General features: G+C 43.0%; 2 protein-coding genes across 2 annotated transcripts; one reads left to right on the top strand and one right to left on the bottom strand.

Annotated features, from left to right (window-relative positions):
- The first annotated feature begins 23811 nt into the window (after positions 1–23811).
- tomm7 (translocase of outer mitochondrial membrane 7 homolog (yeast)) lies at positions 23812–41710 on the top strand. The gene is made up of 3 exons (XM_062529960.1): positions 23812–23997; positions 33806–33854; positions 41280–41710. Exons 1-3 carry the CDS (start codon positions 23895–23897, stop codon positions 41293–41295), a joined length of 168 nt encoding a protein of 55 aa, XP_062385944.1. The 5' UTR covers positions 23812–23894; the 3' UTR covers positions 41296–41710.
- A 106-nt stretch (positions 41711–41816) lies between these two features.
- Positions 41817–43088, bottom strand: LOC134073020 (interleukin-6-like). The gene is made up of 4 exons (XM_062529951.1): positions 42944–43088; positions 42730–42825; positions 42480–42620; positions 41817–42190 (listed from the first exon to the last, which is right to left on the bottom strand). Exons 3-4 carry the CDS (start codon positions 42567–42569, stop codon positions 41978–41980), a joined length of 303 nt encoding a protein of 100 aa, XP_062385935.1. The 5' UTR covers positions 42570–42620; positions 42730–42825; positions 42944–43088; the 3' UTR covers positions 41817–41977.
- Positions 43089–72089: the final 29001 nt, after the last annotated feature.

The raw sequence follows: 72089 nt of genomic DNA, 5'->3' as shown, positions 1-72089 counted from the left end.
GATTACAGAAACAATGCATGGAGGAACAACAAATAAGATAATAATAAGAAAATATACATTGCATTATAGAGGAGGAAGGGGAAAATAAAATAATACAAAAAAAAAAAAAAAAAAAAAAATACATGAAATAATAATAATAAAATAATAACAACAAAAATAATAAAAATAAAAATAACAATAATAATAAAGACATTTACTTAAAGCAGGTACAAATTGGTATAGGAAGGTTTGTGACCACAGACTTGAATTGACTATATGGAATTATAGAGTTCATTTTTAAGTTGCACTGAAGATTATTCCAGGAAGTAGGGGCACCATAACAAAAGGCTGACTTGCCCAACTCAGAATGGACACGAGGAACTTTAAGCATCAAAGAGTCATTTGATCTAGTCTGATAGGCACCAGAATTCCACATAAACATTTCTGAAATATAACCTGGTAATTTTTCAACAATACCCTTGTAAATAAACAGATACCAATGACGTTGTCTCCTCTCTGTCAGAGATGACCACCCGACCCTATCATATAGAACACAATGATGAGTGCTATAGCCATCACCAGTAATGAATCTCAGGGCAGAATGGTAGACTGAGTCCAGGGCTTTAAGTGAAGAAGCAGTGGCATTTTTATATATCACATCACCATAGTCTAGAACTGACATGAAAACTGCTTCAACAACTTTTTTCCTACTTTCCATAGGGAGGCTGGCCTTGTTTCTGTAGAAGAAACCAATTTTTTTTCTCAGTGTTTTTACTAGGATGGCTACGTGGTAATTGAATGTGAGTTTGTCATCCAGCCAGATACCAAGATACTTGTATTCAGAGACTCTATCAATGCTTGAACCAGTTACAGTTGTTATTTGCATGCCATTAACCTCAGTGTTCCTTGCTCTAGTAAATAACATAAATTTAGTTTTCTTCTCATTTAGTACTAATTTAAGATTAATGAGAGCTTCTTGGAGAACATTAAATGAAAGCTGGAGATTGTCAATTGCATGTTGAACAGAGTCAGCTATGCAATACAAAATAGTGTCATCAGCATAAAGGTGGACTTGACAACCATTTAGTGAAGATACAATGTCATTTATGTAAATGGTGAAGAGAACTGGGCCCAAAATAGACCCTTGTGGAACACCCTTTGTGATTGGCAAAAACTCTGACTTAATATTTCCTGATTTAACACATTGAAACCTCTGGGACAAATAATTCCAAAACCATTTACATGCCTTATCATCTAGACCAATATCATGTAATCTTTGTAACAGTAAGGGATGATCAACTGTATCAAATGCTTTTGACAAATCAACAAAAAGGGCAGCACAGTGCTTTTTAATGTCTAAAGCAGATATTATATTATTTGTCACTAATGTGGTAGCTGAGACAGTGCTGTGATTTGTTCTAAACCCAGATTGTTGTGGATTTAATATATCATGGCATGAAAGAAATGACTTGAGTTGGTTATTAACCAATGATTCAAAAATCTTTGACAAACAGGGTAGTTTGGAGATTGGACGGTAGTTATTTAAATCCTCTCGATCACCCCCTTTGTGCAAAGGTGTCACATGGGCTAGTTTCCATGCGCTGGGAAATATGCTCATCACAATGGAAATATTAAATATATGCGTTATATGCTTTGTGATGATAGGAGCAGACAATTTAAGGAAAAAAGGATCTAAATTATCTTCTCCAGTAGCACTCTTAGTGTCAATAGTGTGTAATGCCTTAAACACTTCATTTTCAGAGAAAGGTTTAAAAGTAAACTTAGAAACAGGGTTTATGTGCTGCACACAATTGTCAACTATCTGAGGAGACCCTTTGAACTGTTTATCAAATAAATGCCCAGCTTCAACAAAATGTTTATTGAAAGCCAGGGTCATTTCATTTTGTTCAGATATGAGATAGTCATCATATTTGATATGGGTGGGCAAAGAATTAGTCGTTGTGTTTTTGTGTGAGTTTACTGCTTTCCAAAATTGTGCAGGGTTTGAGCTGGAGTTTGCAATCAAGTCTAAGTAATAGTTAGATTTAGCTTTCCGCACAGATGATGTGCATTTATTTCTAAGTTGTTTAAAAACTAGCCAGTGTGATGGGTTTCCAGTCTTTCTAGCTAGTGACCAAGCTCTGTTTCTTTCTTTAAATAAAGCTGATAATTCAGGTGAAAACCAGGGAGTTACTCTATCTTTTACTCTGAATTTTTTGAAAGGAGCATGCTTATCAGTTACTGAAAGGAAGGTTTTTGTGAAGAAATCCAGTGCCAATTCGACATCTGTGATTTCAGAGGTATAGTGTAAGTTGCTATGAAAAAGATCAGATAAAAAGTCTTGTTCACTAAAATGTTTTAGGTTTCTCTTTGTAACTGTGTGAGATTTGCTCTTGATTATCTTTGTATTTCTTATGCATGCAACCGGGCAATGATCACTAATACCTAGCTCAAAAACACCACATGCTACAATTTTGTCAGTCCTATTAGAAAAGATTAGATCAATTAGGGTAGACCGGGAATGATCTTTCAAATTTGGCCTTGTGGGTTCTGTTATTAGCTGAGATAAATTTAAACCACTACTAACTTCCTTGAGATAACAGGATGAATTATTTAGCCAGTTTACATTCAAATCACCCAAAACAATCAACTCAGAATTGGAATACTGAGAAAGTAGTTCTGCTAGAGAATCTATAGAACTTAAATCGGCAGAGGGGGGTCTGTAGATCCCAACCACAACAACAGAGATAGGTCCCAAGTAAATCTTAAGTGCAAGAAATTCAAAATTATTTTGGATGGTGATGGCATTTAAAATTGTTACAGAAAAATTAGACTTAACATAAATAGAACAGGGCTGTGGCAGACCTGGGCTAACATGCCGTAACCTGAAAAGTTGTGGGTTCAAGTTCTGGCTTCCACCATTGTGCCCTTCAGCAAGGCACTTAAAGTTGCACTAGGCAAGGTTTCTACTTTAATATAACCTCTACGAAGCCAATTTGATGGTAAACTAACTTGTAATAGGGGAATCGTTCACTTAGCATAGCCATAGAGCATAGCCGTAGTGGGTCGCTACCGAGAGAACCAGCAATGCAACTTCAAGAATTGTCCACTCGATGACACCTTGTGTGAATCGTGAAACATTACCTTGTCATTACATATAGCTGAAACTGCATAGTGTACCTTTAAAGGGACACTTCACCGATTAGCATTAAGCTTTTATCTTTAAAAAAACAGTCATGCTTTTGACTGGTCATGCATCATTCCCTCAGTTTGCCTTGAGATGGGAGAAATATGGGTTTCAATGAAACCCATGAATAGGACTTCCTGCTTTCAATGATGTAAAATTATGATTTTTACGTCATTGAAAGCAGGAAGTCCAACATTGAAGTCCGTATTTCTCCCATCTCAAGGCAAACTGAGGGAATGATGCACGGCCATTCAAAAACATGACTGGTTTTCTAAAGATACAAAGCTTAATGCTAATCGGTGAAGTGTTCCTTTGGGGACGATGGTCCTTATGAGATAACTGACATAATGTAAGTCATCTGCTAAATGAATACATAATGCAAATGTGAACAGATACTGTATGACGATTGCAAGTGCAACAGGCACTGCCCTACTAAAGGCAAGGATATTGAAAGCGATTTGTTTGTTTTGAACTGGCAACTGGTTGTTTGGAAACATGCACAAAAGCTGATCAGACTACAGCTTGGGTGACCTTTTAGGATCTCAGTAGACCGTAGCTGACCATACATTTTATCTGAAAGGGCAGGTGAAAGGGATTATTGGTCTGACTGCGTCACTTTTGCCTCATTCTCAGATTACAAGGTTTAGACTACTTCGGCCCGGTTTCATAACATTTGCTCAATTTCAAGGTTTCAGCTCAGTCTGAAAGGCACACAATCCCTGTTTCATGGTATGTCTGATCCAGACTGCATTACAGAATAATCTGCCATTGGTAGATTAAGATAAACATTTCCTGTTTAACGTTCAGTTTATGTAATGCAATTTACATCTGCATTCATTTGCATATTCACACACTCGACAAATTTAACCACAAAACGTTTGCATTCATATGTTCATTGCCATAGACAAATACACACACCAGCATGCATAACATCATCTCAAAGAGGCATGATTGTCATGATTTTCTAACAGTTGTAGATTGTTGCTAGTCTTGTTTATCATCAGAAGGGAGAGTGTTGTTGTTGTTGTTCTACTCCAACACAAACAACCAACCAACCAACCAACCAACCGAACACACATACACACACACGCACACCTGTATTCTCTCTGTTCTGTCTGAAACCCCATTAGGTAGAAAACACAGATGCCACAAGGTTCAAAGACAGGGTGTTTTTTTGGCAGTCTCTTTCCAGCAGTAATTAAGTGCCACACTAGTACATCATGCTCATGCTGTCATTGTGTTCCCAGAACCTGGCCTGTACTGTAGGTCACCCAACAGGCTGGATGATAAGATTCATCTTGAAAGCTATGAATGTCATTTGGAGACATGGCACCTGGGGTTTCACTACCACAACTTTCAGTTTTTGCAAAACAGGTTTGCTTGAACTCTGATTATGATGTGAATAATCACTGGTGCAGTTTTGTGTATTCAGAGGTCCAGGAGACAAGGAAATCAAGACGCCATTTCCCTGAAGAGCTATCTTTGTTTTTCCAATTACTGTCCAGCTCAAGGAAATGTTTAAGTTCCATATTACAAGAGGAGTTATACACCGCACTCACATAAGGTGCCAGACAAACAAAAACTAAGAATTTTCCAAATGAATTGTCAGACAATTTATTTGGAAAATTCAGCTTTCTTTATAAAACAGGAAACCCTCAATAAACATGATACGGAGCTCAGATTTGTTGTCAGACGTATTTACTATGACCGGAGCTAATCATCAACTTTTGTGTGCAGAATATACAAATTTCTGGTATTTGATCTATGCACAAGTAATTAAAGTTTTCACAAATGTCCATCACTTGGATTCTTTAAACCAATTTCTGCTGCAATTACTGTAAAGTTGGGAGTTGGTTGAAATTTTCACACAGATTGCTTAGACTGCAAATGGATTTAGTATAGATGTGGTGTGAAAGATGCAAGTTCTTTGAGAGGTCAATCACTGTGAACAGTGCCAGCAGCAGCCCTGCATTCCTCAACCCCATGGTGTCGCGCTCAATCACTATCACCTCCAGGCAGGTTGGGTGGAGTGAGGAGTGTCTACACACACACACACACACAGAAGCACACTCATATATAATCACATGTGCACGCGCACGCACACACACACACAATCACATGCAGGCACGCATACACACACACACCCAAACACACAATCACATGCAGGCACACACACACACACGCTCTCTCACACACACATGCGCGCGCGCACACACGCACGCGCATGCACACACACACCCAAACACACACCTGTCACATTACTGCCCCCGGGCCTTGTCTCCACCCTTCCCTCCCATCTGAACGCGATGTCCTCCAGCGCCTGTGCTGTGCTGCTCCGCTCCGCTCAGCTGATGGGGAGGGAGCCGCCCTCCTCGCCGCACACACAAAGGCATCATTCACCACCTCCCTGCACGGCAGGAGTCTTATGCAACCGCCCCTCCACCCTGCCCCCAGCCAACGCTCCGAGGTCAAGCGATTTAGGCGCCCTCGTGTTCTTGCAGCACTTCTCCAGTCCTAGAGGGCACGACGGATGACTGCAACCAGGGGTGCATGGATGGACTGGTGTGTATTCTGGGCGGTGCTCAGTGGCTGAACTGCTGTACTTTGCTTACGATGCGCCCTGAAGTTATGCGTCGGGATCGGTTTAAATCCATCAGGACAACCTGTTTCAGTTTAAGGTTTGCGGCTAAACACGAGAGAAGCAATGCGGCCCATGTGGGAGACTGTGCACATTTTTTCTACTGAGTATGAATCATCTGACTGTTCTTTCCTGCTAGTTGGGACTCTGAGTTCTTGGAAGTCATTCATGTCTGCATTCTTTGCTGTGACTATGCAAATGCATTTTTTCTCAGCGGATCCATGCATCCTCTTCCTGATTTCGAACACTTTGCCTCTGTCACACACTGATGTGCATTATCGCTTAGTAACAGCATGCCTTTCAACAGCACAACACTTTGCCCTCTCCAAACTGAAGGCCCATTAGGTGGATTACTGCTCTTAAGAACCAGTAGTGTGATTGCCGTCATCAGGCCAAATCCCCTGAGGTGCACACGGGATGTTGACACTGACCCTAACCTTCAACCCTCAGCTCAAAGGGGCTGGCTCTGGATTGGACCTGGCCCTGATTTGGCCCTCACCTGGCCCAGGACAGGGCTGGACAGGTTCCCAGTGTCAACCAGTAGCTGGTAGGACAGACTGAGCTAAACTGGAGAAGAAAATGCTGGTTCATTGTCAAAGCACAATTCATGCACACATACACACAAGGACACTAAAAAAGATATTGTTAAACAAAATTCAACATGGCAAAGGAAGAGTGGATGAGGTCAGCAAAACAAATATAGGAATAACAAACAGAAAAACAAATAGATGAATAAACAAGAACAGCGCTGTAAACAAGAGAAGCACCTGCTAGAGCAAAGTGCTCAATCCCCAGAGATGTTCAGGATCAGCAACACTCAGGGTGCACACACAGAGATATGCTGCATGAGTCTATATCTGTACTATAAATCAAACATGGTGACAATATTTAGATCATGGGTTTTCATTATATTGATGATACTGTATATACACATCAATACTATGTGCCCTTGATTTGAATACCAGTAATACGGCAAAGTTCAAAGGTCAAAGCTCAAACTCAAAATAAAGCTCATTAAATCACTGAACAAAATCGATCTGCTAAATTCATAGTCATGCGTAAGATTGGGTCACTTTGGCCTTCAGCACGATGCACACACATATATATATATTGAATTTGGCTCAAAGTGTCTGTTAAATAGTCAGCAAATGGCACTGAATATGGTGTTGACGGATAAGTAAATGTCAGGGCGAGATCAGCGTGAAAAGTGAATCAGGATCCAGCTCGTAGAATTTGCATGTTTTTAAATCTATGATTCAGAGATCAGTCAGTCTGTGAGGCAATGAGTCAAAAAGACATGGAAGTTGTGAACGTTTATTTTGGCTATGTGTCCTCCATCTGTTTTCTGACTCACTACCCATAATCCAGACATGTCCCAGGCTAGCTTCCACACTGATATGCCATCAGGACCCAATTCAATTGGCCTGCTTTCTGCTCCCAATCAGATTATGCACGGCAATATCAACATGATTGAGTTACTGTTTGTCAGGATCCACAGAAGGCAAATGAGGCCAGACTGACAGGACAGAGAGCATTGCTCAGCTCTGAGTTTTAAGGGGAGCATTTGAGATCTGCTGAGATACCAAACCCCAGACCAACTCTTGTTTTCATTACATTTCCCTTGGTCATGTTTGATAAACAGAGCCTCAGCTACAGTATCAGCTCGATTCGCCATGCCTTATCTCCTCTACTGTCTGACTAACATTGATTCAACCACAACCACCCTGTTTTGAATTTTGACTTGAACACTGCTGCTGCTGTCGGTCAACACAAACTCTTAACACAAACAGCCGAGTCTGTGTTGGTTTGCGGGGTTGGGTTAGGGGGGCCGCTTGTGTAGTTAAGTACAGAGGCGGGCAGTGTGTGTGTTGGTGCGGCCTACACAAAGCTGCCATTGAAGCTGACCGCTAGGTCCATTGCTCTGCTGCTGTTGAGGCCCTAACTGTTAGTTAGGTCAGCCAAATAGAGATGGGCCATTCGCTCTCTTTCTGTCCCTCGCTTGCTCTTTCTCTTGTTCTCTCTCCCTCATTTTCTCTCTCTCTCTCTGAGGGGTCCATTGTTGTCTAATGACTGCAATCTGAGTCAGTGAGCACGTGGAGATTCTGTGTAAGAACCAGAGAGAGCTCCTACTGTCACCCAAATACAGATACAACACACACACACAATGTACACACAACCAAGAGTGCACACACAAACATACATACCCCCACAACCACACACCAGTGGTTTCAAAGACGTGCTTTGTTTTCCAACTTTATTATGTCACACTGCCCCCTGGTGGCAAGAGAAAATGCTGACCAAATTTGACACAAACTACATCAACTTTGAGAAAAAACAATTGACAGAAACGGCATCAACTTTGTGAGAAAAAAATGACAGAAACTATCAACTAATTTTGACAGACACTAGGCTACATCAACTTTCTTCCATTCAGAAAAGCATAATAAAAGGTTTCATTTCCTGACTTAAAGAATCTCATTCATGTCTTTGTCACTGAGGACCATGACTATTTTCCGGTCCTCCCAAAAAGACTTTTAGCAACCAGAATGGTGCTGCAAAACCTACACTTAGATATAAGGGCATAGACATGAGATAGACCAAGCAATTCGTTTCTAAACCAACTAATTATACAATTAAATAGCTACAATATGTTTATTTGTCTTCAGACCAGATCTTGATACCGGAAACCAGAGAATGTAAGACTAGCTTGACACTAACAAGGGCTATTATATATAGAGAGAGAGATAAAGAGAGAGTGAGGGGAGAGAGAGCATGGAGATGAATGGCTATACCCATCCCTCTTGATAACAGAAGCTTTGAAGTTCTAGGTCTCTTAAGTAACCCGAGTGCCAAGGGCACAGGGAGGACCATTCAGGACGACACTTTATGGAGGACAGAACTGGACACTGACCAGACCAGACCAGGCTGAGGATGTCTGGCCTGTCAGTGGCACGTCCTTTGACAGACTAATTACCAGCCAGTCAGTCAGACAGCAGTACAGATAAGCGGAGCTCGGGTGGCTGTGGAGTGGAGATTAGCATTAGCATAGCGCTACGCTCATCCTGTACAGACAGACAGCCAGTGTCTGAGTCGGAGTCTGAGTCCTTGGCCCCAATGCGCCAGCTCCTGTGCACAGTGAGTTAAGTGTCTGGTGTCACTTACTGACACTGTACCCTTCACTGCATTCTCAAGGGAAATGCTTCGCCATTCAGGGCAAACCAGCCTCTACCATGGTTATTACTGGGCTGCAAAATATGCTTAAAACTTTTTTAATGTCAGTTGACTTTGTTTTTACAGCAGATGAATATGAATATGTTGCCATGCCAGAAAGAGTGCATCACAATCTGATAGACAGTAAATGCAACACTGCTCATTTATTTTTTTTATATCAATTAATTCAATGAATCAAAACTTAATGTCTTGGACTTTAGGTGATGATAAAAAAGTAACACTTAGCCCCATTCCCTTTCTAGTTCCGATCTTCATCTTGTACCCTGTTCTCCAGCCTGTGTTTGAAGCTTTAAACTCCACACTGCCTCGGTGTGGTCATAGCAGTAGGCTACATGTGATCAAATTGTAAAACATGCATCATCCACAAACAAAACACAAAATGTTGAGTAGAAAGTAGGAAGGTTTTAAAAGTCATTTGGAACTAGGAAGTCAGGCTTGGTAAAGCACATTAAAGTGTAACTGCACCCTAAAATATGTTTTTTGAGCTGTTGATTGATTGAAATTACTCATAAGTGGTGACCTACACTATTACCAGGGTTAATGTTGACAAAAAATCGTGTTTCCCGAGAAAAGGAACATTTCGTATGATTTTGTATTAGCTCTCCGTGCCCTCTACAGGTTGAAACATGGCATGGCATTTTGGTCCAAAATGCTATTGGAATGCTGACGTAGTCCTGCACTTTTCTGCCGAGACTACGTCACCGGGTTGTTACAAATTAGGAATGAAACACCCCAACACCTGCTGCCCTGATTAGCCTACCTGATAAGCCATGTCTGCAGCACTCATTCCCAGATTGACACGAAATCACCATGGTTGATGGCAGTGCTGCACTACCTTCCAAATTTCATAACGTCCTGCCCATTTTGAAAGCCTTTTCCAGAAATGTGAAGTGGGTGGAGTTATGGGGTGAAGTTACACTTTAAGCTTAGATTTAATGGTGTCAGTCGGTTATGGAGGGTGACATTTCTCGTTATCTCATTCTCATCCATTTGTTACATGTTTAGCTTCTCTTTGAGACATTGTAGAAAAGCCTCTTTGAAATCTTCCGGCCTGCCATTCAGCTGGCGCATGAATGGATGCCTATATTTATATTTCTGAGAATGATTCCGTGTTACCGCCACCTCTCTCCTCCTACAAAGTGTTCACTCGCGGTGAAAGCCTATTCATCTCTATAACAAACAAAGAACGGGGACAAAATTACAGTCCTCTAAGAGCATAAGACACACATTACCACTAGCTCCCATAATTACATGCTCCTGTTTTGAAACCTCAGCTCTTGCTTCTGAGCAACACTGCTCTGTTTCACCTGAGTGATATTGTGTGAGTGGTTGAAAAGCCTAAGTAGAGGGTTATTTTTCTGGGAAGATGCACTAAATGCACATTTCCCCAGAAAGGTGATTTGGAAATCATTTTGATGACAGAAGTTCGTTCAAAATGTGTTGTAATGCAGGGGCCAGCACCTTCCAGGCATTATTGAGGACACTCTACAAATTAATTCGTCAATTATTTTTTATGCTGATGACAAATCCTAGGTTCGTGACATACGATAATCATCTATGGAACGCTGCTAAGTGTCTGTCTATGTTTATCTTCTTTTTTTAATCAGTCTTTTTATTATATTTTTACATACAACAAACAGACAACAAAACCCACACACACACATCGCACCAGTGTAAAAGAAAACAGACAGCAAAAGAAAAGGGAAAAAGGGGGATTCTGTACATGTTTATCTTTTTAATGTATATTGTATGTCATGTCTGTGTCTTCTGAATGAACCTTGAGTCTGACATTAAAAGTTGATGATGATTTGCTACTCATTAGGACAAAAAGAAACTGAGGAGCCATATACTGTACGTGGACTGTGCAGTTTTTCCTCAGAGCATAACATCTTTGGTGTCTCCATCACAACTGAGAAGACACTGTCTTCTGTTACGCTTTGTGCCTACTCATTGTGACCGATCACTACTCAGTGAGTGTGTGTGTGTGTGTGCGCTCCCAGGGCTATAAGTCACTCTCATGGCACGGGCCAAGTTCTCGACCTCAATGTATGTGCGTTTGAATCTACAGGAAGATCTGGTGGCCGCAGGGAAAACCCTATTTGTAAAGCGAAACTATTGCTCCTTCCAGGGCCACATCATGACTTTATGCCCCCTACAAAACTCCTGGAGGAACTGGCTCCACTTGGATTAGGTAAATGTGAGACTGAAGCACATAGGAATTGAGTCTTATTTTGCTTTTGCATCTTATTACCCAACCTTCTTGCAAAGAAAGCTATGGAATGAGCTGCTTTGAGTCTTATGCTTGTGCCTGTCTGGTCCCATTTGCTAGGCTACTGTCTCAATATTTGGAAACGTTTGACTGTGGAGTCCTGGAGACCTTGTAGTCACAACTTTCTCGAACTTTGACCTTCCCCCTGAATTGCTATGGCAACGTAGAACGCGTAGACCAAACCAGTAACAAACTTCCTGTTTACATCGGGTCTAGTTTGTAGCTACTGCTATCAGCAAACCCTTGGCTTTTACAATTAACGTATCTGACAAAATGAGCGCATCTCATAGATGGTCCCATGGATCGGACTATCTCACAAGTACTGCCGATAGTACAGTAAAAGTGCCCCATCCGTCTACGTTAACGGAATGGGTTGACGATATGAAATTGTGGCCAGAGGTTAGCTATGTGGACATTGTAAATTAGTTCCTTCTTAGTGAGGGTGTTGATGGTGAGACACTTCGAAACTACAAAAGCATGGAGGCTTACAATTACCTACACAGTAATAAGATTGGCTAAATACTGTGCTCAAAATACGGTGAATTTATTTACCTTAAGGCTGAGGTCGAGCCCAGTCAGAGTGTCAATAAGTCCAAACAAATGGCATGGGTAATGATGAGGCCGATAGGGATTATTGAAACCATCGGCTGTTCGTACCTAGCAGGACTAGGAAAATCATGCGGCCATACAGCAGCTGTCGTTTGGAAAGTATCTTTGTTCTGCTCTCACTATGTGTTGTACTTTCTCAGTGTTAGATTAAACTGGCAGCAAAACTCCTTTTTAACAGCCTGAAAACTGGGCGTGCTTGCTCCTTATTGCTCCGTTTGCAGCATAAAGTCAATTTGACAACATTGGATTGGAGTGAAACTACAACGGAAAATGCACTTAGTATGCTAGTATATCAACACAGTATCGGTATGACGTAATTGACACTAGCCTACAAGTTAACATGCTAACACAATCAATCACACACAAGCAGGTAATCTCTGAAATTCCTCCAAAGCAGTCATACAAAAATTCTAAACATGTAAAAAACGCTTAGCACTTACAGTCCTTGTTTTTTTTCGGAAGTCTCAATCCAACCGATTAGATGGGATTTTATACACAAGGTAGCCTAAAACAGTTGCAACCATGCCTCTTATTCTTCCTGCTTTCCTACCACTTCCGACCTACCCAATAGCAACCAGAGTCAGAACAAAAGCCCCACAAGCAACTAGGCCTACATTATGTAGGCTACATACATGACCTTAGTGTACAAAAACACAATTTAGTAATGTTTTAATTGAGTAAATGTTGTAATTTAGTTTAAAGTCTTGTTAGCACACGAAAATGTATTTGGGCAGAACATTCTTGTTGCACATTGAATCTGTAAATTATTGAAAACAAACATACAAAAATATAGCTGTTCCCTTAAGCAGCAACGAAACGAAAGCAGCAGCCGCTATCGCGTCTGTTTTGGAAGATGTTAAAGGCAAGTTTTCTTTAAAAACAGAACAAAAACTTGCCCTGGAACAGTTCATACAGCAGGAAGACGTGTTTGTGATTCTACCGACCGGCTTTGGTAGGCTAAAAGTTTAATTTACCAACTAGCCCCGCTCGTACGGAGTCATTTGAGCGATGCACATTGATCACGCCTCTTTTGCAGTAGAATCAAAGCGCATCTTCCCCAGACTAATGTTCAATCTTAAAAGATTGAGCTTAGTATGGTGAAAACCGGACTAGGGTATACACTAATCCAGCGAAACACGGAAGTAACACAGCGCCGCTATTACTGCGTGGCTGGCTGCTAAGAAATTAGCCCCTTGGTTCCATAGGCGGCTGTTGCAGAGGTTAGCTGTCATTAATACACGTCTTAATACCTTATGTTGTTAATAAATTACCTTCATCAGTAAGTTTTGGCACAGTCTGACATCATTGATCCAATGTTCCCTTTCACCTGACATTTTCTTTCATGAGCGGGATCTCTTGTTAGACATTCTCTGACAGGATGCTTTCATTGAAAAGCACAGGCAAGTGTCACTCGTCATACTCGCAGGCACGCAGTAATGGCGATATTCAAGATGGCAGCGCCCATAAAGTTCGCGCTGGATTAGTGTATAACAGAAATATCTGCACTCTGTGTACAATCAGCTAGAATTTTTTTTTCTCTCAATACTCATTCTCACTTATCAGCATTGTTGCCATGCTACAACTTCCTCTTGTGTAACAGCACCAATTCGCCATTTTCATGCTAACGTCAGACACTTTCCGCTTTGAAGCTTTGCTGGGTATCAGTACATCCGGCGTAAGCAAAAGCTATGGTGATACGGTTACAGTGCTTGAGGTAAGGTAAGGTGATTAATATTTCACGTGTATTTATAATCTTCATTTTCCTTGTTATCGTTGGCGATCATTGCCGTCACGTAGCTGCCTTGAATTGAGATTAAAGTCAGTAGCCTAATCCTTAATATATAGCAACAACTCAGCTTGCTTCACCGAAGGTGTAGTTGGTTTGATATTGAATACTCAACAGATATTCAAAATAAGGAACGGTCTTTCATTGAATATCTGAATATCCAATATCAAACCAACTTCATCTTCGGTGCTAACATGTTAGTTAGCTGAAGTTGCTTGCTGCAGGGGTCTCCTAACATTAGGGCTAACGTTATGTTGAGTTATCATTTGCGATCATTGCTTTCGTATCTACCTTGATATGAGAGTAAAGTTAAATGACGTAATGGCTGCATATTACTGCTACCGGACGTACTCATACCCAGCTGCTGACATCACGTGAAAATGGTCTATATGCTAGCAACTGGTCACTGGGACCTCGTTGACAGCGGGAGCTGAGCTTTCTGTGATACCTACGTTAGGTCTTTCAGCCAAAGCCACGTCTGGCTTGCCCCCTGAGCAGATATCAGCCACCAGCTGCTTGGCATCGCTGCGGAAGCGCAAGCTCATGATGGAGATGATGATGGGGTTGTAGGCGGCTGAGCTCTTGGCGAAGAGACTGGGGAGCAGGGAGATCACCGGAGGGAGTGTCGACGTCGAGTTAAAGATCAGCCAGAAGCTGACTGTTGCATAGGGCAGCCAGGCAGTGAGAAAGCCTGCACTCATGATCACCGCGATCTGACAGAAAGAAACGAGTTAGAGTTCTGACAAATGCATGTACACAAAGTACATTTTTGTATAATGTAGTAAGTAAACGACAAGCCTTGGTAAATGTAGGCCACGATTTTAAAATTTCAAAGAATTAATCTACAAATTGTCTCAATTTGAGTAGAAATGGTTCAAAAGGGGGAGAAAAACAAAATCCAACAAAACCTTTGGATGAACGGAATCAAAAAAGAGGACAAAACCCATTTCACTTGCCCCAGCGTGACACACTATTTTCAATTTTAGATAACCAGTTAATAACGTTGGTTATCATTCCCATTAACCCAGAAAAAAGCTATTGTAGCCTACATCTGCCATAAACCAATTTGTAAAGGCAATGTCATTTTTAAAGGAACGTTACTAAGTCGTTGACATTTGTATTGTTAACAGGATGACCCCTTGAGATGAAACATCTCGTTTTTGATGGGGTCCTCAAGACATAAGACACATAAGCAAATGTACAATCACACTCTAAATAATTAACCATTCTTCTTAAAGGGACATTCCGCCATTTTTGTAAATAAGCTCATTTCCCACCTCCCCTCGAGCAAAACAATCGATATTTACCTTGTTCCTGTTCATCCAGCCATTCTGTGGTCTGGCGATACAACTTTTAGCTTCAGCCTAGCATAAATCATTGAATCGGATTAGACCATTAGCTTCTCGCCTGCTAGCTTCATGTTTGAAAGTGACTAAGATTTCTGGTAATTTTCCCATTTAAAACGTGTCTCCTCTCAAGTTAGAAAGTGCAATAAGACCAACTGAAAATGAAACCTGGCGTTTTTCTAGGCTGATTTGACATGGAACTACACTCTCATCTGGTGTAATAATCAAGGGAAGTTGCAAACGTACCATGGGCACAGTGATATCTGAAAATAGTCCCCATAGACAACAAGCAGTAAGTAGTTCCCGATATCACTGTGTTTGCAACTTCCCTTGATTATTACGCCAGATGAGAGTGTAGTTCCATGTCAAATCAGAGAGAACAAGGTAAATATCGATTGTTTTGCTCGAGGGTAGGTGGAAAATGAGCGTATTTCCAAAAATGGCGGAATATCCCTTTAAGTCTACTTCATCCAAAGAAGGCTTGAGGAAACCGAAAACATTATTGTCACAAAAGGAAAAACAATGCCAAGATTATTTTACTAGATTTGGGGGTGTTATCAGAAGAGAGAGTGCTTCCGTCATGGGTGCACAGAGGGGGTCTCTTGGGAGCTATCTATCTTGAAGATCTGACCCAGAGTGACACCAACATTTGGCAATACATTTGGCCCAAATATGGTACAGATGCTGCAGCCAATTAAACGGAAATGAAATGAATCAGATGGAACTGAACATAGGCCACATACCAAAACGACTCTCCGGACCACTCGCATTCGTCTGGACATCCTCCTTCGACTCTCCATGCTTTTGTACTGGAAATGCAGCCTGATGGCGATACAAGCGTAACAGGACACGGTAACCGCGGCGGGGACGACCAGCGTGATGGCGAAGCTACTGAAGATGAAGGACAGGCCGCCAGCCTCACACAGCTCACCCCACGCCAGAGAGCAGGACAGACCGTGGACCTCGGGACCGTATTTCCCCCAGCCCCACAGCGGCATCAACGCCCACAGACCAGCATGCATCCAAATGAGGAGGACGATGTCGAAGACCTTCTTCCTAGTCAGAAACTTCCCTGAAAGCCAGGCAAACAAAGCTGAGGTAAGAAGAACTGTTGCATGCTACCCACTACTTAGGCCTACTGTGACTACACTATTGATCATTACTGATTCATTACAGTCTTTTCAGGACACGTCTCTTCCGTAGGTCCGTTGTAGCAAACATAGACATACAAGGTCTATACACAAGGTACGAATAAGGTACAAAAACATGCACATATTATAAATGGACTGTCTCTTCATACAATATGTCCACTTACATGCACTGCATCATTCTTACAGAACAACCAGGCTAATGCAGACTTTTGGTAATTACTGTTTCTACCAGTTACATTCGAGTGTGCACCAAAAAACATAATCTATAAGGAATACTACAAGACACATTTAGATGTAGACATAACTCACTGGGACGATGAGCATTGAATGTAATAATGCACCGAATAACAGCCAGGAACGTGAGAGTCATGATATGGGCTCCCGCATGCAGATATCCTATTAGTCCATAGTAAGTACAGGTCCATTTCCCACCCATCCAGCCATGATTTAAGGCAGATGCTATGGACAGCGGGTACAAGCAGATGGCTGCTAGCAAGTCGCATAGAGCCAGGTTGGTGTACAGGAGCTCTGGCGCCTTCAGAGTGGAAAATCTTCTCAGAAACGTGGCGAGCAGTAGACCGTTCCCCAGGCCAGAGACTGTGACTGAAACACATACAGTATGTAGTCAGAATAAAGTTAGTGACTAGACAAAAGCATCAAAACTGGACGGACGGATGTACCAAATGGAATGCACACACACATACAACCCCCACTCCCCATAATCACGACCACTACGCGCACGCACGCACGCACAAGCAGTGTGGCCAACAACACATCACACGCACTTTTCTCTCAATTTCGGATACGTTTGATAGGTGATTATTAGCCATATGTTAATTTAATTTAATTCAATTCAATTGTGTTCAATTAACCCTCTATGGTACGCATTATGATCTGAATGGGCTATATTTTTTTACTTTTATTTAACCAAAGACAGAAAACATGTAGTTTTTACAACATAATATTATTTATACTTCTAAAAAAAGTATCATCTCATATTCACCGGTTGCCCACAGGCAACATTGTACCATGACGGAACACTATTGTAACCAAATCATCATATCTTCTAATCATAATTTATGTACATTCTTTAAATGACTGTTACCAGTAGTAAAAAGCATTACAATTAGTAAAGAAAACCTCCACACCCTCAACTCCATTATCTTTTACTGATTCACAAACATGCTTACACAGAAATATACCAGCATGAGCACTCACAATCTCTGTACTATTTATGGAAGTTGCGGAAGCAAATTCCTCTCTTTGCTGAAGCAAAGGTACGTTGCACATTTACAGCACTGCACATAAACAATGCCTGAGCAACCTGGGCATTTGCATCGCCCTTTTTTCTCCACCCACGCAGGCCAGTGACCTGTCTGATCCACACGGATCAACTCTGCCGGTCGTGGCATCTTTGGCCGCTTTTCAGGCGGCATTTCAAGGAATGGCCTCCCTCTTCTCTTGACATTCCCTTCTTTTTCCCATGCAGAGACAAGCAGCTATCTCCGCCTTGAATTGCACCAAACTGACCTTCTCATTGCTGGGAATTCCACAATCCCTACACTCTCTCCTGTGGAGGAGCCACTGGCCTCTACAACGGTAAAATCAAGCATGTGGAACACAATCCTGTGGTACCACTTTTTGGATCTAATTTTTGTGCAGTAGAGTGCAATCAAGGAGTCAACCAAATCAACCCCTCCCATCCCTTTGTCATGCGTGGCCACTATGTTTGGGCGATTGACTCGGACAGTGGTCATCATATCCTTCTTGTCATAACGCTCCACAATGGCGGTGGGATGTGTGGAAGCAAAGGTGGACAGGATGGTCACTGCACGGTTATGGAACCACTTCACCGCCCTCAGAGGAACCCCTTGGAAGATTTCCTCCTTCTCCTCTAAAGACCCCCTCCCTTACTTCTTCATATCTTTGTCGGTGGTAAAGCTGCACCCAGCTAGTCGATTTGCTTTTACAGTGCCGACAGAATACAGTGTATTTTCATTTCTTCCAGAACCATCTGGAGGTCAACACTGGTAAACCAGTTGTCAAAGCGGAGCTTATGGCAGTGGTTCTCAAAGTGGGGTCCGGGGACCCTTGGGGTCTGTGACCCATAGCCAAGGGATCCGCGAAATAATTTGCTTGAAATTATAAAGTTAACATTTTAAAAAGATGATGCTCTTTTCACCCATAAAACAAGCAAATTGTGTCTATTTGGTCCTACCCACATTAACTTGGGATAGTGGACCCGGCCACAACTTCAGAGAATACGAATGGTTAACTGTTACAGTTATAAGGGGGTCCTCGGAGAATGTTATCCCCTAAAAGGGGTCCTTGGAACCAAAAACATTGAGAACCCCTGGCTTATGGGACCTGTTCTGAGGGATGAAGCAGGAGAGACGATGTTTCCACTGGCTCCGATATCAGGTAGGCCTACACAAGGGAGAATTGTTTTCCTTTAAAGAACTCAAAGTTGTATACCATGCCCCTGTTATCGGCCCGCACAAACACTTTGTAGCCCCAGCGTTTTGGCTTTTTTGTATTGTACTGCTTCATTGGGTTTATTTTCCCTTGAATCGGATGATTTGTTCATCCATTCATTTATTTACTTTATCGTAATATGTTTTTTTCCATGTGAGATCTGCTGATAACTAATTTCATGACAAGAGGACTTACCCCCTCTAGCAAATCATGCATTACTACTGGTGGAAGAGACATCGTCACATCAAAATAAGGCAACTCCTCAAAAGGTGAAGGACTGTTTACCCCGTATGTTTCCTTGGCATCAGGAAATTGTTGTATTCAGATGATACCAGTGAACTTCAGGTGTTCTTAAAACAAAGCTGTCTTCACTGAATGTCTGTTTTATGTCTGTATGAGTAGCCATGCCATAGCGGCAAGCTCTATCCGAGTTAAATGACATGGTGAATCCACCCAACATGTGAGCGGACAAGTTATCACCAGATATGGTAGCAAGTGCAGCGCGAATTGTGAGCTCAATTCCACCCACATTTAATGTAAAACTATCATGGGCTAGTTTTTTAAGATCATGTAGGGTTTCAAATCATGTTAAGAACAAACTGTCTCACAAATTAATATCAACCATTATGCCCAGATCCGTTCATTGGGCGCCACGACTGTCAAATGCGTCTGTGCAGCTCATCATCGTCTTGCTTTAGGGCGGTAGTTTCCAGACTGCCTTAGCAGCGTGAATCAAATCGCGTGCAAGGCAGCATGGGAACAGACGGAAAAATAACAAGTTGAGCAGCTAAATATGTAAGAACTACACAGACAGACAGACAGACATTCAGAGAGATGGGCAGAAAGACTCGCAGGCACTCAGAAAGACAGACAGACACTACAGAGACACTCAGGCAGAAAGGACACGGACAGAAAGACACATAGACAATCAAGCAGAATGACTGAGAACTTAAGAAAGCTGAGTGCTACTCAACTTTTTCCCATGTCTCTCTCCCCAAATTACCATAGTTTTCCAAAAGAAAAGTTATTGCCTATTTAGCTGCATTGAATTTAATTTCTGCGCTTATCTATTGAATAGCAAAGATCCCTGGTTGTCCATCCCAACTTAATAGCGGGTGGACACTATTAAAGCCATGAAATGGATTGTTTAGGCCAATGACACTAGGTCTATGTTGATAACAGTTTATGTCTCAGTTTGACATGTTTAGAAGATGGCCTGCAAAACTCATTGTTTTATGTGCATGCACTTGCACTGGGAATTAATTTAACTATATTGTAATGTTGATTAAATGAAAAATATTGTACTCATCTGTATTTGTTACTGAAACTATTGTAATGTTGATGAAATGGAATGGTCTTTCAGGCAAGTTGTACTGTGGATAACTTCATTATATGTCTCAGTTTGGTGAAAGTGAAACATAAATATGATTGCAATGTGATCAGAATCTATTAAATAGCATATTGCATTCAGCATTTGTGTGAGTAAAATGTAATGCACTTTTGAATTTACGGTACGGATTTGCCACCCTAAGGTACAAAAAGGTTTGTCGCTGGGGCAGTACCCTTAAAAGAAGATATTATTCAAAGGTACAATTTTGATCCATTACATAAAGGTACAAGTTAGTACCTTAGAGTAGCCTACATATTTGCCACCAAAGGGTACAAACTGAAGGGGTACAAGCTTTCCCTGGCAACGTTGTATACTTGAGGGTACTGCCCCAGCGACGAGCCTTTAGAAGTCAAATGTTGTACTTTTGAGAGTGTAGCTTGTAACAGATGTTAAATATAATTTCTTACCAACAAGAGCAAGGAATCCAGCGTAGAGATAATCCACATCACTTTCCAGTTTTGATTTGTAACCCTCCATTTCCCTTTAACTCGAAATAAAGTTAGGTCCGACTATGCTACTCAATAGGCTACTTTACGCAGACCTATTATCCTACTCAAAGAACCGATCATGCGAGAAGCACCAGCTGTGACCGATCTCGACTCACAGAAACTCTCTACTGGGGATCCGTCTGACATCCCGATTCAGTTGACCGCTAAGCGAACGTGGGTAAGAACGTCACAAGAATGGCAACTGAACTGTAGGCTATTGATTCAGCCTATACATTTACATCACACATTATATTATTAATGCATGGGTGCGTGCCCAGGGCAAAACCATATAGGCTACACCTAGCCTGTTATTGAGGGTTTCTCTGCCTGCAAACTCTGTGCGCTCTATCTGTTTTTTTGTGCGAGTCTGGAGATACACTATGCAAAAAGCTGGTGGTTTGGTGCTTGAACTGTATCCCGGGCTACTACTCTTATTGGTTATTGTGTATTGACATATGCCACACTGGGAGGTTGCACAGATCACAGAATTCCACTCTCACATTGGTCAATAAAATGTAAACACTGCAGGCTAGAATGACGTTTGAGGATGAACATATAGAACTGGTTGACATCTCTCTCTCTATCTGTGTGTGTGTGTGTGTGTGAGAGAGAGAGAGATCCTCTAGTTTCACTTATCATTTATGGTCAAGTGGCACTCTGGAGGGCACTGAAATATTTTTCTCATAAATGCATTAAGCCAAAAGGACACTTTAAAGACACTTTAACAGTATGTTTTAATTCAATCATAAGGGCACCAGGGGGAGCGGTTGAGGCCATTGGGTCTGAGTCTGCAAGAGAGAGAGAGAGATGGCTGTGCAAATAGTAGGCTAAGCAGGCTGAGAGGGGGTCAATTGCAGTACATGAAAATCCACAAATCTGCCTACAAGGCTACAAAGACACTGAGAGTAGCCTAAACCATGCAGCTTTGAGTTCAGTTACAGTGTAACAGGCTGTATAGCCGACTGAGGATTGTCTGTAGGCTAATAAGAAAATATGACCTTATAAATAAAGGTATGTCAGCTATGGTTAAAGTTATGGTTGCTTAGCAGACGCCTTTGTCCAAGGCGACATGGTATGTGATTTCAAGCCAAAACATTTTTTTTTTCACATTCAGCTATCATCACCTTGTGAAATTTCCAACACACGCCTAGCAAAATCATACACTTCACACATTGTATTGCTATTATTTACACTATTTTACCATCTATCCGGCACACTGTCACATCAAGAAAACTGTTTTAGATAGTTCACTTTGTAATCAGCCTAAGCAGTGTATATAAGGCACAGGTAAGCTGTCTGTGTGGAGTACAATGGAGGGAACAGGAAGAGTAGAAAAGTGAGAATAAGAGGAGGTGGAGGTGAAGAAATAGGAGGAAGAGGACAGAGGTGAAGAAGCAAGAGGGAGAAGACGACAAGGAGGTGAAGTTAGAGGAAGAGGACAAGGGGGAGCAAGAGGAAGGGTAAGAAGAGTAAGAAATAGAATAGAATAGAATAGAAAGATATTTTCCCCAGTGCCTTGGACTGGAAGACATTGCATGTGATAGATTTTGGCTGGACCCAGAGACATGTAGACATTTTTTTGTCTCAGTGAAATAGCTATTTTGTGTTTTGACTTGGAAAAACACGCTTGTGTTTGTTTTGATGCGTAAATAAACACCAATACTTGAAGTTTGGATCCCTGTACAGAATAGTGACAAAATGATGACCTCAAAGCCTGACATAGCTGAAAAGCAAAGCCAGATGTGTTTTGTATTCATACCATCAGTTGGCACATTGTGCTTATAACATGATGGCATGTGATCACTGTAACACCATTTCTACGAAGGTGTTAAGAGTTAAGCAAGGTGTGTTCACTTTTGCAAGAGAACTACAATGTTTTGCTGAGTTAGTGAAAGGTTGAACTTTTCTTATTTGTAGAGTTTTGCAAAAATAGCCAATAGTTACAAAAATTGTGCCTACTGACTGTGAAAAGAGATGTTTCAACAGTGTGTGTAACTGCAAATAGTTCTCTGCAAGTGAATAACTTTCTACAATTTGAGCTATTTTAGTATTATGGCAAAATACATAAATCCTCCAGGGTTAAGGACAAAAGAACACTTCTGACCACTATGCCATGTACCAGAACCTGCAAGTGCAACCATATCCTTTCATTAGAGTTTTCATACAGTACATATGGTTTCAGCATACAGAATACATCAATGATTCGGTTAAATATTATGTTAGAATGTGAATGTGTTATGCGAATTTGTGGTATGTCCTCTCTGTTTTCCAGGACGCTGGGGGACAGGGATGGGGCAGATCCACAGAGGGTCTTTGTTTTCTTTTTAAGGCTTCCTGAAGGAACCCTCTCGGGGAAGGGAGGTGTTACGACCCTCTCTGTCTCTAGCAGCCTGCGCTACCGCGGAGCCTTGGTTGGTTGGAGACGGAGTGGTGCTTAATTGCCAATTAAGCCGCACCTGGGCGGAAACAGACTTTAAAGCCCGTCCTACCTGACCCTCACTCTCTCTCTTGACTCTCTCTTGACTCAGACACACGAGACTCATACTCACGACATACATTGATACACGCACTCACTCTTGCATACATTCCCATTTCACTACATTACAAACATTCTCCACACACACACCGATATTCTTGCCGGCCTTCCAGTCACTCACTACACCTCAGCCAGTTAATCCTTCAACCCCTAGACATAGGCCTTTTGGTGCTTATAATAAATATTTTTGTGATAAGTTTATTCGGTGTTGGTCTCCCTTTCATGTGTTCGGTCCAAACGAGCCTGGGCCGAGTGTGTAGACGGTTGGACAAAAATGGTAAAATGGTAAAATGAATGAAGTGTGTGCCATGTAGTGCAAAAGTTTGATTTGTTTGGGTGTGTGGATTTGTGAATTGTGTGTGAATTTTGATTTAAAAAAAAATCTAGTTTGCAAAATTGTGTTTTAGCGATGGGAAAAACTGTAACCATGGAATCTCTCTCTCTCTCTCGCTCTCTCTCTCTCTCTCTCTTAGCGTACAGAATTGATTGCTCTTAATCTGATGTCTCCAAGTCTTCATGTGCTGAATAATTGACAAGGACACATTTACACAGGTGTAGCCCAAAGGTAGACATTGATAACTGAAAACAATTGGAACCGATTGGTGTGACTTCAGTGTCTCGCTGGATGAAATCAAATAACCATTTTCTGAAACATTGCAACAAATTGTAGCCGTCAGATGGCGCCAGAATGCTTGCAAAGAAATCGGAACCGACAGTGTCGTAAAACAATACCTAGCTCCATTTACGGCCACGCATCGCAACCATCACCTGAAGTCCTTCAGAACCTGGGCACGGAGATCGCTAAAAATATGGTCAAGCTCAGCAAAGAAGCCAAACAGCGGCTCCAGCAAGTGTTCCAGTGTGGACAGTTTGTTGTCCGGTGGGGTTTCATCCCCACGGTTTTGTATTTGGGTCAGTATTATTAGACATTCCCTGGCATGATGTATAACAACTAGCTACGGTTAGCATGTTAACAGCCTTCTTGTTGCTCATCTCCAGCTCCCTCACCACGATAGCTAACGTTATTGTATTCGTGGTTAATTTATGTCTAGATTGTGAAAATACAGATAGGTTTAAAGGTAAAACGGATCTTTAACCCGTTTGCGCGGAGGTAGCTTACACATGATTCATGAACTGTTGCCTACTAGCTATTTAGCACTTAGCCACATTTAGCTAACGACGTTGGCAAGGTGACAAGGTGGTTAATCGGATGCCGTAAATAAGTGTTGATTTGTGGATATTTGGAGAGTTGCGCTTATGGATTGAGACACTTAGTTCCCGGGATTTGAAGGAGGTGTTTATATGGTCTCAGTTGGTACTTGCATGCCATGTCCTCTTCTTTCTCTTTTTTGGATATTTTAGTCACTGTATGTTAGTGGGAAAATAGTAGCCTACCTAGGACGTTGAATAGAAGTTGCAACACGAGTCACGCTCACGTCAGAAAGAAAACTTAGATAAGAGGACGGAACCATGTCTTGTGTGGATGTGGTAGATATGTACTATCTATGGTGGCCACGCAATTCAGCCAATATCGGATTTTCGGGTTTCCGCACTCCTTCCTGCCACTGACGTCAAGTTAGCTAATCATGCCCCAAGATCATAGCCCACCGTCTGCCGGTCCAGAACTTCGTCAATGACTTGAAATAGCTTACGTTTTTATTGTGTCACTTCGGAAATTATGTAGGCCTACGTAATAGTGAGAGGGATTTGGGCACTTGCTCAAGACCGTCTTAGCAATGATGAAATATGGAAGTTACTAGTTTATGGCATAATTCTAATGATAGTAAGTGGATATGAAACTCTGAGTGGCTCTGGATATGTCTGCCTTTGATTTACGAGTGAGCATTGGAAAGCGCAACTGCATACATGCATGAAATGAAATGTAGTCTAAATCTAGATAGATAGATACTTTATTGATCCCCATGGGGAAATTGGGGATCAGTGGAAATCTGGCCAACATCAAAGCAATTGCATTGTGGATGGGTGGGCTATACATTTAATCAGAAATAGGAATAGGTAAGACCATGATATGTCCCAGAATTAAGATTTTGTGTGATGTAGACAGTTGGCGGTAGTTGTATGGGGGTGGTGGATAGGGGGACATCCCATAAGCCTATAAATGACATGGCTTGCATAGCAAAACTCGCATGGTCACAAAAATCGGAAGTGGAAACTTGTAGAAAAACTAGTGGAAGATGTGCTCAGATTTAGTATGGTCAGTGGGAATCACAATAATGTTAAGAGAGCGCACACGGCATTGCATTTCCAAAGCAACACTGACAAACTCACAATGCAACCCTTGTTGCAAAGGAGCATATGTTAAGATGATCATATATGTGCAAATATGTCAAGAGCCTACACCGTGGGTCTCCAACACACCGCTCTCAAGTTACCAGTCTCTCGCTGCCCCTTCTGAGCTTGCCAGAGGCTGAAGCAGTATGCCGACTACATTTAAACATTCCAGCATACGAATGTAATGAAAAGTATATCATGCATGATATGGCTACTAATTGGTGCTGTGAACCAATTATCTTAACATGGCCTGATGGCGCTAATTTGATCACCTGAGGGTACCTGAGTACAGGTTGGGGATATCCTTTTAAATTTCAGTGATTTCACTGGCACCTTTGGTCTCTCTGAATAGTCGGTGTTGTGAACTTACATAATGGCCACAAATCTTCCAAACTGTATATTTGTTCTTTTTTAAAAGTGAATGTCATCTGTCTCATTATACCAGGTTAGAGTGGAGTTACACTTGCTGCAGACAACGCGTACATGTTCGTATCATGGCTGCCTCGCGTATTTTGCAGTCATTTGGTGCGTCGGTCGTGCACGTCGTCGCAAGCGAACATGACGCGTCCGCGAGATGCAATACTGACAAGAAAGTAGGGGGCGATCATTGCCAAAAAAACTGACCGCAAGATGCATTATCGACATCAACGACGGGGGCAATCATGAGAGTATACAATGGCACATGGCCACATCCACGTCTGATATTACTACATAGTCCAAGAGCATTAGCTCAAAATAGGGTCAAACCCGGAACAAATTAGTAACAAGCTGAATTTCTCAGGATATGTTCAGAATACCTTTAGGAATAACATACTAAAAGTCCCCGTGAATCCCCCTTGTGCTCTCTGAGATATTCAAGATGGCGTCCAAAATGGCCGCTATTTGGAGATAAAACCTAATACAAATGCAATTAAAAGGTCAAAATATATGTTTTTTAGGGTAAGTAAGTCAAGTTCATCATTAGTTTCTTGAATGGAGACATTTCATAATAATACAGTTATCTCCATATAAGTATTGGAACACATGCTAAAGTTGACTGTATAAAATCATCTTTTGGAAATTGATCTTAATGCCTTAAATGGAAAAAAATGAGGATATATCCAACCTTTAAGGACATCAATTTTGTTTGTGAATAAGTATCATAATGGTTTTATTTCAGCTATTACAGTAGCTGGTTTCATTCTCATTGAGCGCAATGCAATTCAAACCAGCTAAAAGGCTAACTGAAATAAAACCATGCTAATCTCTTGGTATGGTGAAGGGTATGTGATGATGTGGGGTTATTTTAATTCCAAAGGCCAAGGGGACTTTATCAGGGTGCATAATGTCCTGGATGGAACCATGAAATATGTTTTCTCATACAAGGAATCCAAATTCACCATTGACACACTGCTAAAATTAAAGTTAACCAAGATTAAGATCATTAATGTGACAATGACACAAAATGTGCATACAAATTTGATAGTCGACATGATTGTGAGATGGAACATAACGTAACCGTGCCTTGCGAAGAGTGACCAAAGCTGCGAAATCACCGCAAGCAATTGACTTTGAATGGAGACGAGCGACTAAAGCAACAAAAGCGACCAGAGGCAAAATTTGGGCGACTAGAGCGACTGAAAAAAGTTAAAAGTAGGGATGTAATGATACACTCAATCCACGATACAATAGGCTACACGATATTAAGGTCACGATACAATACAATTTTATATATTATTGTTATTATTAATATTATTGTTATTATTATTATTATTATTATTATTATAAGCTATATAAAATAGCAGATTATCTTACATTTTCTAGTAAAAATTGAGTTAAGAGAATTGAAATTGAAGGTTAAAATCTCTCATGTCATGAGCAACTTCATAATTATTATGTAGCAGCTGCATTTTACAGCTACAAAAGCGATCTTGCAACTTTGGTAGCTCTTGGTGTGAACGCACAGTTAGACAAACAATCAGATAACAATTTTCCCTCTATAACCTTTATAATATACTAGCACATAATATTATATATATAATGCTGACCTCATATAGCATATAATATTATACTTGTACATAATGTCCTAAACATCAAGTTCTAAAGCCATTTCATAAACATACAGTATACGAGAGGTATTCATTATGCAAATAATTACTTTTTTAGTCATTTCAATCCTTGATTGTAATTTCTTCTTGGAAACCTACACGCATTTACAGTACTGTGAACATTCTTAAATGTGAACTTGTGAAGTCCTGAGCTCAGTAAGAGTTCACATAAATTGTCACGGTCACAGTCTATAGATATTAGATTTTTGACATCAGAGTCATTCAGTGACAGCGACGGAGTCATGCATTATCTGTAAGGAGTTATGCACGGATTATGTGCAAGTTGGATGCAAAGGAAGGCCAACTCTGTCATCTTTACTAGATGATGAAGAAACTGAAGAATCAAGACCAGTTTCTGATGATGAAGATGATGACTGAAGTGATGTACAGTCCCCTCCGACCATAAGTATTGGAACACCTGCTAAGTTGACTATATAAAATCATCTTTTGAAAATTGATCTTAATGCCTTCAATGAAAAAAAGAGGAAATATCTTTCTGAATGAATAATGTATCGTAAATAAATAAATGTTTTCCTTAAAATACAGGGGTCATAAGTATTGGAACGCCTATGTTGAAGGGATAATCCGGAGTGAAATGCACTTTAGATCAATTTTTCGGACTATTGGGAGTACATACGTTGAGTTGACACCAAAATCATGTCATTCGGATGTATTTTGAGAAAGCTCGAGGTCACCGTTTTTAGCCAAAACTCGTTAGCCTGGAAGTGACCCGGGCATGTCCTTTCGCCGCTACAAAACGCTACTTTTATACCTCTTCTACTGTTCCAAACAACACTACACTTACGTGGTAGTGAGTAGAGGGTCCCTAAAGCCAAACCGAAGTATCCCCACGTCTTTATGTGGTCGGATAGAGAGTCCAGAATGAATTTAATCGAGTCCGTACCTTTCCGGAAATGTTATTAAAATGTTGTTAAAGCGTTGCCAGCTGCAACAGCGACATTTCCGGAAAAGATTTTGGTGTCAACTCAACGTATGTACTCCCAATAGTCCGAAAAATTTATCTGAAGTGCATTTCACGCCGGATTATCCCTTAACCCTATGTGTTAAAATTCCCATAGAGGCAGGACGATTTTTTTATTCATTTATTTATTTTAAATAAATGGATCCATCCAGGACACTATGCACCCTGATAAAGAACCCTTGGCCTTTGGAATTAAATAACCCCACATCATCATATACTCACCATACCAAGAGATTAGCATGGTTTTATTTCAGTTAGCCTATTAGCCGGTTTGAATTGCATTGAGCTCAATGAGAATGAAACCAGCTAATAGGCTAACTGAAATAAAAAAAAACATTATGATATATACTACACAAACAAAATTGATGTCCTTAAAGGTTGGATATTTCCTCATTTTTTCCATTCAAGGCATTAAGATCAATTTCCAAAAGACGATTACAGTCAACTTTAGCATGTGTTCCAATACGTAGGTAGCCTAACTGTTATAAAATGTCTCCATTCAATAAACTAATGATGAAATTGACTTACTTGCCCTATAAAACATATATTTTGACCTTTTAATTGCATTTGTATTAGGTTTTAAGCCTGAAATACAGAAAATATCTCCAAATTATGGCCAATTACGGCCATTTTGGACGCCATCTTGAATATCTCAGAGAGCACAAGGGGGATTCACGGGGACTTTTAGTATGTTATTCCTAAAGGTATTCTGAACATATCCTGAAAAATTCAGCTTGTTACTAATTCGTTCCGGGTTTGACCCTATTACTACTGGACTAACAGTCTCCCCCTAGTGAAGACCTCCAGTTGGGTGCATAATGCTGCAGCATACGCTTACGCTTGGTCTAACGGCAAGTATAATCCCAGCCTTAGTAGATTTGTGGCCATTATGGAGGTTCACAGAACCAACTAGTAACCACATGCAAGAGTAACCACAGGTGCCACTGAAATCATTCAGGTACTCTCAGGTGATTATGTCGGAGCTAAATTTGCCTATTAATCTTAAATCTTCAAATGATGTATGGGGTAGCACTACTGGGTCTTGACATATTTGCCAATATATGCTAATATATATTGTATAATAGTATTGTTTTGTTATAATTTGTCTATTGATAGAATTTGAAATTTATTTTGCTATTGTCCTTAAATTTAGCCATACCATGCTTTAGTTATTATTATTATATATAATTAACTGAGTGACTTATTTGATTGCTATTCTCATTTCACTGTTTTATTTCTCATTAGGTTAGTGCTTAAAATTATTGTTTTACTGATAATATTACTATTCTCCCTAGTTTGTAATTGTTCACTGTTAATTTAATTTGTATTGTTATTTATTTGTATGTCGCTTTGGACAAAGGCGTCTGCTAAATAGCCATAGCCATAGCCATAGCCATAGCCATAGCCATAGCCATAATCTCGACATAATGCTCCTTTGCAACAAGGGCTGCACTGTGAGTTTGTCAGTGTTGCCTTGGAAACGCCGTGTGCGCTCTCTAGCATTTTTTTTTTTCGTCACAGGTGTTAGTTTCATTTCACACCTCAACTGCATGGGACTCTTAAGCCTACATGAACAACTCTTTGTTCACAGTGAAGTTTATGATATTAACAAGAAAACATCATTTTTTTTACTACATGTGTGAATCCCCTCAGCTGTCATCGTAGATAGAGTAATTCCTACGAATAGTCGGCTTCTGATCTTGGTCTAATTAGTACAGAGTTGCAGGTCGGTGCTTTTTTCAGTCTTTACCGTTTCTGGTAAATAGAAAGGACGTGTGTTCAGAAGAAAAATATGTGGAAAAAATGAAAGTGTGCCCTATGGCGTGGGCCTCCATTGATGTCAACGTTTGGCGGCCAAACTTAATTGGCTTGTCTGTTGAACACATCACAGAGGAAGTGTGTCACATCACATCACATAACCCCGCCTTATGAATTCTAAGAATTGATCCTGAATTCTAAGAACATCCTGAATACTAACGAAATCTGTGTGCGATCTGACCACCTTCTTAATCTTAGCATATCTTTACAATCAAAGCGTCTATTTTTGCGTATTCTGGATGGTGGTGCGTTGGATTTATGTTAAGTAACATTCAACTTTAATCCACCTTTTGGTCAGTCTAATGCACCTGGCTGGGAGTGCACACAGTTTAAAGCTATTTAGATGGTTAGCGTTCGTCATTTGGTCAGCAAATTGGGAAATGATTAATGGGCGCACCTCTCACTTTACTGTTGTTGCAGTAAGCCATGCATCATATTTCCCCCACCCCCCACCCCCCACATTAACAACAGGAGATGCGTAGGCTAGGTTGTACTATGAATACACCAGGAATGCCGGAAGCATGGGGAGTAATTCTTGATTCATTGTATTTACAACCCCACTGAGTATTTTAGTTTGCAAGGCACGTCACAGAGTGGAGAATATACAGAGAGCAACAGACTAAGGGAGAGAAGCCAGTGGAATGAGAGTGTGTTGTAAGAGTGTGTAACGGTGTCACATCTGTTCTGAGCAAAGCAATTTCACAGAAGAAGAGTGAGCAAGGGAGAGTGAATTTGGATGATTGGCGGTGTTTTGAGAGACAAAAAAATCCTCGGAAATTTTCAGCAGCATGTCTTGAGGATTTCATTTCAGGCCAAAAGTTTCCACTTAGTCAGGACATTTCTGACCGGAAATGAGAGGGCTTGTTATCAGTCTCAACCAAAAAAAAAGAAAAAATGAATGGGCGTGACTGCTCACCAAAAATACTCTCTTTCAATGCAGCAAAACCACAAGTTTTTCATTGAACTTGAAAGAAGTTAAATTAAAAAAGAAAAAAGAAAATCCCCCTTACATAAAAGTAAAACGTCGGTTTTAAATTTGAACTAAAGGAATGGCCGAATCATGTGCCTATACAGCTGCATTGAACCCCTCTTGCCTCTCCATGACTGTCAAGTCTCTGACTTCCAGCATACTAGTAGCTGGTACCATGAGTAGTTTCTCTAGAAAACAGGAACTGTCTAGGGCACCCTGCGTCTGCAAAGAGAAAATGATGCAATTGCCAGGCATGCAGTCTAGGGTTGCTTTCACACTAGGTCCGTTTAAGTGGACCGGACCCGAGTGCGGTTACTTCTACCGTAGTTGGTCTGTGTTCACAGTACATGTTTGTCTGCGCACCCGGGTCCGTTTGCGCCATAAGCACCATGCTTCAAGACACAAACTTGAGAATTCTGTTTACAAATATCACTTGGCAACACAGCAGAAGCCGGTGCAATGAAGAAGACAAAGGTAAACATTCTTTAGATTCTTCAGAACGTTTGCTTAGCAACCTGCTCTAGGGTTCTAGCGAACCGGACCCGAGACCACCTTTTCAGGCAAACCCGGGTCCGCACCCGAGTTCGGTACGGTTTCGTTCACACTATCAAAAACAGCCGAACCATCGGACCAAACGAACCCGGGTCCGGTCCAGAGGACCTAGTGTGAAAGCACCCTAGAATTCTGCATGTACCCCCAGACCCCAGGCAATCATCCAGAAATGGGAAACTTTTCAGAAAGGAAAAGTGCTAACATGTGTGAACACAATTGTGAATTTAACTCAAGTTAAAGGGACTTGAGATAGGAGAAATACAGATTTCAATCTTGGGCTTCCTTTTTTTTTTAAATCCGTATTTCTCCCATCTCAAGGCAAACTGAGGGAATGATGCACGACCATTCAAAAACATAACTGGTTTTCTACAGATACAAAGCTTAATGCTAATCGGTGAAGTGTCCCTTTAAAGACGTGTGACCGGTACGGCAGTTGGTGTGCGCACTCTGTAAGCTGTCCATTCACTGTCCAGTCACGCTCGATTCACAAACGTCAGCACCTTGGTGCCCTACTGACTGATTTCATTGCGCAATAGTTGCTCCTCCATTGCGACATGGCTGTATATATTTAAGATACACACATAGGCAGAATGCGGGTTCACGCGGAGCCTCATTATGCAGGAAGCAAATGCAGTCTTACAGGCGTAGTGGGAGTAGTTCTTTTTTTTTTTTTTTTTTTATTAAATAGCATTTAAATAGCCTACATTGGAACACCAGAGTATTATATTATATCCTGATCTAAAAAGAGAAAATCCTTATAATAGCACACTTTATGCAAATTATAGCCTACTGTTCATTTAAAACTCCACCTCTTTTATTCAGCTGTTTGTTTGAAGCCTCAAAATATTGTGAACAAAGTATACTTGGTTAGCTTAGTCTACTGGTTAGACTGTTCAGTTTCCCCACGTGTGTTTAAGTTTCAAGGTAGGCTAATACTTTTTCTCCTTGGGACAGGCCCTTTTGAGTCTTTGAGTTGGAAATGCAAGTATGGAGTATTGAGATACAAGAGTTTAAATCAAATCTGTGCAGCATGCTAATGATGCTAACCGGATTTAATAATAATGTAGCTAGTCTTCTGTGCGTCATTGCTTTCACAATTGTGAATGTTTTATTTGGATTAAATGTGCAGGTCGAGGGGCAGGTGTCCATTGAGTGTGCACGAGAGGGAGAGCGAGAGAAAGTGGCAAGGGGGTTTCATTTTATAGGCCACCTGTTTGGTAAAATTGCATGCATAGTCTACAGTGAAAACTTACGAAAGATATGCTTTCACCCGAGCAGCGTCTGGTGCACCATTGCGACATAGATTTTTTTTTTCAATCGCACTCTTAAAAATGTTGGTCCCTGAGTAGGCAAAGTTTCCACGCTTCTAGGGATGATCTCGTTTAAATGGAGACAGACGAGGTGAGCACGGTGTGTGTGTGTGTGTGAGTAAGAGAGAGAGAGAGAGAGAGAGAGAGACGCATGAGTGACAGAGAGAAAGGACATATAGAGGGAAAGGAAATGCAGCGAATACGATGTGTGTTTTTAAGTGTTAAAAAATAAATTAACAACGAAACGCAATATGTGGCGGCCGGTAGAAGGGGTGTCACGTCTTGCGCTCAAGGCAAGCCTTGTCGGTGCTCACAGTCCAGGACCACAGGATCAGAAACGCTGGCTGGGCTACTTCTAATAGACTAACCCAGAGATGACCAGAGCACTCAGATTACTTAATAACTTTTTTTATTGTGGTGCACCGGTCGGCCGGCGGCCGGTGTTGAATCTGTGGCGCACCGCCACGAATTAGTCGGTGTGTGGGAAGCACTGTTCTTTCTACAGTATGCGTGAAATGGTGCCTTTGAGCTCCGTGCCTGGTAGGAGCATCTATCCTATTCATCTCCTTTCTTACGTGCCAAGACTGCATCCTTCCTCTGATGATACATTTGTTGTTGTAAGCAATCAGTCATTTGAACCTCAAAGCCAGCTCTAAGAAAATCAGAGAAAATAAAATATTCATGTTTGTTTGTCTGTTTGTTTTTACAGGATTCAAACGAGGAGCAGATCCTGGCATGCCTGAGCCCACACTAATAAGGTAGTCTGTGCCCGCTTGCTTGTCTGTCTGTCTGTCTGTCTGTCTCTGTCTGTCTGTCTGTCTGTCCAGGGTTCATACGTTTTTAGAAAACCTGGAAACGTTATGAAATTTGAAAATGCCAATTTCCAGTCCTGGAAAGGTTTTGGAAAACAAAAAACACCCCAAAAGTTTTGGAAAAGTCATGGAAATTTGCTTCATCCAATTCAACTCAGAAACATATCTCATTTGGGCAGGTCATGTCTCACACTTGCGTCACAACCGGTTTTGAGAAATATAAGGTCATGGAAATTTGTGAAAGAATCATGGAAAAGTCATGGAAATTCTCTGGTGGAAATGTGTATGAGCCCTGTCTGTCTGTCTCTCTGCCTCTCTGCCTCTCTGCCTGTCTCTCTCTGAGAGAGAAAGACAGATTGGGAAACCAGTTGCTCATGTGGAAGGCATGCTTTCCGTTGTGAATTCCTAGTATTTTGATCATGTTTGTAACATTGCATACAATCTGATTGTAACATGTGATTTTGCAGCTAGAAGAATGTTCAGTAGGGTCTGTATCAAATCAGATAAGAGTCTTAATTTTCGTTCAAACTTTGTCTATATCAAGAATGGGTCCCAAAACCATATAATATAAATAAAAATATTTCTGCCCAAATCCTATGTCTTCATGCTATTTTCCAGCCTGACGTACAGTATATAGCTATGTTCAAAATTAAATTCTAATCAGATATATCAGAGCATTGGAACATGATTATGGGGAGTGTTTTAGCCAATACAGGGGGAAAATGCCTCTGCACGCACAATTGAATAGAATAGAATAGAATAGAATAGAATATATCCTTTTTTGATCCTGTGAGGGAAATTCAGTTCTCTGCATTTAACCCAATTTAACCGAATTAGTGAACACACAGCACACAGTGAACACACAGCGAGGTGAATCACACAACCCAGAGCAGTGAGCTGCCTGCCCAACCAGCGGTGCTCGGGGAGGAGTGAGGGGTTAGGTGCCTTGCTCAAGGGCACTTCAGCCGTGGACTGGTCGGGGATCGAACCGGCAACCCTCGGGTTACAAGCCCGAAGCCCTAACCAGTAGGCCACGGCTGCCCCAGACCTAACCAATTAGCCTACCCTGAATCTTAGTGGCCAACACATCCTTCTTCTCCACATATGCTGTTTTCTATTAGATTGTTTACATGTATTGGACAGTCATTAGGCGATTTCGTGCACCAGCCACGATAGCAATGTAAATGTCTAGTAACAAGCTTTTTGCTGTAAACCAAAATCAACCGAAGCACGCCGAGGTCATGTGGATGAATAGGCGCTGTTGCTAACAACTGTCCATTATTGTATAAATCCCACTCGGACGATTGGATTGGTCCGCACAATTCTCAGTATTCAGTATTCATAGAGACTTGTCAATGGAACGAGCCCAGATCCAACTTCCTCACCTCAGTTCCGGCTGGCTTCCAGGCTAATTATTTCCCGCCCTTGAAATGACTTATTTAAGATATTAAAGAGGAACTATGCAGGATTGGCGATTTCATCTCTGGTTTCGGTTTCGTTTTTCGTTTTTGCTCGTTTTATGCTTGCATATTTCTCTGCAGGGCTTCCCCGACAGCTTTAGCATGTATATTTATACATATATAGGCTACAGTGGGTACGGGTTGAGAATGCACCTTCTCCCGCGGGACTCCCGAAGAGATCCCGCAGTGCATCAAGCCGATTTTTTTCGAGGCTAAGGCAATGTACCCAAACAACCACCAGGTGGCAGAAAGTTTCAACTGCATTTAATGATGAAGACCGCATATCCGTCAATAGTCGACTCCTTAATCTCATTGAATCATTAAAATGAAGGTGATGACTGGCGAAATTATTCAAACGACACTTCAATGAACCATTGTTGAAATGAATGAAAATGGTTATAGAAATCGCCTACAGCCAGCGTTATAAGAAATATATAAGTAATAGTTAAAGTCTTCTTCCGTATTAAACAGATAGCCTACGGGACGCTCTTTGTTCCGTAGGCTATTTTTTTTTTTTTAACAATTTATTTATTGATTTTCAAAGTGTTTTTATCCCACAATAATACAGGACATATTAACATTCAGGATTATATCCCATTGGTACAAAATCATAAATGTCATCATACAGAAACAAGTTTTAAACCCCAGGGCCCAGGGCCCTCCCACCCGACTCCATTGACCTACACAGGACTACAACAGGAAATAATAACAACAACAACAACAACAAAAAAGACATTGAAGTTACAAACCAACAAGCTAACAAAAAACCCAGCAAAAATAAGTAAATAAAACACAAAACAAAGCAAACAACAAAACTTGTTCTGGGGGAAAGGGGGGGGGGGGGGTGCTCTCTGCTGAGGGGATGTGACTTAATCTACATCAAGGGGCCGTAGGCTATTTTAAGGAACTACTCAATGCACACACACTGGGTAAACTGGCGCGCTACAAACATTAAAATGTCAAATCATATTTATTTCTCTTTGTCGCCATGATATTGGGGGAAACGCGGAGAGGCGAGATGGTCAGTCCTCGTATTTGTTCTTCGCGTTTCGTTATAAGAAATATATAAGTAATAGTTAAAGTCTTCTTCTGTATTAAACAGAGAGCCTACAGGACGCTCTTTGTTCCGTATTTTAAGGAACTACTCAATGCACACACACTGGGTAAACTGGCGCGCTACAAACATTAAAATGTCAAATCATAGGCTATTTATTTCTCTTTGTCGCCATGATATTGGGGGAAACGCGGAGAGGCGAGATGGTCAGTCCTTGTATTTTTCCTTCGCGTTTCGTTATAAGAAATATATAAGTAATAGTTAAAGTCTTCTTCTGTATTAAACAGATAGCCTACGGGACGCTCGTTGTTCCGTATTTTAAGGAACTACTCAATGCACACACATTGGGTAAACTGGCGCGCTACAAACATTAAAATGTCAAATCATATTTATTTCTCTTTGTCGCCATGATATTGGGGGAAAAGCGGAGAGGCGAGATGGTCAGTCCTCGTATTTTTTCTTCGCGTTTCGTTATAAGAAATATATAAGTAATAGTTAAAGTCTTCTTCTGTATTGAACAGCCTACGGGACGCTCTTTGTTCCGTATTTTAAAGAACTAGGCTACTCAATGGACACACACTGGGTAAACTGGCGCGCTACAAACATTAAAATGTCAAATCATATTTATTTCTCTTTGTCGCCATGGTATTGGGGGGAACGCGGAGAGGCGAGATGGTCAGTCCTCGTATTTTTTCTTCGCGTTTCGTTATAAGAAATATATAAGTAATAGTTAAAGTCTTCTTCTGTATTCTCTGCCACATTCGACAACAGCATTCAAGTTCCTTCTCAGCACGAAGACGTGACTTTGCTTGCTGTTGGCCCAGAACAACATGCTCGGATTCACCAACAGAGTCGCGGCAACGTTGGTAGATACGGATGCCTGCTCTTCAGAGCCATCACCACAAAGGAGCACTACAGAGCCTGGTGCAAAACCACCAACTGGGATGGATCGAAGGGCAAGCAAGCACTGCCACACAACGTCTAGACCTTTGTGTTGTCAACACTAAGCAGAAAGTTTCCTACGATGGGGAGAAGTGGCCGCAAGGACTGCATCGATAGTCCCTTTCCCACATAACTTCTAGAAGTTACCCGGACATATTTACCCGGGTAAAGGCACGACACGGACGTTTCCCACATGAGTTTTATGTCCGAGTGAGATACGGGTAATTGTGTTCACACTAGACCCGAGTAGGAGCCGCGAGGGGTTGGGCAATGTCAGCACTTGCAGGGGGAGGGAGATGACTAAATAAATGCGTTGTTGTATCCAAAACATCATGAAACAACAGAAGTAGTTAGCTCGCTAGTCAGCGGGAGCTAGCATAGAGGAAAAATAGCTAACCTACGACCACAGTAGGCTATAAACAAAGCTCTACTTCAACCCTGTCTGGTATAAACATCCAACATAACAAATTAATAGAAAATAATGACACACCTGGAAAATATAAACAGCACACAGAGGTCTGAGGCTCCTTCCCAACTCCTACAAAAAGCAACAATGCTAAATAACAGCGACGTTAATTATTAGCTGTAAATTGCTAACCACTGTAATAAACAGCTTGTTGCAAGCTAATCGACAACACTTCAAGCTATTCACGTTTGCAAGGATAATACTGCCTGTCCCGCAACAAACACAACAACCTGATTGCAGTTTAAATTTGTATTGTACGTACACAACAAAATGTCACTGTTTTCTGTACTCCGGTGTTCTCGTCTGTGTTCATACTCCTAGGGCAATGTTTATCGTTACCATGGCAATTTGTACTTTCTGCCTCGCGCTGCAAGCAGGCTGCAAGGACGCATTTCTATACGTCATCGGTACGCCCCCCATCTCTACCCAGAACTGTGCCGGCTGTGTTCCCACCTAAGCGCACCCGGGTAACATCTAGAAGTAGTACTAGGGGGCTAGTAGGGTGAGTTCCGGGTAAGAAAATACCCGAGTTTTGCGTTCCCACATACAGCCACCCGTTTGATATCCGTTTGACATCCGGATGTCTCGCTCATGTGGGAAAGGGACTGATAAGATCAACGAATGCCTTCGCAAGCCCCGAAACCCTGGCGATACATTTTCTTTCCTTTAATTCAATAAAACATTGTTTATCTGAAGAACTTTTCCGAGGTTGTCTTGTCTACCAAATCCTAAACTTAAATAGAGTAAACATTTTATCTTATGAAAAAACTCTTAGGGGGAACAGTTAGGCAGCCCTTCCTCCATTATCGTAGTAGGACTATAGGCAATTTATTAGAGGGGTCAAAAAAACTCATAAAGTAGGCTAGACTAAATGTGTCACTTTAGTGATTGGCTCTTTCAAATGCAAATTAGGTGGATGGGCTTTTGAATGGGCCTGCTGCAGATGAGAGGACAAATCCTAAGAATTTATTGTTTTTAGAAAGTGCCATTATCATTGCCATATTCTCTTAAAACATAGGCTATAGGCCTATATTTGAAAACGAGTTGATTAAAGGCTTCTAATGGTGTTTCTATAATATGATAAAAGCAGAGATTGAGATGTGTGTTTGGAACAGTTTTTCAAATCCCCCGGGGGTATTTAGACTCCAGGGTGTTAAGCACTCATTCACAACTGTCCCATCGCTAAATGCTCTCTTGTGTTGCGTGATCACACAAGTATAGGCTACCTGTCGTAGTGTGCTTTTAATTTGATAGGCCTAATTATTATCTCCGCCAAGGATATAACAAAGTCTATGGATTTGCTATCCAGTAGCCTAATAATTAGGCTATGTGCCACGTCCGATTTCGCAAGTGGTGTAGTAGGCTACATTTAAAAATCGACAGCCGCCTGTGAGATTCATTTCATGAAGAGCAATTGTCTTGTGCGATCATTCCCCCTCCCCCACACTCGTCTAACCAGTTCACTACATTATAGCCTACCTATATGCGGCACTGAGGACGACACTTGAGCCCGACACTATGTCAATGTAAAAATGTGTGTGAGTGCGCGCTGAACCACGAATTAACATATTAACTTTTCTTTTCAGCAGACATCGCAAACATAAAAAGAATCTCAAAACAGAAAGTCTTTCATTTTTTTTAATAAATCCATTCATTTCGTTTTGATGGTTTCCGGAGAGGTTCCTCGACTGGGTTTCGAACCCCGGTCGCTGGCGTACGACACCTATGCTTCAACCACTTACGCCACAGCTGGATGTGAACTTCAAAAGGCTTTATTCAGTTAGCGCCTACTTGAAACGCCGATCAAAAGTTCTGACATGTTAAACTGACGTTAGTTATTAATTCACCACATGATAAAATGCTGTCATATAGCTTGACGCCCAGCAGCCTATGGTAGTCTATGCCTATCTCTGAATCAACATGAACATGCATACGATAGGTACATACGTTACTAGAAACGTATTTTGCGGAGCTAGGCCTGCTAGTCGATGGTTACAATGAATTACCCTCACTGCCCTATCGCATATCTGACCATCCATTGTTACAATGTTACAAAATGCGCGATCTTCTCCATGCATGTAGCCTACGGTTATAAGTAAAGTGACAAGCATAGGCATGTATTAAAGAGATTTCTGTTAAATACATTTTATTTTCAGTCGTCAAAAGTGGTGGGGACAAAATCTGTGATAACAAGTGCTGGGTACATGTAGGCTACCCAGCGTAGCCTACATGAACATGCCTCCGTTTTAAAATAGCCTACACATTTCTAAGTATTCCTAGCATGTAAATGTTGCCAAAATGTCCATCTTGTCCATCTCTTTCGTCTTCGCCTTGACGTTGACAATAATAGCCTATTCACAGAAATGCGGTCTTGTAACCGTAATGAATTCATGAATTAATCTAAGGTTGCCTTAGTATTTCAGGTTGAATTGAAGGCTATTTCCTTCTGATAGGCCTATATGTTTCTAAAACCATTTTCATTCATTTCAACAATGGTTTATTGAAACGTCGTTTGATTAATTTCGCCAGTCATCACTTTCATTTTAATGATTAAATGAGACGGATATGCGGAGCATTTCTCTCCCTCTCCATTGACCAAAACGTTGCTCTGGCATCTCTGCTGGACTGACTGAGTTATAGGCTACGTCGAGTGAGAGAGCTGTGAGGTAGGCTGTAAACATTCGAAAACTCTGCAACTGCAATCTAACATGCCGACGGTCATGTCTCTTTTCTCCGCTTGTCACCAGCGCGGTGTCCTCGGGTTTTTCCATGAGCCGAACCTTCATATTATTAGGGCGGTCTATGTTGCCCCCTTGCGGTTGCAGTTTTCCCGATGTGCGGGAAAGAAAGGAGCATTCTCAACCCGTACCATCTGTATATATAAATATATAAATTGCAAGCGTGGTTCTTCTTGTTTCTTACGCGTCTCAGACTTCCAGATGTAAACAAGGAGCGATCGTCTCCTGCAGAAACTCCAAGGTTGCAATAGCGGATAGGGACACTGGGGGCTGGAGGAAATATTACTGTTTTCAATTAAACTGGTCAGTCAAGCAAAACAACGATTTCTGAGCGATTTTATGACTATGAAAAAGTTGAATAGGGTCTCTTTAAATGGCCTCCAATATAAGGTATTTCTGATGAAAAAAGAAACATTTATCATCCTTTAAGCAAAATCTGAGATGGAGCCGCAACAATTTTCTTGGATTTTGGATGGTTTGACACGGAATGACAGTAATATAAATTGAACCTTATATTTAACTTGAACATAGACATGCATCCACTTTTCCACTGGCAGTGAAAACGGCATCTAGTAATCAGACTAGTGCATAGAAACAAATACCGTTAGTCTTACACAGTCAAGCCATGACTTTGGCTGAGCGAGGTTTGTTTGTTGGATTCACCACCATAACGTTGTTGTTTCTTCTCCCTCCCCACCTTCTCTGGTGTAGTTTGCTGTGGGGCTGAGAGTTGACAGTGAGGACCATGAGAGATTGTGCCACTGACCGTAAGCCATCTTCACCACACCATCACCTCCACCCCATGGCTGCTGGGCGAACCGCATGGCCACACCAGGCACCTCTTGAGAGGACACGGCACAGCCAACTGGACTTCTGACTGCACGGGAGTAGTGTCCACTAAAGGACAACCTTAATCTACAGCCTGGCCATATACATCAGTGTCGCTCTGTCCCCTAAGAGACTGTTTGTTTTTTTTGTTTGTTTTTTTTAAATACTTTACTCTGAAAGTGTCAGCAGGTGTAGGTAATTATGTCCATGTGGTGCTTTTCTTTGTCATCGAGGATTGTGCCCTATACATGTCTGTCCATTTTGATAAGCGTCTGTGTTTTATTTGCCCAATAAATTCCTTCAATGTGGATAAAGTGTCTCATTCTTAATCATCTATTTCAACAAGGAGTCCAAACATTTTTGGCTGTTGTTTTAGGGACAACAAGTAACAACAAGATTATTATTATTACAAGTGTTATTAATTTATTACTTATAAGTTCCCTGAATAGAAAAATACATACAATACAATATAATAATACAATGCAATAATTTATCGAATAAATAACCAAATAAATATTTAGGCTACTGAGTACCCAACCCAGGGTTAAAATAAATAAATAAAACAAACAGGACATTTCAAGTTAATTTAAAGGTGTCGACTCTTGAGGTAGCTGATGTCTTCTCTCAAACTTCTTGCTCCGGGTAATGTGGCGAAGAGCTCGATGAGCGTCAATGAGAAACTGGTCAAAGCTGCGCAGGATAGCTTTCGTTGCCTTCTTCCTTTCCCACGAGTCAACTTTCGGGAGAACCTCCTCAGAAACTGTTGTGTCATCGTCGGCCCGGTCCTTGGGTCTCTGTGGTGATAATACCGATTGAACCATTAACATAAGCACCATGACAAGCATATTTCTATTTTCTCTGTCTTGGAGTTCAACAAGGCTGATTGCTCATATCTCTCATGACCAAGTTCACATTGTAATAGGGTCTTGAATCTTTAGGGGAGTAATTACGTTTCAACTGAATTACAATCAATTGGGTTGCACGATTGGACAGATGATGGACGATCATTAGGCCTAATGTGACTGGATTTAACAGAACATATGCAGACGGCCAAACAACAATCGTCAAACAAGTCTAGCTTACCACTTTCTTGACGAGGTTTTGCAGGTCGCTGGTCCTGTGGATGATGCCATCAACAAGAGTGGACTGGAAATCCTCCTTGACATGTTGCATACGCTTCACATACTGCTGAATACCAGTGACGATCCGTTTCAAGCATTTGGACTGCAAATGAACAGGCATGAGTTTCATGTTAAACATAATTTTGTAAATAGTGGTTTCTATTTGGACCTAGACACATGTGTAGCCTAGTCTATATAGCATATAGGCCTACCTTATCGAAGTTGACATGGAAGCATCCATCAGATATGCTATTGATTGGTGACTTAATGTTATACGTGTCCGCTACCTCGGAGAATTTAGAATTGAACTGAGAGGGGGAAAAAACATCGGATAAAGCATTTGTCATTTACAAAAACTCTTTCAAAGACTCTTCCTTATTATTTTCACAGTCTTTACACTATAGGCTAATTATGTTTAATGTTTACCTCAGTCTTAAGTCTAGCCACCTCCTCCTGGAGAACTGATGCTGTATTGACCACCTCATGATCTGTCTTGACTTCAAACTCATCTCCCGAGACATCTCCGGATTCTACGTCGGCTATTGGTTTCCCATCCGTCAACGAAAGGGTCGCAGCAAGAAGCGCGCAGATGAGTGAGCCTGCAATGAAGAAAGTGAGAGGATGAGAGGAAGTCTTGAGGAGTAGCCCAACCACGCATGAAACCAATAAGAACCGGAGAAAGTTTTGAGCTTCTCTTACTCGTTACGGAAGGCATTTCGCAGTAGATAGTAGTGAACACATTTTGTTCGAATATTTATAGGCCATCATTTAAACTTAAGGAAATCCCAAACCACTCCTTTTATAATGAGTCACCGAGTAGACGCAGTTGTGATGAAAGAAAAAAAAAAACACGTCAACTGGCAATTATTGAGGCTACTATGATAGATAGATAGATAGATAGATAGATAGATAGATAGACATAGATAGATAGATACTTTATTGATCCCACTTCTAGATTTTTATTTAATGGCAGCTCACTTTTTGCAGTCATGAAACCATCTGACAGGTTTAGGTTGGCCTACATTAGAGGTAATATGCTATATTAGAGTAGGCCTATTAATAATAAAAATGGTAATTATAGGGCAAATATGTCCAAAAGGCCTAGGCCTACATTAATATTAGAATTTAGACCTAAGGGGAACGAACCAATCAGTTAGCCTATACTTTGCTTCACCTGTGACTTCACAGTTTAGAGGACATCTTTCAAGAGGTTGTATTGGTGCGTGAAGTAATTGAAGTAGCCTTACCAATTAATAGCAGGGTCGTTAGGGGGTGACAGGGGGGGCCGATCACTCTCAACTTTCAAAAAGGTGGTGTGTTTGTCCACCAACATTGTCATAGCCTAAGAGATGGACAAATGTCAGCAACAGACTCAAATCCATTCTAATTACGGACCCACTCTGTAAAGCGCCATGAGGAGACATGTGTAGACTATAGGCTAATGTTTTGGCGCTCTATGAGTTAAAATAATTACCGATCAGTAATTTTAGTTGCTGCCTACGCAGATAGCCTAAACAAAAGCGAGATCTCAAAAGGAATGCAGGTAAAGCATCCCTAAACAAATCTACAACACGAGCCCAGTTTTCATGCGCAAAATGATAGGGCACGCACAGGTCTTATATAGGCTAGGCTACATGATTGTTGGTTTCTGGTGGTAGCTTGGTAATAACTGAACAAAGTAACACTGATTCTGTGCACACCACTGTGCACTGTCGGCTACAGCTGGAAATCTGGTCGGATAGTCTAAATCTCTGTTTTTAACACTATGATGTCCACACGAAATGTAATTTCTGTTTAAGCATAAAAAAGTGTTCTGGATATCCTATGGCCGTGGCCATTTCCCTTGAGTTGAGTGTTTTCATGCAGATGTCTGAATAATAGGTGAAGCAGATCTGTGCAAACCATCCACTTAAACCAGCTGATTCCGATGAGCATCTCATTCTAATTCTAACTCTAATTAGTTGTCACATATTTTGTAATAACAAATAACAAAATGATGTGTTTGGACACACACAGAGTGAGATGTGTTAAAAACAACACAAGTTGTGTTATTTTCAACACATATTGTGTAACAAATAGCAAAAGTAATGTGTTGGAAACAACACAAACTGTATATCAACAATAGAACATCCCAATTTTTTATGGCCTTTAAGTCTGGAGACTGCTGGACACTGTTTTCAAGCTTACCATCTTGTGCGGTAGGATGAACCCTTGACCAACTAGGCGCCTCTACAGAGGGTAGCCTACTGCATGGCACTGCAGAATGCTGTGGTAGCCATCTTGGTTCATGTATAAGTCACAGACCCTGGATTCGGCAAAACAGCCCCAGACCGTCACGCTTCCTCCTCCATGTTTAACAGTTGATCTCACAGGAACCATCCTTTCGACTACTCTGGCGTGCAAAAATCCTGTGTGATAAACCGAAATTTTGATTAATCAGTAAACACCTTCTTCCAGTCTTCAGTAGTCTATTGGCGATGATTCATGCATGGTTCAGGCAAGCCTCTTTCTCTTATCGTGAGGTCTTAGTAGTGGCTCTCTTGATGCAACTCGACCTGTCAAACCTGCAACTTAAAGTCTTCTCTTCACAGTTGAAAATGACACTTGCGCACTTTGACCGCTATATATTTGTGCTTGAGGCCTATGAGGCATACAAGCCATTGACTCCGTGAAACGTCTTCTGATTCTGTTGTGGACGGTTGGTTTGAGAGGTCATAGAGCTGTTATGGACAGGAATCTGATTATTATGATGATGTCACCTTGATATTGACTCTTGCACTTCCAGTGTCGAGTGTCCACTACAGAAATTCCCATATAGGTTATCCCATGTTGTTGGCTGTCAGGCCAGCAAGAGAGTATCCTCCATATATGCATATCTGCTGACATCGGTGAACGGGAAGTGGAAACTTGTGTAATGTATGGGTGAAGTACGTTAAGAGTTCCATAGGCCTAGGACCGAAACTAACAAATCATGTAACACTTTCAGAAAACGTTTGTCTAGGAGCGCTTCTTGGACTCAGAAAAAGTTTGTTTGAGGTGCTCTTTGGAAGGGAAAAAAATGAGTTGGTTCCTCTGGTTTTTCCATGTAACACTTTACTTAAACATTAAAGGAGTGAGCATTTGAACATTTTAACAAACGATTCCATTCCTCAAAAATTCAAAGTTCTGAAATTCCAATCCATATATTTTTTAGACATGTTTACGTTTTTAGGAGTGTTTATTTATTTATTTATTTGCTAAATATTTTCCAACATTCTGGCCACATCGATGTGACGGTACACCTTTAAACCAAAGATCCTTGACTATTGCGCTTCAACCCTCTCTGTTTACCCCCAGTATTTAGTAGGATTATAGACAGCCACATGTGTTAGGTCTATGGAACCTGCCATGCATCTACATTGTACAGTACAGACTGCATTCATCAAACTCTGTAATATTTTAGTATACAAAAACAAGAATAATGACAGTATTGTTACATTACATTGTTCATATGTATGAAGACAATCATTATACAGCATTATTAATGCTTCTTTACAGTTTATTATTATTATTTTTAATGTTTTATGAGGCCCCTACTGGGTTTAAGTGGTGTTAGTTTGGGCACCAACGAAGCACAGCCATAAATTATTTTCTTGTGGGGTTCATTAGGGTCACTGTGAATGACTGATGATGAGCAACATTCCCTTTCACAATCTATCAATACAAACTTACTTGCAATATCATGTGACGGCGGAAATTAGGCATTTCTTCGGTGGAAATCCACCGTCATTATTCCCATGAACTGGAATGGTAATAAAATGACCAGAGGAACAGAGGTGGTTCTGATGTGGCGGACGGATACTGTAAGTATTTCATAATGACGAAGCGTAACAGGGAGGACCAATCCCGCTTCTCCCTCAGCTCCCAGTGATGTGTTTGTAGCGAGGCCAGATCAGTGGCGTCAAGCTTGCCCTGACAAAGACCTCTCAATGCAGACAAAATGCTCCCAAACGGTTACAGGCAATGGTGTCCAGTAAAGCGGCTTTAGGGATCAAGAGAAAGTAATTAGTATAGTCTGAGTCATTGATGTTAGCCAAGGAAGAAACAGAGAACCGGAAATCAATCTGTTGCTAAGACCATCTCTCTCTCTCTCTCTCTCTCTCTCTCTCTCTCTCTCTCTCTCTCTCTCTCTCTCTCTCTCTCTGTCTCTCTCTCTCTCTATCTCTCTCTCTCTGTCTCTCTCTTTCTCTTTCTCTCGCTCTCTCTCCAGGAATGCAGCCAAGGATTTCATAATAATGAAATTTCGTTATTCCAACTTTCATTATTTCATTTGCCTACTTGAAAATGTGGAAGTTTTGCAGTGAGTCAGAACATCGTTGTGCCAGCCAATTAAGTTGGCGGTCTCTAGTGTTAGCTCACACAGGCCTCTGGGGACATTTTTTTCTCTGGGGGCAAACATTTCCGTATGTCATAGATTATGGAAGGATACAAGTGTGCGTATGTCATAGATTATGGAAGGATACAAGTGTGTGTGTGTGTGTGTGTGTGTGTGTGTGTGTGTGTGAGAGAGAGAGAGAGCAATCTGATGAAGTGATAAGTATGGTGGATTCTGTATTATGTACACTTTAGTCAGACCGAGAGGTGTGTCTGCGGTCAGAATTGCTCAAAGGAAAGGATAAACGCTCAAATTTGAAGTGTTAGTGCCGAGAGTCATTTCATCATTCACTTACATGGAAATCACATACGTTTTTGGCTGGATGCACTTTCTCTTTTATGTTTTGCAATGTTACATTTCACAGGAAGTGTTTCTCACAGTGGAAAGTGGAAAATGTGTGTGTGTGTGTGTGTGTGTGTGTGTGTGTGTGTGTGTGTGTGTGTGTGTGTGTGTGTGTGTGTGTGTGTCTGCTGGCGCGTTTGAATTTGAGTTTTTTTTAATCAGTTTCGAATGTGAGTAAGAAGGATGTGCCAGGGTGTGTGTGTGTGTGTGTGTGTGTGTGTGTGTGTTTGTGTGTGTGTTTATGTGTGTTTGAATTTTACTTTATTATCCGTTTCGAATGTGAGTATTAAGGATGTCCCAGGATGTGTGTGTGTGTGTGTGTGTGTCTGTGTCTGTATCTGTGTGTGTGTGTGTGTGTGTGTGTGTGTGTGTGTGTGTGTGTGTGTGTGTGTGTGTGTGTGTGTGTGTGTGTGTGTTTTTTTTTATGTATCCATGTATGTGTATGTATCCCCCAAGACAAGGGTGGAGGTTCTATAAAAGCTTTCAATTCCAGAATCAACTTTTCTTGTAAGATGGTGCAGCCATCTGTTTCAGGTGTATTTGCAGACTGCCTAATTTCAGACAGACAGTGGCTGGCACCCCCCTTTGAAATCCCCTTTCATTAACCCCATCTCTACTGTATTTTACTCTATTTGTTTACATGTATAAATTCCCTCTCATTAACTCCATCTCTACTGTATTTTACTCATGCTTGATTGCAAGTAGATGGCACGATAACCTTCCACTTCAGGAAACTTTTTTCTGTGTGTGTTTGTCGCTTTCCTGTTAGAGTGCATGTGTATAAAGAGCATGGCTAAGATCAAAGTGAGCACACTGAGGAAGGCGCTAAGCCGAAACGCGTCTGTGCAATATTGATAAAAAAAAAAAAACATGTTTAAATGCAAAGTGCGACCTTTTTTCCTTTCTTAGTAAACATATAAGTTTGGTCTAGCACTCTCAAAAACGAACCAAGAGACTGAGTGAAGCCTGCTCCTACCATACAAATTATCTAAGATCAAAGTGAGTAACGGTGGATGCTAGATGCGTTGCAATGCGCCACTGTCTGACCTGAGAAAGTTTTGACACTTCTCTTTCTCAGAAGGGCATTTTGCAGAGAAGATAGTGGTTAACACTTTTTGTCTGAATATTTGCATTTGAATTCAGAGGGTTAATGATTTAACACAAATGATATTAAGAGCTTATAAGCAGATGAAGTATAGGCGCTTGAGAGGAACTTCTGGAGGTTACGGTTTTCCCCAGTTATATGCATATTCTAACACGGAAATTATTATGGGAGCAGGGGACACCCTTGACATCAGATTCTTAACATCTATTTCTGGGGTGGTGTTTCCCTGGAGGAAGTTTTACCACAAACATTTGTTTAATAGTGAGGGTGCCATCCACAGGGCAACAAAAAGTTTTGGAAAAGACGTTTTTGTTTCACACCCACAGACCACCGTTTGGAGAACCTCCCCTTCTCTACATGGATTTACAAGAACTAATGCAAATCCTGATGCCCAAGACACATGGGGAATCTTAAGATGACATTTCATGCATAACTGCAGTTACAGTGGCACCGCAAGATGAGTTAAATTCTGTAAATCTTTTTATAACCTCAGCAAAACATGGTGGGTGACCAGACTTTCCCCAGTGAAGTGGACTTACCCTACTAAAGTGGCAGTATTTAGTATCACGCTATTTCATTTGCACTTCTTTATCTACAGTATTTATCTGTGTGGCTGATTTTTATTTTTTTTTAAATATATGTCAACATTTACATTTACAACCAAAGCAGTTGTAAATGTATGATATGATATGATACGTCCATGATATGATGTCACACTTTTATTTCAAAAAAGCAACAAAAAAAAACGTTTACTCTTTTCAGATGTGAAGTAAACATAGATGGCTCAGAACCATGGTTCTCAAAGTGGGGTCCGCAACCCATAGCTAAGGGCCCATAGCTAAGTTGACCCTTGTCACCAATAAAACCGGTAAATGTGTCTATTTGGAATTCTGGAATCGGTTAGCGAAGAACCATTCCTACCGCTGCTTAGATGGTTTATTTGCCAGCTTACCTATAGCTGATGAATGTGGAGAAATGTTTGAGTCAGACTATGTTGTCAAGTGATGCCTGGGTGGAACCAAAAAAAAAAAAAAAAGAAGCCTAGCCTAACCAGTAGGCAGCTGTGGCACTGCTCTGCTCTCCCATATCCACATCCACAGCTGAAGTGCCATTGAGCAAGGCATCTATAAGGCACCTAACCCCTCACTGCTCTCTGAGCGCCGTTGTATCAAGGCAGCTCACTGCTCCGGGTTAGTGTGTGATTCACCTCACTGTATTGCTGTGTGTGTTCACGAATTCATGGATGGGATAAATGCAGAGACCATGATTCCAGCTTTGATACTTGTACCTTTTTGTACCATAAATGGAGAATCTCAAGATAGTCAGTTGGTTCCTGATTCCTACAGTAGATGGCGATATATACTTATTTGATTTAAAGCTGTCTAAGCCAATGCACACTCTAGGGGGCGCTCTTTGCAAGGCTACTACTTATAAAGAGTAGTGAGAATGCATCATATTTGTTGGTCTCTGAGACTGTAAAATATATTTTACATTTAGGAATGTTGACTTATAGACAAATGTACACCAACAGCTACACATCATGTTGCTCTCTCATGAGACGGTGATCCAATAGGCACCTCTGCCAAAGCACAGACTATGTCACCTTGAAGAAAGCACTGTTGTGTCCAGACACATCTGAAGCCACAGGATCTGCTCTCACCACTTTCCCTCTGTCCTCTTTCCTCCTCTCTCTTCCACTTCATCTCTCTCCTCTCTCCTTTCCTCTTCTCTCCTCTCTTTCCTCGCTCTGCTTCCCTCTTCTCTCCTTCCCTCATCTCTCCTTTCCTCTCCTTTCCTTCGTCTCTCTCTCTCTCTCTCTCTCTCTCTCTCTCTCTCTCTCTCTTCTCTATGCTTGTTGTGCTCTGTTGGAATGGAATTGTATCTGCGCTCCAGTCGCCACAGGCACTCTTCAATATTTAATCAAGAGTTTGTTTGAAGAGCTCTGTATGTGTGTGTCTATATATGTGTGTGTGTGTGTGTGTGTGTGTGTGTGTGTGTGTGTGTGTGTGTGTGTTTTTTTGTCTGCGTGTGTGTGCATGCACCGTAGCTGACAACTGGAAAGGGGAGTGTTATCAGTGGGGATGAAAGGTTTTCTTCAGCCATAGGAAAATGGTTGCACTTGGCTCTCTTTCGCTCTCTCTCTCTCTCTCTCGCTCCCTCCCTCTCTCTCTTGCTATGCACCCCCCTCATGCATGCACACAGACACGCACACACGCACACACACACACGCACACACACACACACACTCAGAATAAGAATCACAATACACAGTCCTCCGTGTGTCCTTACGCAGAGCTGTGCAGAGGCACATAAGAAAGCATCAGCCCTGCATGCTAAACAGGGTGGGAGCGAAGGAGAGAGGGTGACTGTGTGTGTGTGTGTGTGTGTGTGTGTGTGTGTGTGTGTGTGTGTGTGTGTGTGTGTGAGAGAGAGAGAGAGAGAGAGAGAGTGAGTGTGTCTGTGTGTGTGTGAGAGAGAGAGAGTGAGTGTGTCTGTGTGAGAGAGAAAGCGGGAGATGGTTAGAGAGAGGAAAGAGAAAGGGCTAGCAAGAGAGAGAGAGAGAGAGAGTGAGAGAGAAAGAGAGAGAGGAGAGGAGGAAGGGAATGACTACCACAGCTCAACCACAATGCCGGCTCCATCTGCTATATCAGTAGAAAATATAACACCCAGCTCTCATACACAGACACCCTCCAGACAAGTAATCCTTGAGCACCCAAACATTGTCTTTACTGATAACTGTGGTTACTGCTGAGACATGGGGCAAACAGGCCAAGTCACCACTAATGAATCCTAATAGATGTAACCGCTGCATTGAGTTTGAATTGGGATTGAGCCCAGAGCCCAAAACATCTAGTGTGACAGAAGATGATACAGGGAAGTGATGGTGTGTGTGTGTGTGTGTGTGTGTGTGTGTGTGTGTGTGTGTGTGTGTGTGTGTGTGTGTGTGTGTGTGTGTGTGTGTGTCTGTGTCTGTGTCTGTGTGTCTGTGTGTGCCTGTGTGTGTGCGTGTGCGTGTGTGTGTGTGTGTCTTTCACACTGCCTCTCCTCCCAAGCCTGCGGGGAGAGAGAGCGAAAGATGAGACCTCCGTCTGGGTGAAAAAGAAGAAGAAGAGAAAAAGAGAAGAGAGAAGTGAGGCCCAAGAGGGAGACCTCCCGGCATATGAAGTAGTGGAGTGTGTGTGTGTGTGTGTGTGTGTGTGTCTGACAGGGGACTATGGTGTGTGTGCTAATGATGGCAGCTGGGCTCCTGACAATGTTCCCCATTGTGGCGCACCTTTCGCCTGGCTTCTGGCTCCACACACACACACACACACACACACACACACACACACACGCTGATAAGGGTGGTGTCAAGTGGTCATTGTACACCACTATTGTAAGCCTACTTCCGGTTCTATGCTGACCCGTTCCCCATTTTTGGAGGACCGATGAGGCTTCTTCTGATCTGCTGCCTCAGCACCAACCCACAGCTAGCAGCTAGCAGCTAGCCATCATTCCCGCCCTCCCCCCCCCCCCCCCCCCCCCCCCCCCCCCCCCCCCCCCCACCACACACACACACCTCCCCCACCCCCAAATCTGAGACTACTGGTGTGCTCTTAAGGCCTGTCCCCTGAGGCCAGCGTTCACAGCGCACACGCACGCATACACACACACACACACACACACATGCGCTAACACAAACACAAACACATGAATGCACACACACACACTCACCCACCAGTGTGGGGGTTGGTTTAAATATCACATATGAGGCGAGACAGCTCTGATTATTGCGGTTGCGTAACTGAGTGTATTATAGACTTGGTATGACAGCCTGAAGTGCTGAATGAGAGAGAGAGAGAGAGGGACAGAGAGAGGGAGAGGGAGAGAGAGGGAGAGAGAGGGGGCAATATGATGGAGTGATAAATATAATGGAACAAATTAGGGTACGCTTTGATCACACTGAACGATGTAAAAACATCTACATTACTTACTAACATTACTACTACTGCTACTACTACAACTACTACAACTACAACTGTCACTTTAAACACAACAATCATAAATTAAATCAAAGCAGGCTGTAGGATATATTATGTTGCCAAATTAAGTGCTTGTGTGTGTGTGTGTGTGTGTGAGAGAGAGAGAGAGAGAGAGAGAGAGAGAGAGAGAGAGAGTGACAGAGAGAGAGAGAAAGAGAGAGAAAGAGAGACAGAAATGGAGAGGGAGCAATGAAGAGAGAGACAGAGCATTCCTTCACACATGTGTGTGTCCATGCCAACAGCTGCATACTCAGACAATCCGCTCTGCATTGATGGACTGCAAAATGAACTGTCACCCGTTTACACAAGCAATGAAAAATGTGATGAAACTATACATTCTCCATATGTGTGTGTGAGAGAGAGAGAAATCGAGAGAGAGGTGGAGGTGTGTGTGTGTGTGAGAGAGAGAGAGAGAGAGAAATCGAGGAAGAGGTGGAGGTGTGTGTGTGTGTGTGTGTGAGAGAAAGAGAGAGAAATCGAGGGAGAGGTGGAGGTTGGGGGGGGGGGTAGAAGAGAACAGAGGAGCTGACATGTTGGCAGTAAATCTTGTGTCAGCACTTCTCTGATGGTCTGCTCTGACACATGGATGTGTGTGTGTGTGTGTGTGTGTGTGTGCACGTGCGCTCTCCTCTGACACACACTCTACTCAGGTGAGGTGGTCCTGCAGAATGCTTAAGTACTATGTTCCCATTCTCTCCTACAACACAGCAGATTGGAAATACTTCATGGCTTACAACGGAGGACCCCCAACCCACACACACACCCACACACACCCACACACACCCACACACACACACACACACACACACACACAACACACACACACACACACACACACACACACACCTTCCTCCCCCTGTAGCAACGTCCTCTCCCTATAGGCTTCTCAGAAGAGCTACCTATCTGCTGGGCATGCTGACCAATCAGTCCCAATTCACAGTCCAATTGAAGCGTTATTCCCAGGCCCTGGGCGAGCTGTGGTGAGATGGTCTAATACACGTGTCCTCTGGCAGCTGCTCTCTCTCTCTCTCTCTCTCTCTCTCTCTCTCTCTCTCTCTCTCTCTCTACCTCCCTCTCTCTCTCCTCTGTGTGTCTCTCTCTCTCAGGGCCCCCTGTATGGCTGCTGTCATCTAACACCTCCCTGCCATGCCTGCAAATAGAGAAGAGATGATTGGGACACTCCCAGAGTTCTCGTCTTCTCTCTCACACACACACGCACACACACACACACACACACACACACACACACACACACACACACACACTCACCACACCCTCACACATACTGTACATACACACATATGCACTCTCATCACAACCTCACACACACACACACACTCACCACACTCACACATCAATACACAACAATACACACACACACACACACACCACATCCTCACACACACCATAGACACATACACCACAAACCAAACACGCACACACATCAACACACAACACTACACTCACACACCACACACCCACACACACACCAAACTCACAACATCCTCACACAAACCACACACACATACACCACAAACCATACACACACACTACGCTACACTCACTCACCAACACACACACATTTACACTCACCAAATCCTCTCACACACACCGCACACACATGCACTGGAAACCATATACACACACACGACACACCATACATTACACATCTACCCCCCCCCCCACCAAAGCCACCTGCTCTTCACCGCGCTGACAGCAGCACTGCGAGTAAAGGTACCCCCCCCACACGCTGCAAACCTTACCGTCTAAACCCCCTCAGGGCAGTACTTAGAATTCAGCGATACAAGGAGGCAATCCTTCACAGTGACACTGGCCTACTAGCGAGCACTGCGCGTGATTATCCTCCTCACAGTAGTCTCTCCAAACAGTCCTTGTTCCTCTTGAACAGCCAAGCCTGCTTGTGATTTTATTTTCTGTTTATTAAGCAAAAAAAACCAACAACAATGACAACAACAACAAGGCAACACAAATTGGGTGAAATTTAGATATCTGTTCAGGCAATCTGGAAGGATGACCTTTTTTAAAGATTTAAATCTCATTATCGTGCCAGAGTGAGGCAATACAACGCAATACAACTGGAAATGATTATAACGCCAGGCCTCCTGTACTCTTTGTACTGAGAAAAATGGGCTGTATTAATGCTCTTTATTTGTTTAACCCAGCATTGGGTGACACCAGCTCTTTGTACTATGAAAAACAAGCTGCATTAATGGTCTGTATTTGTTTAACCCAGCATTGGGTGACACCATCTCTGGGCTGCATTAATGGTCTGTATTTGTTTAACCCAGCATTGGGTGACTCCAGCGCTGCCGCTGTGGAACAGACAAGACGCTCGCTCTGACAGCAGGTGTTCCTTTGATTGGACAATGTTCAGGTCAGCAGAGGGTTGGGAGCGCTCTGAGAGATGCACGCAGACAGTGTGTGTGTATGTGCGTGTGTGTGTGTGTGTGTGTGTGTGGAGGGCGGGGGGCAACCAGCATTTAAGCTACAAACCATTTCCAACCTGCCATGCATTATTAAGCAGCCATCTCTGCCTGGCAGGGGTATGTGATGTGTGTTAATAGGAAAGCACCCTTGGGCTGTGCAGGCGAACAAGACCCTACAGAACCAAAGACAACGCTTATATGCCACATCTGAAGCTTCAGCAAATAGGCTAGTGTGTGTGTGTGAGTGTGAGTGAGTGTGTGTGTGTGTGTGTGTGTGTGTGTGTGTGTGTGTGTGTGTGTGTGTGTGTGTGCACGTGAGATAAAAAGAAAGAGAGATTGTGTGTTTGTGTGCGTGTGTGTGTGAGAGAGAGAGAGAGAGAGAGGGTGAGTATATCGGCGTGTGTGAGTGAGTGAATGAGTGAGTGTGTGTGTGTGTGTGTGTGTGTGTGTGCACACGTGTGTGTGTGTGTGTTTGTGTGTGTGTGTGTGTGTATGCCGAGAGGATGGCTGCACAAAAAATCTACAACTCAGCTGCTGTCGTCCCAGTCCCATTAAGTCATTTAAATGTCATCCTCAGTCACACAAAGCAGTCCTGAAGCCGTGGCCACATCAGAGAACATTCAAATAAGCCCAACCCCTCCCCCCTTCCCTACACTTCCCAGGTCCCTGCTGCCCCGCCCGTGAAAGACAACACCACCGGCAGGGAGACGCTATCCACCTTATATCACAAGCACAGTCCTTCAAAGGAGTAAACTAACACCACATTCAGTCAAGTCTCTGTGGCCACTGCTAGGACCCACTGTTGCTCGATACACCACAGTTTAAGCATATGAGACAAAGGCAAAGTGTTCTATCATCACCTGTGCTGTAGACATGTGTGTGTGTGTGTGTGTGTGTGTGTGTGTTATATGAAGCATATCTATTAATCTATTATTCAGGAAATTTGACTCCAAATAAACTTGACTTGTAAAGGGGAATCAAATAATATCTACAATGTGTGTGTGTTTGTGTATGTTACTGTGCAAACTCTCAAAAGTTCAAAGTCCTGCATCTGTTTATTTGAGAGCTATAAATCCTCCTTGTCAGCCTGTCATTGTGGTAAAGTAATTTACAGTGGGTCTGAGCTGAGAAAAAGAGACCAAGGCATCCTATCCTATCCAATCCAGCTTTTTTTGAGAAGTTTAAAAGTGTGTCACTCATTTACATAATGAGTCTCTGCCCATTCTCATTGGATGATACCTGAGCGCTGAATCTCAAGTAGGTGTGGCTGTATGCAACGATAGCAAGGGCTGTATAGACGAGGTGACTGTTTGCTAAACACAGCCATTGTTTGGCAGCCATAGCACAAGACAAAGAGAGCGGTTGCACCTGCCCTGCCTCACAACTTAAGTCCCCTTCCCCCCTGAGCATTGGCAGAAAGTATGGGACTACAGTGTAACCCCTCAAGTTAACTTTGTAACACACTGACATACATTTACTAATATATCACTAATTATATTCTGGTTTATGTATCTATGTTTTTTTGTTCATTTTCATTATCGGTATTTGATATTGTTGATATTGTTGTTATTACTGCTATTATTGCTTAATGAAGGTTTACCAACTTTTTAACATCTGTTTGCTGTTAATTGTAACAATTGTAATGTTCTATATGTCGTTGGACTAAAGTGTCTGCAAAATACAGTAAGCATAACTATTTCTAGTGTATACAAATCAAATATAACATGTATATAAGCCTGTATCTATCAATGATTTTAAATAATCTTTGGGAGGACAATACCCACATCAAAAGAAGTGTGTGACGGCACAGTACTGAGACCCACATTTCATGCTGCCAGTTAGTGGCTGTAATGCACTGATAACAGTGGAAATGGCTTTCATGGTCATGATCAGTGACAAACAAATTACCTTGCTGACACAACGTCCTTTCCTTGCAAAAACAGAAATATATATGCCCAGGTGTCAGGTTAGGTGTCCATATGTGGTGAAGCTCATGTTAATGGTATGGGAGGCCATTGCCAATGGTATTGTCACAAAAGCACCCATTGTTGCTAAACCATTAAAAAAATAAACCTGGCTAGGTTAGATTAGTGGGACTGGTTTCTGGAATGCAGACCCCACAACATTCTCAGTTTTTGTTTGAAAAAGTGGTGCAAAATGGGACAAATGTATTCCTGTGTTGAGAGCCGAAATTCACTGTTCTGTAAAATGCAGGGACAGGTGCTGTCATCAAACAAAGGCGAGTCTTTCCCGACACCTATACAGGTAGGCTACATAAACAAAGTGCCATATGTCGTGGGGGCTAACTTTAGCAACGCAGCGGTGATCATGCTGAGTGGTGTCGTTGCCTTGTTCTCCTGTCGACACCAATCCGAGCGAATTCCCCTAGGGGTCTAGGTGGAAGTGATGCAGTGATGTTTCCGCACCTGTGAGTGACTGGCCGGTGCCGCCTCCCCCTCTCCTCGCCTACACTTGTCCCCAAGCCTCAATGCACACTTACATTCTAGTACACCCGCTCACGGTCGAGCGGAAGCGTCAGCGGTAGAGATAAGTGTGAGAGAGAGGGAGAAAGAGAGGGAGTAAGAGAGAGAGTAAGAGAGAGAGAGAGAGAAATTGATAGTAGGCTACTACGGAGGAGGAACAACGCCAAGCGCTGGGTGGAGCAGCGTCGTCGCGTGTTGCTGCGGGAACTCGTTCGGTTGAACGCGCGGTTCACTGCAGATGCAAATAACGTCGAACAGAGAAGGCAAACGGAGGTAATGGTGATCCCAAACGGGTTTGTGTGAGAGAGACAGCTCCGGCAGGGATATGGAGGAATCCGAGAGCGTCCCCTCCGCACCAGAGGACGGACTCCTAGCTACCTGGCGCTGGAACAGAAACGCAAGGGAACAGGTTCAGTTGAAGCAGAAGATCAAAGATCTACCTGGCTTGTTGAAACACGGACTGCATTTGAGGAAGAAAAGTGTGAGTACCCTACTACATTATAGTCAATCGTGTCTGTCCTCATCGAGGTTAATGATTATTTGGCGTTAAAGGAGAGAGACAGTGGATATGTTGCCACTGCCGCCCCAATGGGGTTCCTCTGTCACGGCTTGTTTATCGATAAGACGCACGGTAGTAAATGTATAATTTGATTAATGTGAACAGATATGACTTAAACTGGATACCCTTGTTGTTGAAAGAGATGCATTCTGTGACTGCCTTTATTTATGAATCGTATTTTTCTGCTGTCATTGATAACGGGAAAATTCAGCGTATTTTTCATGTCATGGTATCTAAGGCAACAGGATCCTGCTTCAGCCCACTCACACCTGGCTTGATCATAGCCTTACCAACTTAGCTGTCGTACAGGCTACCATGTCACGGCCCTGAAACACATATAGCCTAACTACCCTTTAATGGCATCGTTCCAGTAAATGATCATCAGAGTGGATGGATTTATTTCTGAATTATAGAGTCATTCAAATGCTGCAGCAATGACAGGTTGAAACCTAGTTTGGTCTGTGCGAGGGATTGGTATATATTTTTGCATAGAGACATCATTATAAAGGCGTTGGAGTCAATGACACGTTTTCTCTCGAGATGGGTGTTTCAAAACAAGTATTTAAAAGACAAAGACGCAGTGAGAGCGAGAGTGGGCGCCTGACATTGTGATCAGGGCCTGCATTACCCTGTAATTCAGGTGATGACGTTCACTAGCAGGGGAGAACCTACTCCTCCTGTGGACATAGGTGCACTCAGGCAAGGATAACCGCCTCTAAAAGCAAAGGCACTACATCTTTCCAAGGACATGCACTGTACTACAGGACCCCCCCCCCCCCCCATTTCCACACACACACACACACACACACACACACACACATTGCCCTTTTTTACCGATTTTGAATGGAAAGATCATTGAATGTAAGCATATAGAAGCAGGTGAATGGTACAACGCAGAAGCCCTGTATGTTTTTCATGTGGTCCTTCGTGTGCTTTTCTGGCTCTGTGCTACATGTCTGCCAAGCAGATTGTCTCCCCCTCAGCAATTTAGCACTTAACTACCAGAGCAGGGACCTCTCTCTCTCTCCCTCTCTCTCTCTCTCTCTCTCTCTTTCTCTCTTTCTCTCTCTCTCTCCGTCTCCCTCCAAAATGCAAAATGGTGTCACGGAGCAGTGCCGAGACTGAACTAGAATCTCTTGTTGGCTGTTTACATTTACAGCAAATGTGATGGCCTTCATGATAGTCACTGACAGGAATTGTGTTCCATACAAACACTGTGTTTAGATAAACAGACAAACTGTCGTGGTTCGGAATTGATTTGGCAGTTATTACTTGTTAAACCGCAACATTGTTTTATTCAGTTTGGCTGGTTTTCCTTCATTAAACAATTATTTGGGAGGAGTATATCTGTTGAGACTTGCCTGTGTTAATCAGCACATATCGGGATGGTGCATTGGAAGCCCATATTGGGATGGCGCATTGAAAGCACAGATTAGGTGAAGCTGAAACGAACTGATGTGACGACCTGTTACACTCATGGAATGTGTCAGTATGGAGGGAGAACCCTGAGGAGAAGCTCTGGAGTCTGAGATTAGAACTCTGTGAAGGGGCTCGAAATCCACTGATTAGAGCGGTGTAGAATATCAATCCAGTTCAATTCATGGTGTACCTTTTCTTGGCATGACTCCGTATTGCACAGTATTGCCAAAGCATTATTACCTCTAACTTTTGTCATTAGACCTTTGTGGAAGAGCCCTACATTCCACCATTAGAATTGTTACGTGTGGAAGATCTCTAAATTCAACAATTAGAACTTTGTGGGTTTATTATGACGCAAGTGGAGAGGTTCACTCTGAATGACTGCAGGACAAAAAATAAGCTATTTTTGAATACAGAATCATCAGAATCTCTGAATTCTAACAGTAGACTTTTGTGGAAGATCTCTAGACTTTGTGGAAGATCGCTGAGCTCTATCTTTCAAACTTTGTGGCACAGCACAGCTCTAAATGGTGACATTGGGGGGTTTTATGGAACGGCTCGAGGGGGGAAGATGAAAATGCCTGCAAGGGGACTATCGCTCTCTTTTGTTGGAGACGTGCCGCTGTTAGTTTTTTTTTTTTACTACCCCGACTGTCCTCTAAAGAGGTTGGCAAACTCTCGCTGTGTTTTTAAGGATTAGCCCTGGGAGGGAAGAGGAACGAGGGGGAGAGGAGAGAGAGGAGAGGAAAAAAGGAAGGAAGCAGAGGAGGAGGTGGCGCTGACGGAGGAGGACTCCGTTGTCAGCCAGCTGTGGGCTTTATAGCCCGCCATGCGTGAGGATTAGGCGGAGAGACACACAAGCGATGTTCAGACGCTCCGGACATCCAAACACTCTCTGTGGGAGAGGTTGGAGGGTCAGCTTTAGCTCACCATGGATATGAAGGCATTCGTGTGTGTGTGTCTGAGAGAAAGAGGGAGAGAGAGGAAGTGTGTGTGTGTGTGTGTGTGTGTGTGTGTGTGTGTGTCAGTGTGTGTACGTGCATGTGTGTGCATGTGTGTGTGTGTGTGTGTGTGTGTGTGTGTCAGTCAGAGAGAGAGAGAGAGCGTGTGTGTGTGTGTGTGTGTCTGTGTGTCAGAGAGAGAGTGTGTGTGTGTGTGTCAGAGAGTGTGTGTGTGTGTCAGAGAGTGTGTGTGTGTGTGTGCGCTCTGTGTTCATCTGAGCCAGAGGCCTGGGTGAGGTGTGGAGTTTGAAGTGCTGTCTCAGTGTTGATGAGGATGATGAGGATGATGGTGGTGGAGGCAGTGCATTAGCTCCTCTTCCACGCCTGCTCTTAATCTCCCCGCGTGTCCCGCGCTGTCTGCAAAAGCCTACAGAAGCCCCTGCTGTGTGTGCATCTCAGCAGCATGTAGGGTGAAAGCTTGTCAGACAGAGCCTTGCAAAATTATTTTTAACACCCCCCCCCCCCTCACACACACACACACCGCATACCCCACCCGACACTACTCCACCCGAGATGTGCACTGTGGGATCTTGTGATGAGGTGCTTTTTCTTTCTCTCTCTTAATCTCACTCCCTCTTTCTCTCTATCTAGCTCACTCTCTTCTCTCTTTCTCTCTATCTACTGTAGCTCACTCAGTCTCTCTTTCTCTCTATCTCTCTCTCTCACTCACTCTCTTTCTCTGTATATCTCATTCACACACACACATAAAATGCTCTCTCTCTCTCTCTCTCTCTGTCTCTCTCTATCTACCTCCCTCCCTCTCCCTCTCCCTCCCTCCCTCTCTCTCTCTGTCTCATATGGGGCTCTGGAGAAGAATGCTGGGCCTTTGCCCCGCGTGTGGACATGATGGACCGTCCTCTCGGTTCCTCTCTTATCTCTCCGCTTGCAGCTCATCTCGTTTTGTTCATCTTCGCCGCTCCTCTCCTCTCCTATCCGCTCCACTTCGCACCGCTCGAATTGTCCTCCGCCTCCGTCCCAGTCTCCTCCAGTTCCTCCGTGCTGCCCCGCGCACCAGTCATGCATATCACACATGATTTATCTCGGGGGGGGGGGGGGGGGGGGGGGGGACGGGACGGGTCTTATGAAGTGTCCGTCACGGCTTGAAGCGTGTTCATCATCTCAGCCCGTCAGGTCAAAGGAGTCCTCGCCAGTGCTGGCTTAATGGGGGTTTATGGGGGCGTCTGCGTGCTAGGTTGGCGTCAGTCCACTTTGACTTTATCAGTTCAGCAGGTCAGAGAAGATGAATAGGAATTAATTTCTTGAATGAAATTATTAGCTGAAGAATCACTTAATGTGGCGTCCATGAAATTGTGTGTAATAATGAACTGGGTTGACTCTGACCCACTTGTTATTTCTACTATGTAATACTCCAACTGTCGTTTTTGTCTTTAGCTAAAATGGCGAGAGTTAAAGCAAGCAGATCGTGTAGTCTTGTGTATTCATAGCAGATTTTGGCTCACAAGGATAGTTTTTTTTTCCGAATCAAAAAGGGGTGACACTGACACAGGACTTTTGCTTGTGTATGTGAATTTCAACTCTTTCTTTCTTTCATCCCTCCCTCTTTCTTACATCTCTCTCTCTCTCTTTTTCTCTCTTCCCCTCTTTCTCTGTTTTCTGTCCCTGAACATCTGTTCTTGGCCAGGCCCATATTTCAGCGTAGAACAAAATCCTCTTGAGACTGGCTAGGGTCTCACTCGACACGATTTGGGATGCTGTGTCCGGGCTAGTAAATGGCACAGATTTCTGCATCCAAAAAACATGAGCGCCAAAAAACGAGGCCTTGATCTTGGCATGGTATTCTGACCTCTCTATGCAGTACATGAAGACATAACACATTCATAAGAATTCATAGGATTATATTTGTAGTTATTTTGTAAGTTTACACAGTGCACAACACAATAACACAATAAGAACACATCATATAAGTGGCATAGGAACCGTGCATTGCATAAAACCTTGACCTATTGAGTTCATGCACCGGTATCTGGGGCTTTATTTTATTTGTATGATGTTTTATTTTGTTATCCATGTAACCTATCTTTCCCCAAATCCCATTTGGACACGGTGCCACAAACGGAGATTAAATAACAATAGCCTACTTGGTAATCCTCACTTATACGTGCACACCACACTGTGTGTGTGTACGTGTGTGTGTGTGTGTGTGTGTGTGAGTGTGTGCATGTTTGTGTGTGTGTGCGCGTGTTTGTGTGTGTGTGTGCGCGTGTTTGTGTGTGTGTGCGTTTGTGTGTGAATGCGTTTGTGTGTGTGTGTGTGCGTGTGTGTGTACGTGTGCGTATGAGAGACAGACAGATAGACCGGCAGACAGACAGACAGAGAGAGAGAGATTCTGAGTTAATTTTGTGCAAGTTTTAAACTTGCACAGGGATATTGGAGCTTAAGTGTATGTGGGGTGTGCATGGTAATTTAAGTGCATGTGTGTGTGTGTGTGTGTGTGTGTGTGTGTGTGTGTGTGTGTGTGTGTGTGTGTGTGTGTGTGTGTGTGTGTGTGTGTGTGTGTGTGTGTGTGTGTGTGTGTGTGTGTGTGTGTGTGTGTGTGTGTGTGTGTGTGTGTGTGTGTGCTTGCGTGCATGTAAATGAACTGAGACAGAGCCTGTTTGATGTCTCCATCTTGCCACGGCAGATTTACCCCGGGAGGAGAGACGCGAGTCGTGTTGAGCGCTGTGTGTGTGTGTGTGTGTGTGAGAGAGAATGAGCGTGGATGTACATGTTTGTGTATGTATGAGAACATAACCATATGCATGTGCCGTTCTGTGTGAGTGAGTGTGTGGTGTGTGTGTGTGTGTGTGTGTGTGTGTGTGTGTGTGTGCGAGCAAGCGTGAGAGAGCGTGTGGCGCTACAGAGCTGAACCACACTGAGCACTCTAATCTGGGAGTAATCCATTTCTGCCAGATAATGACCCACACACAGTCACACACTCGCAGCAAACAGGGCTGCCCCCCCTGCCTGGGCTTTGAAGTCTTCACGTAGATAAACGCATCGCCTGTCTCTCTCTCTCTCTCTCTCTCTCTCTCTGTCTTGCTCTCTCTCTCTCTCTCTGTCTTGCTCTCTCTCTCTCTTGCTCTCTCTTGCTCTCTCTTACACTCTCTCTCTCACACTGTCTCTCTCTCGCTCTCTATCACTTGCTTGCTCCCTCTCTCTCTCTAGTGTGATCTCTCTGTCTTCCTCTCTCCTCCACTCCTTCTCCCTCACTGCTTCACTCCATCTCTCTCTTCCTCTCTCCCTCTCTCTCTTCCCTTCATCTTTATCTCTCTTTCTCCAGCTTCTCTCATGTCACATTCCCTACCTTGACTCTTTTTCTCTTTCTTTGCCTTCTCTCCCTCTCTCTCTCTCTCTCCACCCTTCTCTCTGTTTCTCTGTTCTCTCCATCATCCTCCCTGGTGTGTTTGTCACTTCCTAATTTCCCCTCCTCTGCCTACTCCCACTCTCTTCTCATCTTCCAAACGCTGTTGTTCTTCTTCTTCTTTTCCCCGTCCACCTTTATTCAGTCCTTTTTACATCCTCCTTTCCATTTCTTAAACTCTCACCGCCACTGATCCACAACTCGCTTTTTCCATTCTGCTTTTGCTTTCTCTCCCCCACCTTCCCCCCTCTATCTTTCTCTCTCTCTCTCTGTCTCTCTCTCTCGTACCCTCAGTTTCTTGTGCTCTCTCTTCCTCCCTCTTCCTCTCTCTTCCTCCCTTTCTCTCTCTCCCTCTCTCCCCCTCTCCCTCTAGCATATCAAATAAATGCCCTTCACTGTGGCTACTGCAGTGGCCGATGGAGCTGCTGGGAGGCAGAGGCAGATAGACAGACACAGTCATATTTAGAGAGTGAAAGAGAGAGAGAGGGAGGGAGGGAGGGAGGGAGGGAGGGAGGGAGGGAGGGAAAGAAGGAATAGAGGGTGAAAAGAGAAATAAAACCGACTGATACAGACAAGATAAAGAAAGACAGTGATTGACATATGTGTATGCTGTATATATGTTTATTGTGATAATGGTATTTAGCATACACTTTTGTCTGAAGTGACAAAAATAAATATCTATACTGCCAATATTTTATTTTTGCAATGCATTTATGTTATTGTAATGTGTATATTTTCTTTAGTTTTTGTTATTTTATTATAACAATGTTTCCCGTTAAATTATATTTCATGATTTAGCAATATTATCCTTACAGTCATGCCAATAAGGCAATATCACTGATTGAATTGAAATAAATTGAATTGATTCAAGATTGAGCGAGAGAATAGGGAAAGAGAGAAAGATTGACAGAGAGAGAGAGAGACTGACACTGAAACAGACAGAGAAAGAAAGAAAGAAAGCGAGAGAGCAGTCAGCTCCCTCCAGCTCCGAGGCTCCCTGACGGAGTGCCTTGTCTTGGGTCTCTGCTGAGAGGAACAGCTGCCCAATTTAACAGGATTCAGGGAGCCGTCCCTCCCCTGCTGGAGAGAGGAGGCCTCCATGCTGAGTGTTTCTGCTCCCAGGGAGAGAGAGGGGGGGGGGGGGGGGGTGATGGGGGGGAGGGAGATCGAAGGACAGGGAAAGATGAAGAAAAGGATGGAGAGGGATAGTGAGAGATGGAGGAGGAAAGGAGGGAGATCGAAGGACAGGGAAAGGGAGAGATAGAGAGATGGAGGAGGAAGGGAGGGAGATCAAAGGACAGGGAAAGGGAGAGATAGAAACCGAGAGGAAGGGAGAAAGGGAGAGCGACAGATAGAGCAAGGGAGGATATGGATGAAAAAGAGAGAGAGGAAGAGAGATGGAAGGATGGAAGGATGGACAGATAGAGGAATAGAGGGATAAAAGGATAGAGAGGGATAGTGAGAGAAAGAGAGATGGAGGGAGAGAGAGAGTGACAGATAGAGGGATAAAGGAGGGGAGATGAAGATGGAGGGAGAGGGAAGAGGGAGATTAAGAGCTGGTGGAGGTGGCGGAGATGAGGAGGAATACACAGGGGGAGGAGGAAGAGGACGAGGAAGAGGAGGCGGACAGGGATGAATGAGCGCAGTGCAGACGCAGACGCAGAGGCGGGGGAGTGTGTGTGAGCGGCCATATGCGAAGCCATGTAGGACAGACATACTGGAACACCGGGACTACTGGGAGCACCTACTGAATGTGCATGTCCACACTACTGAAACACTCACACCCAGGCTCACCACCTGAAATACCACACTACTGAAACACTCACCACCTCGGTAATGCGTATGTACACATACATTCGCCACCTGTGCTATGACCGTCACACACATCCCCTCACAAATGATGCTATACTTCTGAAACACTCACACACACATGCAGTCATTACATGCTTCACACAACTTAAGTGAGAGGGTTGCAGGGGAAGACAGAGGTGATATCATTGGGAGAGAGAGAGAGAGATGGTTTTCATAGGGAGGTAAACTTGGTTCTCTTCTCTTCCCCTCTTTTCTCTTCTCCTTTCTCTTCTCTTCCCTTCTTTTCTTTTCTCTTCTCTACTCATCTCTTCCTTTCCCTTCTTTATTCTTCTCCTTTTCTCTTCTCATTTCCTCCGTATCTTCTCTATTCTCCCCCTCTTTTCTCTTCTCCTCTTTTCTCTTCTTTTCTACTATTCTCTTCTTCTTTCTCTTCTCTTGTCTTCTCCTCCTCTCTCTTCTCTTCTCTGAGCCTGCCACTAGCCTGCATCACAGTTCCCGTAAAGATGCGAGCACTGAGCTCTCTCTCACACACACACACATATTCATACACACCTTCTTTCTCATATAACCACATGCTCTCACACACACACACACACACACACACACATTCACTCTCCCACACACTTACACAGTTATCTCCATGCTCGAGTGCACTCTGCGCTCCACTTCTCTCCCAGCCCAAACACTGTCTGCTGTAGTCTACGGCCCCCCCACCCCCCCACTAGAAGAAGCCTCCTCGTACATTACATTACATTACGCCACTCCAAAATCAATACTCCACATCAGCCCCAGCCGGTCCCACTCACTTCTTGTAGACAGACAACAATACTCCCATTCAGCCAAAACACCCACATACAGCCAGGACCAGAAAGACGAACTGTCTCGTGTCTGTCCTCGCCGCTTGCCACCCCACACACACACACACACACACACACATACACACACACACACACACATACATATACACAACAGACTTTGTGTGGTGTTTTTTTTTTTGTAAATGAGTTGCTGTCCTTGTATGTGCGATGTCTTCCCTTCTCCTCTTACAGTATATGTGAGTCCCACGGGCGTCTGTCACTTGGCGTGGCTTGGCGTGTGTGTGTGTGTGTGTGTGTGTGTGTGTGTGTGTGTGTGTGTGTGTGTGTGTGTGTGTGTGTGTGTGTGTGTGTGTGTGTGTGTGTGTGTGTGTGTGTGTGTGTGTGTGTGTGTGTGTGTGTGTGTGTGTGTGTGTGTGTGTGTGTGTGTGTGGGGGGTACACGTTGGGCCTAGCCAGGCCTGGCACCTGACAGAATGGTGCTAATGAATGCGTGGGATTTCCCTGTGTGTGTGTCCGTGTGTGTGTGTGTCTTCTTCTTACTTTTACTTTTTGACGTTTCGTCGGTGACAAATGGCACAAGGGAACAGTAAGAGGATTAAGGCGAGTTTTGCGGGTCTGAAAACGGAGAGGAGGAATCTGAGTAATGCTCCTCTCCTCCACCTCCTCCTCCTCCTCCTCCTCTTCCTCCTGCTCCTCCACCTCCTCCTCCTCCTCCACCACCACCTCCTCCTGCTCCTCCACCTCCTCCTGCTCCTCTCCTCCACCTCCTCCACCACCTCCTCCTCCTGCTCCACCACCACCTCCTCCTCCTCCACCACCTCCACCTCCTCCTCCTCCACCTCCTCCTCCTCCTCCTCCACCACCACCACCACCTCCTCCTCCTCCTCCTCCTCATCCACCTCCTCCTCTTCCTCCACCACCACCTCCTCCTCCTCCACCACCACCTCCTTCTGCTCCTCTTCCTCCTCCTCCGCCACCTCCACCTCCACCTCCACCTCCTCCTCCTCCTCCTCCTCCTCCTGCTCCTGCCACGTACCCATCAGTCATGCATCGTGCTCCTCTGAGCCCCGCTGCTCGTCCCCATCATCCCTCCGCTCCGCGTTGTCTGAGACGCCCCCGCACCACTCCGACACGCTTCAGTCCCCGACCCGGCGCCGATCTGGACCAGCCAGATCCCCCGATGCGCTCCTTTGAGCTCCGCCGCTCGCTCAACAGCAGTCGTGACTGAGGAGAGATGACTATCAGTGTGTGCCATGTCTGAGGATATAGAGGAGGCTCTGCTGTAATTCTGTAGAAAGGTGTGCTATGTACATAAAGCTGAAGCTCCGTGGTTAATGTGCATTATAATACAGGCAGGTGGAGATTTTGAGGAGCAGGAGCCGTGTGTCTGTGTGTGTCTGTATGTGTCTGTGTGTCTGTGTGTCTGTGTGTGTGTGTGTCTGTGTGTGTCTGTGTGTGTGTGTGTGTGTCTTCCACCATGACCACATATGGGTAGCTCTGGGCAACCATAATTATTTCATCTGCCTTAGTCAGAGTGAGCTGGCAGGTGTGTGTGTGTGTGTGTGTGTGTGTGTGTGTGAGAGCCCATCTTTGGTCTCCTGTGTGTCTCATTTGTGTCGGTATCACCCCATACCGAGCATCAGAACTACTTCTAATCTGGCCCTGGCCCGGAGCAAATCTGGCACCAATCTGGCCAGACGAGTTCCAGATCGGGGCCGGATCAGCGTCACCGTTAGCACCTGCTATCTGATTAGCATCTATCTGCCCAGTCTCGTCTAGTCTTCCACTCTGCTGATGATTCACCTGGCAAGTTCCTGGTTGGGATGCTTGTGGACGGCGTCACTGCCAGAGGCCACGACCGTCAAGCATGACAGTCTTAGCACAACAGACAAGTGAAGTGCAACTGGAGTTCAGAATGGCTCCATTCATTCTTAGGCACAGTCGTCAGGTGACTAGGGTGATGGGGAGTTGTTCTCCAAGCACACTTCGCAAGAATTGTGCATTGTATTGCGGCACTTTGAATTCAATCGCTCTGACTGACAGCTAAGTATTGTGTGGCTTGTGGTAGCAAAATTAGGTGATTTGAGTGACGGATGGTTTGAGTAATTGAGTTCTGATTTGGAGCTACTCAGGGCCAGTTTACTTAGCATTCCTTTGTAGCCATTCATCACATCTGATAGCCTAGCTAATGTTTAGGAGGCCTAGATCAGAGTTAAAGGACCTTCACTACCGTAATTTCCCAACTATTAGCTGAGGTTTATACATTGATTTTGCAAAATGTCTTCAGCTATGAGGTTAGTACTCGGGGACAGTTAATTATATGGTATCAATATGTTTTCTGTTTTTTGTTTACTTGCATAAAACACTGTCCTGCGGTTTATACACAATGCGGCTAATAAATGACTGTACTGCACCACTCTTAAGCCACTCCATGGTCTTAATCAACCAGTTCCTCCTCGTCCAGTTAGACCAAGGACACTGTAACCTTCTCATGAGTTCAGTCAAGTTTATTGGAGCAAGTGGAGAGTTTTGTGACTTCGTGAGGGTTGAGCTGAGAGACGACGGATGACCCACTTCCTGTGCGGGGCCGATGGGCCGATATCAGGGAGGCCGTGTAAGTTACGCCGACAGGACGAGGCAGCGAAGCGCCGCGCGTCATGTAGCGGAACCGCTAAGCGGCTCCGTAGCAGCGATCATGGCAATAACCAAGATCACTCTTCTTGTTCCAGATCTGCCTAATGATCCATCTCCTCCTCTCTCCTCTCCTCTCATCTCCTCTCATCTCCCCACACTCGCTCGCTTGCTTGGCACTGAAGGCTAATTTAACAGTTTAGCATCAGTAACTCTCTCTCTCTCTCTCTCTCTCTCTCTCTCTCTCTCTTCTCTCTCTCTCTCTCTCTGGGTCCCCTTCAGAACCAGGCCGTAGCCAGGCAACGCCTTTTAGAACAGCATCGCAACGCTGGTGGGTCTTTCCCACCAGTTTGGCAAAGTATTACTGGGATTCACTGAATTGATTCTAAGATTCTGAAGCAGGCCTACAGTACTACATATGGCTAGACTTCAGTCATTTTCATTCACATTCACATTCAGTCATTCAACAGATGCTTGTATCCAAACAAATCCGTATTCGCAGCAGGTGAAGACTGCTGTGAAGTTGGAGAAGTATGCATATATAATAGTGATGCACTGTAGTAGAATATAGAATAGTAGTGTGCTGTATTACTATTTTAAATTGTGATAAATAGTTGAAGATGTTGAGGTTCTACCCTACTTCTGTGTGGTGTGATTTTATTTTTGAAATATAGATTATTAGGAGGTAGACTCACTATTGATACAGCATTTTTAGCATACATTAGGAGTAATGCGGACGAGAGGTTACTGACATTATGTAGTAATAATAATATTATTAATAATAATGATACATTTTCTTTATAATGCACTTTTCAATCACTGATCTCAAAGTGCTACAGGTTGAAAACAACAAATAATATGAGCAGTTATAATGAAAAAGAAAAGAAAACAAGAACATCTAAAGGGGACCAAAGCTTTTGCTAAAAAGAAATGTCTTTAGACCTAGTCAATGGATTGTGTAGTTAGTACATCTGAATTCTGAATATGTAGAGGTCCTATCATAATTCTGTAGAGAAGAGAGATGCTATGCTAACGCTGTGTAGTACATCTGAATATGTAGAGGTCCTATCATAATTCTGTAGAGAAGATCGATGCTACGCTAACGCTGTGTAGTACATCTGAACATGTAGAGGTCCTATCATAATTCTGTAGAGAAGATAGATTCTACGCTAATGCTGTGTAGTACATCTGAATATATAGAGGTCCTATCATAGTTCTGTAGAGAAGATAGATGCTACGCTAACGCTGTGTTGTACGGGAAAGAAGTAAAAGCTCCACAGTTGATTGCATTGCAGCACACGCTGTAGGAGATTTTGACAGTGAAGCTGTGTGTATTATACATGAGGAGCAAGAGCTTCTGCAGTCGTGTGTGTGCGTGTGCGTGTGCGTGTGCGTGTGCGTGTGCGTGTGCGTGTGCGTGTGCGCGTGCGCGTGTGTGTTAGTTATGTGTTAGCTTGCAGCGAGCCTCTTCACAGTGGTGTAATGGGAAATAATGTGCTGGACGGCACGCTGGGAGATGAGGTGTTTGATCAGAGCTCCGTCAGCCGAGAGTTCACCGAGTTCATGCAAATGCACTCTCCTCTCCTCCCCTCCTGCTCTCCTCTCCTCTCCTCTCCTCTGAGCAGCAGGGCCCAGAGTGGCAGAGCAGAGCAGACTCTGGGAGCTCCCTCTGCCATATGTTAGCACGACTTCACATTCACTCTTCTATTGACACCATTTTGTGCCGTTTTGCACCATTTTTCACACTTACAGAATAATCATGCTTAGTTTCACATTGATTTTTTTTTAAGTTGATATTGAATAGGTTAGGAATTAGAAGGTATGAAGTATCATACATATTATTGATTATATTTCATACTGTATTGATTTGTAATATGAAATATTATATGATTCATAGGATTTGACAGTATCATGGGAAATATACTTTGAAGTAATTCTTTAGATTTAAAATGGTCTTTGTTCGTGACTGTTAGCAATGTGTTAGGTGAGATAAAGACGTGTGTGTGTGTGTGTGTGTGTGTGTTGTGTGTGTGTGTGTGTGTGTGTGTGTTTGCTCTGGCTTGCATGGCGGCAGCATCTCCTCTTAAAGGCCATTCCCGCTGTTTGTTTTAGACGCCATTATGACCTTGTTTGTTTTTATTGATTGTGTCTTGGCAGCAGTCACCTGACACCATCCCTGGACCGAGCGCTGGACTCCCCCGACAAAAGGTAGGAAAATCCATAACCACACACACACACACACACACACACACATTTCTCTGGTCTTGGGTAGAGACACCTGTGCCCTGAATACACAAAGCAATGACTGCATTTTTGGCACACCCCCACAAACAAACATGTGCAGCTATGACATCATGCAGTGTACACACAAATGCACACAATCCCACACACACACACCAATATTCATGACTGCAGCCAGATTACAATTCTCTCTTGCTGTGTGTGTGTGTGTGAGTATGTGTATGATTCAGAGAAAAGTATATAGAAAGAGTGAGCAAGTGAAAACATTTTGAAAGTGTGTGTGTCTGTGTATGTGTCTGTGTCTCTGTGATTCATAGAAAAGTATATAGAAAGAGTGAGCAAGTGAATACATTATAAAAGTGTGTGTGTGTGTGTGTGTGTGTGTGTGTGTGTGTGTGTGTGTGTGTGTGTGTGTGTGCTGCATGTGCACGTGTGTATGCATGCTTAATCAGAGGTCCCTGAGGAAGGCCCTGGAGCACAAAGGGGCTTGTGATGTTAATCGGTACTCTTCATGTTGATGAGGCCTCCTCTACTCTCCTCTCCTTTCCTCTCCTCTCTTCTCTTCTCCTCCCCTTCTCTCCTCATCCTTCTCCTCCTCCTCCTCCTCCTCTTTTTCCTTGTTCGTTCCGAGCTCCTCTGGTTCTCATAATGGGGAGCACGCGTCTCCAAAGCCTCCACATAATCTCTCGATCCGTACGGATCCGCCGGAGCCGTTAAGGTGCAGCGCCCAAGACGGCTAAACGCCCGGCCCGGCCCGTGTTCCACGTTTTGCTAACCGCTGTGCCTCTCAGGGACGCCGCAGATTACAACAGCCAAGCGGAGACAAAAAAGGCTTTGTGGAACAATTACGCTTAATTGTTTTTTTTTTTCTTTTTTTGTTGGAGCCAGCTGTAATGCCTCCCCAGGTGATTCACAAGA

This window comes from Sardina pilchardus, chromosome 24, assembly GCF_963854185.1.
Source record: "Sardina pilchardus chromosome 24, fSarPil1.1, whole genome shotgun sequence".
Classification (NCBI taxonomy): Eukaryota; Metazoa; Chordata; class Actinopteri; order Clupeiformes; family Clupeidae; genus Sardina; species Sardina pilchardus.
Note: the sequence above shows the minus strand (reverse complement) of the source record. Positions and strands in the feature narration are given on the sequence as shown.

Bases quoted from the DNA above. Each gene is read 5' to 3' on its own strand.
- tomm7 (XM_062529960.1), top strand. From the start codon at position 23,895: ATGGTCAAGCTCAGCAAAGAAGCCAAACAGCGGCTCCAGCAAGTGTTC. The intron at 23,998-33,805 runs GTCAGTATTATT...TTGTTTTTACAG, and splicing joins CCCCACGGTTTTGTATTTGG to GATTCAAACGAGGAGCAGAT.
- LOC134073020 (XM_062529951.1), bottom strand. From the start codon at position 42,569: ATGCAACATGTCAAGGAGGATTTCCAGTCCACTCTTGTTGATGGCATC. The intron at 42,191-42,479 runs GTAAGCTAGACT...TTATCACCACAG, and splicing joins AAAACCTCGTCAAGAAAGTG to AGACCCAAGGACCGGGCCGA.